We start from the raw sequence: 72089 nt of genomic DNA on the forward strand, positions 1-72089 counted from the left end.
TCTAAAACGCCGATAAAGAGTGGACCGCATCCATCGAAATCAATAACAGTATAGTATGCTTCCAGATCGACACCGGTGAAAAATGCAACACGTTACTCTTGTGGAAATTCAAGTAACTAAACTGAGTACTATACTTAAAATATGACCAGCCTTCTTTATCGGAACGCTAACCCGAAGTTGTATAGTAGTGGACATAAAACCTGTTGGTACCATTGTACATCAGTGTAAATATCACGACTACATTGTACTTGTATGTGAGTGATAACACTGTTTAGGTTGTTGACATACCGTCAAAACCCATTTTAGTACTTGTGTCAAGTGCTAAGCTATGGGACTTCTTAAGCGCAATTACAAGCTAGACTGTCCGGAAACGACAAATTACATTCCTAAGGACGTTCAGTAGGAGTATCGTTATATTTTAAGGGTTCAGTGAAACAAGGCATCAAGATTGATCTTGTTTCATAATAATTCATAAAAAGGGGGTTGTCATGTATGTCGAATAATCTGTGTACAAATTGTTTATGTTGTGACCAGAAATAAAATTGCATGCAATCAAATTGTACATTTTACCACATTTAAAAAATAAATGGAGCAGAATTTTTAACACACGAAACGTCTTACTTCTATGCAAATTGTTCTTTGCCTTTATCAACAAAGGTGGCTGGTGACGTCTCTACAAGAGTAAAAAGTTAGCGGATGGGGCGTAAAGCAAACAATCACTACATCGGTTGTTGGTTGAAAATTGTTTAACGTCACTCTCGAGAATTTTTCACCCATATGGAGATGTCACCATTGCCGGTGAACGGCTGCAAAAGATGGGCCTATGCTCGGCGCTTACGGTCTTAAAGCAGGGAGGGATCTTTATCGTGCCACACCTACTGTGGCACGGGGCCTTGGTTTGTGGGATCTCATCCGAAGGACCACCCCATTTAGTCGCCTCTTACGACAAGCAAGGGGTATTGAGGTATTGAGGACCTATTCTTACCCTGATCCCCACGGGCTAATCGCTGCAATGTACCAACACTAGTCACTACAGTTTATGTGTTTACAATTATACATGTACATGTTGTATGTGTTTGTTCAATGTAAACTTACAACGGAAAAAAACCAATAACAACAGACAGAGCAGCTCGGATTATTTTTTAAATGATCTGATGATGTATTGTACATATGTAAAAAATAGAATATTTTGCTGTTGATATGCACTTTTTTGAGTGATCTCTCATATAAGAGAGCTCTGTATCTGCTCATTTTCTGAACCTTTTATCCAATCTTCCTGATGAGCATGGGTGGTGCTGCAGTTTAGCAAAGAGAGATAACTCTAATATTATACAGAGTTTATATCCAGTGAACATCACAGGTTAAACCAATCTTTTGGATACAAAATACCTGTACATTTGTACATAAATATGAAAAGTTCCAAAACTTTAGTTCATATATCGTTGTAAGAGGATCTTTTCAACACGACTTTGTTTTCCGTTTATGAAAGCAAGTATCAAATGAAAAATCATTCCTACATGGACATACGTAATATAGCCTAGCTACATGTACCTACAATGTACATGTATTTTCATCAATAACTTTATATCGACAATGTTTATCAGACATTGAAACCATTTGTACTGGTTTCAAATTATAACGTTTTAGAATATGATTAAGGAAAGGTTATCATTTAAGAACAAATGCGACGCTTCTCATTAATATATATTTTATGTGACCTTTCGGGTCAATTCACTTGCATTCTATCCAGTTTCTACAAAATAAATGGAGCTATATTACCAGGTTTGTTTACATGTACATGTATATAGTTCGTATATTTTGATAGTTACTGGTTGTGACAATAAAAAATGTAAAGTCAGTTCTTATATATTACAAAACTCTGTATATGGGCATTACTAAATAATTGTAAAAAGCAAAGGGAGAAATATCTTTGGATTAGTCGGGAATCGAACCCGCTAGTCTTACTTTACTAGATAAGTGAACTAACCACTGAGCTAATCAGGCCAAAATACGAGGTATGGTAATATTGCTTGTTTACTACATTATAAAATTTAAACCTTTTTCGGAAATCATACGAGAACTCTTCATGTTGAGGAGATGAACGTGTATGAACTTAAAAGCGGAGGTCCACATAGTTAAAAGAAAACTTTATCTAATATTAATTTGTCTTGATACATGTACGTTGCATTAATTGACCAATAATGTTTCAATGAATATTTAGTGACCAACTAAACATGATGAAAAATACTATAATTTCACAAGGTACATGGAAGAGTAGGAATGAACAATATCAAGATTCATTAATCCTTTTCTATATTGTGCATATAATTTGTATTTAATGTTGATATAAAGTTTCGGTATGCACATGTACAATATATTGTAAAAATGTTCTGCAAGAACGTACCTTTTTTTTTTTTTTTTTTACTGTTACATGAATTCTTCTCTTTTGTATAGTTCCGTTCCTCTTCATACTTGTATATATGAATATAATTCCAATGTTATTTATTACAATTGTTTTGATTGGACAAAAATAAAGCTGAACAAGAGTTTATACATCAATAAATCCGAAAACGCGATGTATTCATACACGTCTGAAAACAAATAACATAGTGCGGGGAAACTATTCAAATTTTTGCAATTGTTAATAAAGGGAATGAATTGGAATTATAAGAATCAAACATTCTTTTTGAAGAATTTATCGATGTGTAAACTCCGGACATTTTACTCACAAACTTAACATAAAAGTGCTTCGCACTTTTATTCAGTTTGTGAGTAAAATGTCCGGAGTTTACACATCGATAAATTCGCACTTTTATGTTAAGTTTGTGAGTAAAATGTCCGGAGTTTACACATCGATAAATTCCTCAAAAAGAATGTTTAATCCTATTGTAGCGGTCGGCCGGGTTCGATCACAGGTGGCCAGTTAGCTCAGTTGGTAGAGCACCTGACTAGAGATTCAGGGGGCCCGGGTTCGAATCCCTGTCTGGTCCGTTGCATTTTCTCCCTTCCCGTTACAGATTTGGTGCCGTTGACCACCCCTGGACTTGGAGGTGAAAGTCCTCCCAGGGGCTAATAAGAACTTGGGTTGTGTCTTCAGGGGCGAATCCAATTTAAGGAGGGAGGAATGTAGCGGTCGGCCGGGTTCGATCACAGGTGGCCAGTTAGCTCAGTTGGTAGAGCACCTGACTAGAGATTCAGGGGGCCCGGGTTCGAATCCCGGTCTGGTCCGTTGCATTTTCTCCCTTCCCGTTACACTATAATAAACAATACACTATCTTTCTTTGTTGTTTTAACGGATGATAAAGGTACATGTAGCAATCACTGCAGAAAAAATTCCCCTGTCCCGTTAACTAGTCTTGAGAGAAGCGATGTCACAATAGGAGACCAGTTAAGTTGTGATTTATACCCGGCCCGGGACAGGGGACAGGGGACATGTTGAAAATGGATTAAAAGCAAGTAAGTGTTGATTTCCTTGTGACAGTTTTGTGCATTACTGCTAAATGTTTGAAAACAACTTATCTATTGCGTAAATTCAGGCACATCTGAGTCGAAAGGTCGGACGAAGCATAAACCGTCACCGACTCCGGCATTTACACGTTTTCCAGAATCAAAACATGAATGCTTGCGAAGAGAAGTCGATGAAGGCTATGCCTCTCGACTTCTCTAAAGAGAATAAAATTTATCCAGCATACACTACCAGGAATTGTATATGTCCATACCGGACAGGCACGTGAGGTTTAGTAGCGAATGTACCTTTGTTGAAATGTGGGGGAAATATACAAGTGAACCAAATATCGACAAGGTGCATGTATTTGTAAAAGTCCGCTCTATGCCAAAATTTGAGCACATGGCGTCCATCTATAGATTTACATGTTTGTCTATATTTTCAGAGAACAAAAACATTTCCTGGGACATGAAAGGGCTACACGTGCAACGAGAGTAATTTCTTGTCCTTAAATTCCATTTTTGATTCTTTAGATCTTGAAATTCAGTAATTCATGGTTGAAGTTTAGGAAACAAAATGTAGATAAATGTATTATATTTCCTCAGCTGATTCCAGATGAAATGCAGATATGTAATATGTTATTTTGTCACACTACTTTAGAGCCTCATAGCCATTTAGTTTAAAAAGCAGTGATCTATCTAACAATGTGTGTCACATTTCCTTGATCCAAAACATTTATCAGACTACATGTATCAACATACGTTGTCATTTCCTGAAACCAAACAGTTAAGATAGTTCCAATATTTGTTCGTCTGAAAGAAAATGGCGGGAAATACAGGTATTTGTGACGTTTTAAATAGTAAATTCATGATTCCTTACCAAAATCTTATAATTTTGAATTTAAAAAAGAGCGAAATACAAACACTATGTATTTTAAAACTACCATTGGAACCAGGGTCTTATTAGACTGTTACTAAATAAGCTTACCATTTTATTCACATGAATTTTTTTAAATCTTAGAATTTTAAATTCGTTAGAGAGGTAAATAATAAATACATGCTTCCAAAAAAGTTTGACTTGCACTCTCATGTGCCGACATTATTAAGTGATACCTAATTATGTCTCTTTCTCAAAAAAATTAAAAGGAGAGACATACCCTAAAATCATTTCCCCTTTTTCAGAAGATATTTCTCTGATTGAAAGCGACATCTTATATAAATAAGTATGAAATACCATGTACGATAATTAAAGTACTGTAAAATCACATATTTTTCATGCATTCAAACTTTTGAAAGTTTAATATTTTTAGAATGTTCGTTGGTTTATAATTTCGTGGTTTAAGAGGTGTCGTTATTCATATTGATTTTTTCCTATTTGCTGAGTATTTCATAGAACAGTAGAGCATGGGTTTTAAATGAAAATTGGGGATTTTACAAGAATTATTCTATGAAATTTATTTCAATTTTGAGTCCCAGCTAACAATGATTCAAACAACCTATTTCTCAAATTCTCCTCTTTCCAGAAAGAGAGGGGACAGTCAAAATTCTACTAATGTTTACCCCTCTTCTTTTTGGTGTTGCTACATGTATATGCAAACATTTAAAGATGAATTAAATCAAAGTGTAATTCTTAGTGGAGGTCTTTCATATTGAAATACGTTATTACCCGTCGTGCATCGAAAACCGTTGAAATTGTGTCGAGATTTGTGACCAGACTTTCAGTTATGCTGTAACAAGCCGTCAAGTCGCTGTGCCTCGTTAAACATAATCTGTCATGATCTCGTTTTAGTGTGCAATGTCCGTGTATGGACTTTACAGGGTGTTTCAAAATCTTTTTTCCCCCAAAATCTTAGAATCTAACCAATTTCCTATTATTATTTATCTCATGCATAAGTGAAACATGAATTAAGCTGATATGACTTCAAAAGTACATATAATGGATGCTTTCCCCCTTTATTTTAATCTTAATTATTTTTGACAAATTTACCCATATGGTGAGTATAACCGTTGTATTTTATATTGTTTAAACCCTATCCATTATTACTCGATATACGTCCCCTTCTACACTTCCTGAAGAACAAAATGAACAGAAACAGTCCACACTTCAGTCTGCACACATAGCAAACGTTTTCATGTTTTCTATCAAACAAAAACAACCGGGAATACCTAGTTGCGTTTGTGCATTCTTTCCAAAAAAGCGTAAATAACTTTTAACAGGAAATGTTGGGGCTCAATCATCGAGTTTTACATGTAAGTCGCGGGGCCCAATACGTCATCTTGAAATTTGAATTGATGTATTACAAGGTTTATCGTTACGATAGCGATAAAATCCTTTGTTTCATCAATAAAAGCACTAAACACCCAATGTTCACTGAATTCAAAAAGATCTTAGTTTTGTCATAAATTTAAAGGACGACCGTCCAGACATTTTCCTCAACTTAACTAGAAAATACGATCATGGGACCCCCGTACACTCTAGCTGTGGTGGTGATTTGTTGGATTTTGAATCATATCAATGCAGAAAATCTAACAGGTAAGATGATCGTTACATACATTAAAATGTTTTGATGAATCCCTATTCTTTGATCACTTGGTGTACTGTTACATAACCTGCTGTCTTGACAACTTCTGTCTTAGATGATTACTCCACTCAAATCCTATCTAGCAATGTTACACTGGTTTGTTAAAAACTTTCCAATGCCTGTGATTTTTTTTACAGAATTAAATGCAATTGTATTTTAATAATAATATGCGTTTGATATATATATATATACATATATATATATATATATATATATATATATATATATATATATATATATATATAACACCTCTTGATTAGTCCTCAACATTGGTAGTGGTATTGATGAATGCCCAGACTTTGAGTGCATGATAGCGTCAAGAATTCAGTCTTATTTGACTAACGAATTGATACATTATAAATCTGATACTGAAATTAAAACAACGTTTAATGTTCTGTTATCCTTAAATTCTGGCTGTGTAAACAATGTAGAACTTTTGTGTAGAATACATACTGTCCTTTGTAGTAAAATTACACAGTTAAGCCAAACGAAATACATGTATTTTAGTAATGATTAACTGAACTTTTAAAGACACTATTATGTAGATTCCAACAGCTATAGGTACATTCACAAACAAACGTTGGTAATAAAAAATATATTCCACAATGTAACAAGCAATAAGATTTATCATCAAGTTTACAGATGATTGTCATATGCATGTAAGGTGTTTTATTTCATGCATGTTTGATTGGTTGGTTGGGGGGGGGGGTAATTTTAAATTGCATTGTGTTACTCTGTTTAAAGAGTATTTTAGGTATTGCAAACGGCTTTATTTCTCAGCATTGACTTTTACTTGCTTGCTCGGAAATGAAATAAAATCAAACGTGACATTATTCGTCATAATTCTCTTAGGCTAGTGTTTATCCACGCCATGGCATAAGTTGTCTCATCCTAAATACCGTAGATTCCATTTAGAATATTATCTCTGGTTAGTCAAAAATGGAATTAACTCAGTCTGTTTCAATACATTATATAGCATGATCAAAGTAGATGTGTAATGTACGACATGATGCTGAAGAAACATTATACTAAATAATTCATTTGATTTTGTGTAATGAGAATGTAAAAGACGTGCATGTACGTATTTATTTTCTCTCATGTCAGTTGCCAATGAAAACTATAAAAATATGAACAAAATGCTGTTATAGTGTCGTTAAACGACATGAAAACAGATGACAACGGTATATGGCCGTCTTTGTTTAGACGACTATAGAGAAAACACACAAACATCTACAGACGATGGCATCCCTCGGTATATTGTTTCTATACTTGTAATTTTCTCTAGATTTCGGATTTGGACAGTAACGGTAATGTGTATGAGAAAGTTGAAGGCCATTTCATGGTTACCCTCTTCATACTCTATGGCACATAAGGCTGACACAACGAAAGTTAGTTAAATTTAACTAACAGTTAACTTGTCATAACTCTTACATTTATATTGTGGTAACTAGACGTTAACTCTCAATTAAACTTAACTAACTTTTGTGCAACTGGGTCCGGATTAAGTAGATTGATTGATTGCACATTGTTTAACGTCCGTCTCGATCGAGAATATTTCACTCATATGGAGACGTTACCATTGCCGGTGAAGGGCTGCAAAATTTAGGCCTATATACTCAGCTCTTACGGCCTTTGAACAGGGAGGGATCTTTATCGCGCCACACCTGCTGTGACATGGGACCTTGGTTTTTGCGGTCTCATCCAGTCGCCTCTTACGACAAGCAAGGGGTACTGGGGACCTATTCTAACCCGGATCCCCACGGAAACGTTAAGTAGAATTCATAGTTACAGTAACCATGACAAGCAAGTGGCTTGATTTGGTAAAAGACATAAACAGATTACACGAATCTGACGATATGAGGATTTTAAATTCAAAGATTCTGACTGGACTCTATGATAAAGAAAGAGGACAAGAAAGTAATTGGCCGAGCTATAATACGTGCTTCACAAAACGTGTATTCATATTGCTTAGGAGTAGCAGATATCTAGTTACCCAATCTAGTTACTGTGGAGTAGCAGATATCTAGTTACTGTGGAGTAGCAAATATCTAGTTACTGTGGAGTAGCAGATATCTAGTTACTGTGGAGTAGCAGATATCTAGTTATCCAATCTAGTTACTGTGGAGTAGCGTATATCTAGTTACTGTGAAGTAGCAAATATCTAGTTACTGTGGAGTAGCAGATATCTAGTTACTGTGAAGTAGCAGATATCTAGTTACTGTGAAGTAGCAGATATCTAGTTATCCAATCTAGTTACTTAGGAGTAGCAAATATCTAGTTATCCAATTTAGTTACTGTGGAGTAGCAGATATCTAGTTACTGTGGAGTAGCAGATATCTAGTTATCCAATCTAGTTACTGTGGAGTAGCAGATATCTAGTTACTGTGGAGTAGCAGATATCTAGTTATCCAATCTAGTTACTTAGGAGTAGCAAATATCTAGTCACTTAAAGAGAAGCAGATATCGTTTTACCCAATCTAGTTTATCAGAAAAACCAGAATGGTTGTGGTTTAGTGCAGATTGTGTGTGACTTTGGTAGTTAGGCGTTCTCTTCTTATTGAAAAATGTGAACGAAGACAACCTTCCTGCCCTGTGATTAGTGCAAGTGATGATTTGTCCCTTTTACAGGGGCCCGCTGCTTCACTAGGTAAACGAATGACGAATATGTGTGAACGTTGATCATCTGATAAAGCGTCTTCTGGTTCATATCAATTGGGCACCTCTGAAGTTTAATTGGTACATCTAACCTAATTTCAATTTCAAATGAGTTTCAATTGTTTTAAGGAGATTAACCTTTCAACTGCACTAAAGTTCTTAGATTGCATCATATTGGGTTTGAAATGTTTATCATCAAGAAATTTTCCGTATCTTTTCAACGACACAATCCACATTACTTGATCGGCTACGTTTCCCCCCGGAAAATGGTATCAGGTTAGCTAGAAAATATTAATCCAGTTCCATTTTCTTTCCTTGGAAATAGTCCAAGTTTAAAATTAATTTTGGCCTATTTCACAGTACGCCTTTTCCGCACACCTAACAATTATCCGGTTTTGGTTAATTCTGATAACGTTTTCCTTTAAAAACAAATAGAGGGCAACCTTGGACGAACAAAATGTTCGAAGTTCCTTGGCAGAAACTGACTATAAGTTTTAGTGGACAAAGGAAAACCTTCATCATATAACGTTCTTTCCGTGTAGATAACTTTCTCATATTTTCTGAGAAATGGGTACATTCTTTAAGATAATAATGAATTACGGAATAAAACGATCGTAATACTAAGTCTAATGTCACACAGAAACATACATGCATGTTGCAACTAAGTCTGAAGAGTCAGAATTAAGGTCTGAAGAGACTGTCGGAGGACCTTGTTCTTTTCTGCTTAAGCTTTTTTCCTACAATAGTTTCTTGTGTTTATAAAATTTAAAATAGTATGAATGATCCTTTGATCACATATTCCCCGAAATTTGTTTATACATTATTCGCAAAAATCTGTAAGAAATAGTATACGCCTGACTTTTCTGGAATTCAGCTTTTCGCGTATTTCAACATTCATCTATCTAAATTTAAGAAAAAGCATCCTTTTTTTAACGAACGTATTCCATCATTTTAAATCATCATTGTTCATCCATATAACTGCAATGTATATAGCTTCGTTATCTTTTTTTCATCGGCTAGCCAAGCCTTGATTGATTCATGTTTGTAAACCTCTTAAAATGGATATTTTGATCAGATCCGGAATTAAGAAATTATTACGTTTCAATAATGTCCCAATTCAAAGGAGAATTTACAGTTTCATCGCCAGAAGCTCGGCATCAGATGTGAATGTCACAGGTCCTCGGATATGACCTTAAAAACGGATGTCCCATGTCACATTAGGTGTGGCACGCTATAGAACTCTCACTGCCGAATGGCCGTAAGCGCCGAGCAAAGACCTAAATTTGAAGCCCTTCACCGGTCTTGGTGACGTCTCAATATGAGTGAAAAATTCTCTCGAGACACGATAAACAACGAGTTAACTTCTATGTTGTTTTGTATTTGCATTGCTTTCACATGAAATCCGACAAACATATCTACTGTGAATTGATATGAGCCGTAACAAATTGATTTGCATTAAATTTCCGCGTGAATCCTAAGTGAATCTAATTCAAAGTAAAACTTGGCGCATGCGGATTCATAAAACATACAAGGTAATACATATTGTATTGTATTGCTAAACAAAATTACAAAAATCAAGGTAAATATCACGAGAAGTGTATGACCTCTGTTCCCCGTTATCATCACCTTTTCATGATGATGTCATCTTAACTTTTAACACAACAACCTCACTCTTATAATAAAAATCGCAAAATTCAATTTTTATCTAATGTAAAATCCATTACTCTTTCCGTATAAACTCGAATTAAAACAGCTCGAAATAGAATCCAATCACCATACCTGTGAACATGGCATATAGTAAAGAACTTTAAGATGTTCCCATGGATATCAAGACGATTAAATTCAGGTTTCCCAAAGCAACAATAATGGCCAGTCCTTGTCTTCTACATTTGTAATTTTCTGTGAGAGGTGTCTTTTGTCTGTACATTTATATTATTAATGTATAAAATTCTATGAGGGTGCTTGATAAGGCCACAGTGGCTAAAAGATGCACAATACCTCATTTTCTAAGTGTTTGAATGAGATTGAGCAGCAGGCTTAGCTTATATATGAGCCTCCTCTCTTATGATTGAACAGGACATGTACGGGTACTAAATTGCTTTACATTTGTAATTAATTTGAAGTCTTTATGTATAAAACATTTTTAACAATTTTCTAATTGTTGGTACAGGTACCATAGCAGTGATATTTTTATCATGTAAACTTGTATAACAATTTCATTCTATAGTAATTGATTTCTCTCTTTAAACCTTTTACTGTAGATAAGAAATAATTAATAAATGATATTTTTCTACATAAATTGTTATCATAGTTACACTTATGATAATATATTTTAACACATTGTCTGTTACGTTAAGTTCTGAAATTTAGATATCTTTTGTCACAGCTAATGTATTTGATACTGCAGAAAGGCATAATGGAGGATGGATTTCTATTACTCCTGATACAATTCTTCACATTTATGAATTATCTACCGGTACCTAAGAGGTATAAAATTCACCGAGCCAGGAGTCTTCTATCATCATGTTATCCTAATGTATGACGTATGAAGAAGAGGTTATGCGCAACACACGTCATATACAATATTTCAAATCCTTATATAAATATAAACCTATCAATTGCTTGATATTAATTAAGACAAGTAAACTGCCGCGGTGGTCTAGTTAGTGCGTTCGCCCCGCATGCGGAAGGTCGGGGTTCGAATCCCGGCTGCGACAGACCGAAGTCGTTAAAACAGGAAGTGACCATTCCATCGCCAAACGCTCGGCATCAGGTGTGAATGTTACCGGTCCTCAGAGATGACCTTAAATAATGTCTCGTATCACAGTAGGTCTGGTACGCTAAAGAACCCCCACTGCTCAATGGCCGTAAGGGCAGAGCATAGGCCTAAATTTGAAGCTCTTCATCGGTCTTGGTGAGTGAAAAATTCTCGAGAGGGGCGTTAAACAAGATACAATTAATCAATCGACATCGTTTTATCTGTTAACAATAGTCATTTTCACTTGTATGTCAATTCGATATATCCCAGTGAACTAGGAATAATTGACATCACAGAGTCTTCCACATCTCCTTTGCGCTTAGATATTCTATTCAGCATAAATGTTAGCGGCAAACTAGCAAATCAACTTTATGGCAATCAGGATGTCCCAGCTTCTCCAACGTCAACTTCCCATATTTATGTAGCAGTATTCCATTATTGTGTTTATGTCTCCACTGATTCGATACGCAAGAGTATCACAAGTTTTTAAATCGAGACAGGCAACTGACATATAAAGTGATGTTAAAATGATTTCAACAGTCTCGTTTAAAGTCAGCATTTTGCAAATACTATGGTCGCTATAACGATCTAATTCCCGATACAACCTGTCAGTGGGCCAGATGCTGTCTGACGTGTTTCACACCGATTGTTAGACCGTTCTTGGCACATTGATTTTTACTCCGGATTACTTCGTTGACCTAATCAAGATATAGGGCGCACGGCGGTTATGATCGATCGACAGGGGATACCTGATCCCACCTCTGGTATATCCAGGGGTCCGTGTTTGCCCAAGTGTTAATTTTGTATTCTTCCTATAGCAGTTATGAGATTAATCACTGTTCGTTATCTTCACCATTTCTAAACAATTGTTCCTTTTTGCTCTTATTCGGATTCCGTAGACCTAAAGTGAAGTTGTAAAACCTTTTTGTACATTTAAAAGATGTGTTATTGTCAACACGATAATGACGCAGACAGACGGAGGAAGCTAGATCGAGTTAACAACAAACTACCCGTTTTCAGAAAACGCCATTGTATTGAATAAGGACATTTAAAGTTAGTTTAGAGCAAAATATCCCACCTCTGGTGTGTCCAGGGGTCCGTGTTTGCCCAACTATCTATTTTGTATTGCTTATAGGAATTATGAGATTGATCACTGTTCGTTATCTTCACCTTGCATTGTATATGTCTCTGAAAATATTGCTTTTTCATATCTAAATCTAAAAAAAATATCTTAATTGTGAAATATGAGATTTGGTATAATTTATATATATTATGTAAAATACAGATATACGTGTAAAATACATGATTAAGAATGTAAAATTATTTTCCCCCCTCTAAAACTCATCAACCCAAACGTCTATTTCATTAAAGAAATTTGGGGTTTTTTTGGTTTTTTTTTTACAGATACATCAGGTATTGCAATAGTTGCCTCTTTTTTCTCTTTCAGAAAAATCAGGTACACTGTATATACGCCCGTTTTAGACGGGATGTACATGTAATATAGTAACGTGATGTATGTACGCCCATCCGTCCGGTCGGGGTTTTCTGCTTCTATTTTCGTTTTTCTGTCACACATTGAGCTGAAACATTCTGTGTAGCTTCTTTGCGGGTCACTCTAGATCATGTTGCAAATGTGATATATTTCGATCTTTCTTGCGGGGGTTTACCTCTGTATTTGAAATTTAATGTAATATGGAAAGTACATATTTGTCCGTCTTACGCCTTCCACAGTTTTCAAGTGAGATATCATATTTTACAAAGTGCTTGTATGGGTATTGAAGATATGGATGTGGCAAGGATTTTGAATTTCGTCATCTTCTGAGTCAATATCAGGTTGTTGAACATTTTTGGTTTGAGTGGGTCCATGGTTTGTCCATTTTACTCTTCACATAATTTTAAGGGAAAGGCCATTGTAAACAACTTGAAGATGTACGTATTACAAGGATTTTGATTCCCAACTATTGTCTTGCAAATTTAAAAAGAATTACAAGTTGTTGACCTTGTTTTAGTCAATTTATGGCAAATATTTCCACACAAAGGTCTTGGCGCGTCTATCCACTCGCGCTCTTACGATGCAAAAACGTATATCGCGGCTTGACGATTGTTGATACTACATGCACCTTAGAGGTGTGAAACTCGTGGTATTTTTGTCAAGTTTGCTAATCAATGTAGTCCTAAATGAAAAACCAAAACAAACATCGCACATAAACTTGTGACGGACGTAATACATACTGTTTCCGGTAATTTTGTTTACAGATATATCAGACATTGATATTGTTAACTAAAGTCTCTCTTTAACAGATACTAGGTATTGAAATCGTCGTGTCTCTTATTTTTACAGATACATCAGGTATTGAAATCGTCGTGTCTCTTATTTTTACAGATACATCAGGTATTGAAATCGTCGTGTCTCTTATTTTTACAGATACATCAGGTATTGAAATCGTCGTGTCTCTTATTTTTACAGATACATCAGGGATTGGAATTGTTGTGTCTCTCTTTGGTCCCGGACATTTATCTCTGATCGCAAGAAATCCAAACAATGTAAATATGACCTCGATGAAATCCGGCAAAAGTGTGCTTCCCATACAAACCTACTACTTCAACACACCACGGGCAAAAATTGTCAGCATGGCGTCTGATCCGAGGAAGAATGCACTGTTTATTCTAGATTCTGACTCCCATAGTATCTATAGAATGGAAAATTTCAACATTTGGGTAAACGACACAATGAGTATTGTGCCCATTCAGAAAGGAGTCTCCAAGACGTCTGCACAGATTGCATACGACTGGTACAGTGAAATAGTGTACTGGGTGGATGGTTATTACAACTGGGTGGGGATGCAGCCTGCTTTTACAACAGACAACAGTTTATATAAAATCATTATCCACAAAGGATTAAACAGACCAGAAGGAATTGCTGTGGATCCCATAAATGGGTTGGTATTCAAAGTAATGCTGGCCAATATGCCGTCAGGTGGCGGTCTGTCAACCAGCAATGTTTATATTAAAAGTTACGTGTATTTGCGTGTGTCAAATGACCTTTTAAATTCCTTCCTATAGACTTCCGTGATATTAATATTTGTCATGATATTACATCGGTACATTTCCGTATTTATGATTGATATGACCCTACTTCTAGTGACATAGAGGTAATATTTCTATATTTAGGATGGAAACAAATGGAAAATACACAGAAAGTGATTAAAAAGGTAACAGGGTCATGAATATTAAAACTAGGAACGACAGAGAAATAATTTCTGCGTTTTTTATATTTCAACAATAAATTATCTGTTTTAAAAAGTGAGATTTTGCAGCAATAATGCTTCATGTCGAAATTGAAGGAGAGTGGTACCTTTCTCAAACAGTATGTAGCACCAATAAATAAAATGTTTTATCCTATGAGTCCTTGTAAGTACATTAGATAATGTGATGTAATATACAAGTACAAATATTATGAATACAATGGTGTAGCATATTGGTTGAAAATTAATTAAGATTACAGACTTAGAAATCCATAGCTGCTAAATGATATAAAATAATAGCACTGCTAAGGAGGTAATCAATATAAAATTAATAAATGAGGACGGTATTGTATTTTTTTAAAAGCCTTTTCTTTATTCAACGCACTGTCGTCTGTTAGAACACATGATCAGTTAAAACTATGTGTTGGATTATCCATTCTGCAAATGATAAAGAGAAGAGAAAATTGCAATATCACAATGACACATTTGATAAAACAAATAATAATAAAGAATCTGGGATGGAGAGTTTGCGGTTAAATCACATATATCTAAGTGTAAACATTCATATGGTTAAATGAAGAATCCTACTACATCAAATCGCCTTCGTTTTTAGTGTTAAGAAGACAATCCGTCACATCGCCAAGAAACGTGCCGCTATTCATTAATTACTCATTTCACGAGAGTATTACGCTATTTTGTTGTTCAAAACATTAGAATTCTTGCCAATGTGGACGTGTTTGGATATTCCATGAGACTTCAGAAAACGCCTTTAATTATGCATAATTGACACTGGTGTTTTATCAAATATACCTTATTTAACAATTCAATGTTGTTTCGGAATACCCATCCTTTTAATATCCTGATAAGCTAAGTCAACTAAAACTACTAGTGTAGTGGACATGATATTTTGATATAGATTTTTGAACAACAAATTTTTACATTCAATTTGAGAAATTTCACGCAAAATGCATACCAGTCATTTGTACTTTGCTACTCTGTTTTTTTTAAAAAAAAATATTATTCGATTTGAGTAACACTTTAAATTATTCTAAATTGCACCCAAAATAATGTCTTCTAAAATCTTGCAGATATTTGTTCTACTCAGATATGGGTAAACCTCAGCGAATTGAGAGGTCATCTCTCATTGGTCAAGAAAGAACTTCCATCATAACATCAGGCGTGGATCGAGTCTACGACATTACCGTAGACCAAAAGGAGCGGAGGTTATACTGGGTGGACGCGGGAAGACACACTCTAGAGTCATCTGATTATAACGGAAGAAACAGACGACTTCTGACAAGAATGAATTCCGTTAAATTCACCTCAGTTGTCATATTTGGTGTAGGTCAACTTAATACTAGCATACGAGTATATTCATTTCTCATTTTACATACTCAAGCCTATAGCGTGCACTGTAAAAGTAAGTCCAACAAATCTATGGAAAATGCTTCATATTGGCATTTGGAGATTGCTTCGTCTAATCCTTCATTCATAAAAGGACATCTGAGGTAGTGCTATTGGTAGGTCGTGAGTCCAGTTAGCAGCTTTCGATTACTTGATCTACCAATATGTTCCCTTCTTTCTAAATAGAACTCTACACATGTATATTTTTCATTCTAGCCCCTTTCTTACTCGAACACCAATCACTTGGCCTATTAGTTTGTTTTTATAAAACAAAAAACAAAACAAAACAAACAAAGTTTCATTGACTTTCATCAACTTGCATCCCTGAATGTCCATTTTCCACCGTTTTCACATATATATTTTTGGTTATGATTTACATAATTTTGGTCTCTGACCAGAAAAACCTGTCTACCATGAAAGGGACAGACAACTCTCCATCAATAAAGAGCAAGTACATTTATGTATTTGTGATCCAGTCCAAAATATTAATTTGATATATGTCGCAATGATGATTCCATATTGTATGAAAGGTGAAGATAACGAACAGTGATCAATCTCATAACTCCTATAAGCACTACAAAATAGATAGTTGGCAAACACAGACCCCTGGACACACCAGAGGTGAGATCAGGTGCCTAGGAGGAGTAAGCATCCCCTGTCGACCGGTCACACCCGCTGTGAGCCTTATATCCTGATCAGGTAAACGGAGTTATCCGTAGTCAAAATCAGTGTGGCAAAAACGACCTAACAATCGGAATGAAACACGTCAGACAGCATTTGACTCAATGATAGGTTGTATTGACGAACTAGATCGACATAACGACCATAGAATTTGCGAAATGCTGACTTCAATCGAGACTGTTGAAACCCCTGTACCATCAACTTGTTTGTTAGTAGCTTGCCTCGATTTAAAAACTGACTATACGCAGAACAAGCTCTTACGTATCAGTATTGTCGACATCGCTGTTCATCCATCTATCCAGATCATTTACACTTTCTGCCATGTAATGTATTCTATAATCCTTTGATATCGTAAATTAGATTATCGATGTCATTAAGTGTTTCGCTTCGTGATCGATCTCCGGTTGAAACATATCCATATGTATATATTTGTTTGTACCTCATGTACCAGTGATCTGGTTTTGAGTGAATAAAAATGAATTGAAGTAGAGCTTAGAGGCAATGATCGTCCTTCGCTAAGATATTAGCATTAGAAGTGAAAGATCTCCACAATGTACATATGTATTCACGGTGTATGTTGAAATCACTTCAGGTGTGAATTAAATTCGACTTGATTTAAAGGTTTGGGATTATGGTTGTCATGGTAAAAGTAAAGTTAGGGTAAACGATGACTAGGCTAAGGAATCAGTCTACGATGTTATTGATTCATTTTAGAGTAAATTAGTGATAGGTTAGGATCTGTGTGACGTTTATAGATTGATTACAATCACAATGGTCAGAGCTGGAGCTAGGATTAACATAATTCAATTTAGTTCGAAGCTACATATACATGTAGGAATTGCTTTCAGTATTACTGGTAGAATGTGTAAACAGAATTCTAGATAACAGTAATCTGATAATCCGAGTGACCTTAACCTTTGACACGGAATACAGATTCATTAAAAGATTCATTACTTAGCAATATATTTCCCCCCTTAATTTCAGAGAATTGTCAGTTCACTTGCGTCATGGTGATCTCGATCTGATATCTACAGATTCCTCTTCGGACTGTGTGCTGTCTTTGCTAAAATTTCAAATGTGATTAACTAGCAATGCTATACACTAAAATGTGATTAGACTTACGGAAACACATCTCCTAATTAAATTTACAATGTATTTGTGAATGCTCCAGGGGGTCAGTAGTCAGTATTATCATTGATAAAGCTCAAAAGGTGTAACATGTAGTCATAGTAATCTGAAACATTCTTTGCTAATTTATTAGCTTACGGTAAATCAAGACAACTGCAGTATTTCAATAAAAATGTTTCTTTTGAGTTTGTATTGTTGTGAAATTCCCTTCGGTGCCTGTGCATTTATTTCTAAATGTAAACGCAATTTTTTTTTTTTTTTTTACATGTAATAGAATTTGTGTTTCATAAGGTGAATGTAACTGCATAAATGTCCGCAGATTCATAAAAACTTCTGTCTTTTCAGGAATTTGTATATGTGGCGTCATTTACCAGCAATACCGTGACCAAGTTAAATAAGAGAACAGGCAACATTAATCTTATTGTTGTGGTGGATGATGGGACACCTGTGGGAGCCGAAATATGGGACCCGACAAGTGACCTCCCTGTCTCTAGTATGCACATACAAGTACATATAATCTGCTGGAAATGTATGATACATGTAATTGTTAAGTTTATTATCTGCTGGAAATGTATGATAATTGTTAAGTTTATTTTGTTAGCTCACCATTTTGTTTTGTTTCTTAGTTTGATTTCCGTCCCTTGGAAAATTCTCTCATTTTGAGAGGTCATCAAGTGTACGTGAAATGCCACAAATTTACACCAAAGCGTCTGCATGGCACACAGGGACGGATAGTTGAAGGTTCTTTATCGTGCCACACCTGTTGTGACACAGGATCTCGGTGTTTATACTATCATCCGAGAGACTTGAGACGCTCACTTCTAAATGCCTAGCGTTTGACTAAGAGCAGTCACTCCATAGATTTTTGTATTTCAATGCCTAAGGTTTGATGCGTCCAAGGTATGAACTGAACTCAAACTTACGACCTTCTGGTGACGAGTCGAACACTCTAAGCACTGAGCCGCAACCGGAAGTGAGCTATATCCATCATCTTTCTGTCTCTAGCACGAAATGTTAACTTTCGAATTTGTTCGACTGGCTACTACTCCAGAAGGAGAATAGTGTTTTATGTATGTTGAAATCGCTGTCCCTTTGGTCACGAAGAAGTCACAATAGGGGTTCAAAAAAGTCTGGGTATACATAGGATAATAATACATTTAATTTTCAAGACCCCAAAAAACCTAAAAGTTGTCGAAACGATATGTAAGCATTGATACGGCCCTAAGCGTGATGTATGTCTAAGTTTCTGGCACTTCACCTACAATACGAGAAAAACATTGATCTTTCTTCACAAGAATAAGTTCTTCGGTCCTTCCAACCACACAGAAGAGGGGTAAACTAATCATTGACCATACACACAAATAATTGATAGATATTGACTGATTTTGTTTTATCAAAACAACTTTGTGCTTTTTAGAAAAGGAACCACAACTCAATAATATAATTCGTGTCGAATACCTATCTTTCAAATCATTGAAACCGGCTGAAATTACTTTTTAATATGGCTTTCAACCAATTTTTCGTACTTTCTAGTTCCAACCATCAATCCACTTTTCATCAGGATTTAAAATCCCATTACTGTTTAATTAAGAATCAGTAAAATAACGTTTTGGATCGCAGAATAAACAAATTGCTTGTTTTGAACAAATTAACAGACATTTTTAAGAATCCAGGTGCCTTTCACTCCCGTGAATTAATGATTGGCATGTATGGATGTATAGATAATTCAACATAACCCGACATTTCATGTACACGTATCACTGCAAACTGCATGTAACAGCACCAAGATTGACCATTAATGAACTTCGGAACAGCGATGAGTTTCCCCGAGAGTGGCGGCGTTATACATGCAGGTGTAAGATTCATGAAATCATTTCACAGGAACATGTACTAACAGATGTTTCTTGGCATATTTTACAGAGGAGTGTCCAGATTTTGGATGTAGCCACATATGTGTTCACATGCCGAGTGGTCCTAAATGTGTTTGCAAAGAGGGATATACGCTGGCAACCGACAATAAAGCTTGTGTAGACGGTAATGGGCACCACAATTACATATATATATATATATATATATATATATATATATAAGCAATACCAATACATATTGACACACATTTCGTCTTTTCGACTGGAATCCTCCTAAGAATCGTACAGTTTGAAATAAAGTTAATTATTACAAAATGTTCAAGAGTATTCTAATATTCGACAAAGCCTTATAGGTATAGATGTAAATCTACCTGGTAATACTTTCTACAAAAAGATACCCGATGTTAATATGCCCCATGCTTGTATAGAAATAAGTTACCTACCGATCCGTGTAATAATGCTTCTCTAGTTAGAGAGAATAGAGATCAGGATATGAAGTCCATAAAACATATATACATTTGCCTGTGGTCTATGAAAAAAAAACCAAAAAACACACACACACAATAAAATGTGTAACCTATTTCGTATCAATCTTGGAGATGAAATTCTTATATTTTCAATAAACAAATTTCAAAAAAAAAAAATAATAAAAATAAAATTAAAACATGAAGGAAAGGAAAGAATGATAGATTTAGGATAGTTTATATCTCTCTGTAAGGATGTTCTAAATCAAAAGCATATTATATTATCAAACCTTCCAGAATCTTACAAATAAACAATTAAAGCCGTTCTGTTGATTATTTCCCCAATGTATACTTCTTAGGTGGACTACAACTACTACATTTAAATGTACTAAACAATATATATTATCAATTATTCATGAAATGTTTCACTTACATTTTACATGTGTAAACATGTACTTACTGTGATAAATTAAACACCGAATGGTATACATAAATGTAAGATAAAAAAAATGAAAAAGAAATCCTTGATTGCCATAATTTGATTTATGTCTTGAATTTGCAGAAAACCTACAAAAAGGTCTCCTTTTAGCCAACGCTACTCACATTTGCAATATGGATATACGTCACATAACTGCATTGAAGGAAGACATGTTTTGCCATGCCGCCAATCTCAGTGGTATTAAGTACATGGCCGTGGATATAGCAAACCAGTGGCTCTTTTATGTTGATTCGGAACTCAATGTAGTAATGCAATATTCTATGATCTTCAACATCAGCACAACAATTTATGAAGCAACTCCAAATGTTACAGGTTAGATTCATAATCAAAGTTACATTGTAGATGGTATTGTAAGATAGGTATGAGTCTAAGGTTATCAAAGATTCATAAAACATGTAGTATGAAATCTAAACTTTGCAGTTAATGTTTGAGCAGGGAAAACAAAATGAATGTTCCCTATCTATATACACAGGCAATTCGGACATGTTCCATCGCTTTTCAAATCAAAGGATTGGTGGGGGGATAAGTAAGCTTCACAAATGTCTGAATGTTCTTAAGAAGCAAACAAAACAAAAGACCTCAACGAAGTGATTTTGCCCAAACGTTTTAATGCTAAGTCGAGGGTAGGAGGGGGGAGGCATGCGTTGCTCCTTTTCACTATTTTCACTTAGTTAGCTGTTTAAGCTTACGTTTTCACTACCAATCACTACTGCTATACATAAAGTTCGGGCGAAGGGGGTCTTGCTTTGAACTAACTAACTTTACATGAAAATGAGAATATGTATCTGTTCATTGTCAAACTAGGTATAGTAGGCTACGAGCCTGCTACAATACAAACATGCTCTATTAATGTTTATACAAAATGCCATAGAACATTCTTTCTTTAACGGCAAATGTCATCAATTTTTTTTTTACATTATATATGGCCATAACATATTCGCAAATTCTTGTGGTGCATTCGACCTGTTAACAAATAAAATATGAACTAACTGCCCGTGTATCAAAACGATGTAAAAACCTCCAGATTAACTGCATACACGTGACTCAATTTAACACCTCTCCTTGTCAGGTTTGACCTACGATTGGCTTGACGAAAATCTAGTGTGGAGTACATCCAATAGTCTCCAAAAAGGAGCCATACACGTCTTTTCCTTAACGAAATGGGCGCACACAGAGCTGTACAGTGATTTAGAGAATCCTTCCTATGTCAAAGTCAATCCGTTGAACAGGTCAGACATAGAACATGGAATTGGTGCACAGTAGTTGCTAAAAGAATTTTCACATCAACGAAATGTGGTTTTTTTTTAAACATTAACGAAAGTTGAAATTAAGGAATAGGTTTCCAGAAACACCACGGATTTATCATTATTGAATTAAAAATTACATTTTTGTATTTGAAATTCATCTCATCTTCTTGGATATATAAATATTGCCACAATGTAATTATCTTACGATTATTGACTTTTGATGTCAGAGGTCTACACGTGACTATACATACATATACCTGGTCAGGTATTGGTTGACCAAGGCCAATGACAGGGTACGTATAACCCCGAATCAAAAGTCAAAATTGCTTTAATAAATGATCAGGAATTTTAAATCAGTTTGAAGATTTTATTTATTTCTTTAACATATAGAGCACATTATGCATTTTATTACATTATACATGTAACAATGTTTCTAGTCAAAACCTAGAAACTGCAATAGTAATAAAATATAGTTTCAATTTTTACATTGTAGTTAATATTCATTTGGCCATAACTAGTAATGTTTGTTAAGGTATTAATGGCATTGAATATGACAAAATTGGTTGATAAAATTGTCAGCAAACCTATGGTTGGTCAATAGGGAAATCCCGAATAATCCTCCCAAAGTTGAGGTGAACTCACTGCGACCGACGTACACATAAAAAAGATCATCTTGATTAATCGGAGAGCATAAAAATTCCTGATCATCTAATAAATGTATTACGTATATCTCCCCTGTTTCTACCTCTACGGGTGGGTGGGAGTATGTCAGTATATGAATGTTATGATATGTCATTCAGAGTTTTCGATATTACAGAGAACTTTACTGGATTGAAGGCAGGGGGAATAACTATACAATAAAAACCGGAAGCATTGATGGAAGTTCTGAAAAGGTGATTGTTAACAGCGACTCTCTTAAAAAACCGACCGGACTGTTTTACCAAATAGAGAAAAATCGGTGAGTGAAAGCATAAGCACAATGAAACAAGATTCATTTCATCCCATTTCGACTCGCACCAAATGCATTGCAACTCCAAACAACAAACGATGAATTACTTCATTTGAAATATTTATTTCTTTCATATTAGCTATAATTCAGTACTAAACGCCAAGATCCATGTCTTTCTGTGAAATATACATATCGCACCTGGAGTCGTTTTATTAATTGTGACAAGACGCATCTTTGATGTACGGATAAGAGTCATACAGTCATAACTGTTGTGTCGCCTGATTAAACAGTCTTAACATCTTCTACACCTAAATGTCAATCAAATATTCAACCAGCTCGTTCAGTGGAAACTTTAGTAATTTACAAGTTCCTGGTCTGTATAAGTCAAGATCTCTAAAGGAAGTAATATGAAGTCCATTAAACCAAGTACGCGTGTTTTGTTCTTTCAAAAATATTTATTGTAGACAAATCTAATATCCGACATGTCTTATTCTTGTTCATGAATGTTTTACTACAAGTTGACTTATTTTTATTGCGTAATCACCTTTAAGCTAATCTGTACATTAATCCTTTAAGGTGAAGAGGACCTTGTTTTGTTGCTTTACAAATTGTTTTGGATTTTTGCTTTGTTGCTTTACAGATTGTTTTAACCTGGTTTTGTTGCATTACAGATTGTTTTAACCTGGTTTTGTTGCATTACAGATTGTTTTAACCTGGTTTTGTTGCTTTACAGATTGTTTTAACCTGGTTTTGTTGCTTTACAGATTGTTTTAACCTGGTTTTGTTGCTTTACAGATTGTTTTGGATTAATTGGGACAGCATCCACAGTTGTAAGACTGACGGTTCCGATTTGACATCACACCTAAATTCAATCTCGGTGTTGTTCTTCGGAGTAGAGCTTCTTGTATATAAGGTGAGGTCCTACAATCTCGATATGCACTTGAAACTTCAGACAATAGCACAATAGGTCGAAGCGTTATCTGACTATGCGGCTATGAATATCCCCACGCACATGAGGGGAATTCCAACATGACGTACATAAATTCATACGCAACTGTCTGAATTTAGGTTTGAAAGAACGTAAAACAACGAAGATATTTAGGAATTATTAAGAGGTGTTTGATAGTTTTATTTCTCTAAAACTAAATCGCGAAACATGACACGGTATTGTAACAACAAAATACACAGCTTTACACAGATAAGTCCACAGATGATGTTACTTCTGGAAGTTGAACTGGACACGTGACTGTCACTTGATTTAATCCCGAACGGACGAACGTACATACATCGTTGTACCACAATATGTCCCGTCTAAAGACGGGCGTATAAAAACTATATATGTGTATAAAAAGAGGCGTTACTCTGTATTAAATATACTCACCCGCCCCTACACACACACACACACACACACACACAACTTTGGTTTCTGCTATCCTTGGAAACTCAAAATCTAACAATATTCACGTTTTCTTCATTTATATACCAATATGGCACTTCAACATTTTATATGTCAATCCAGCTTCTGAAATGCAAATTACTACATAAACACCCTAAGTAGATCTGAAACCTATGGCATGTCAAACGTTGCAATATTTTATCTTTTCCATTTGTATTGTATAATTTTCTATTTGTATTCTATATTTTCCATTTGCATTGTATAATTTTTCATTTGCATTGTATAATTTCCATTTGTATTTTATAATTTTCCATTTGTTTTGTACAATTTTCCATTTTTATTCAATGCAAAATATAGAATACAAAAGGAAAATTATACAATACAAATGGAAAAGATCAAATATTGCAACGTTTGACATGCCATAGAAACCTGGATTAAAACCCATGAAAAGCACATACACGAGGTAAAATCCTCTGATGAACCTTTTTAATGTGTTTGAAAAATTATACTTTCTTTCCTTTTCATTTATTGGGCATATACATGTATATTAAGCACACATTAATTTCGAAACACCTGTATTTCTAAGTGTCGTTTTAATATTTTTTCTTCAGATGGTATAATTATTTGTTATAGTGCATCTAAAGATTCCCCTTTGCATTAGTGTATGTACGTGTTTGAATGATATTTCATACATTTATATGTATAAGTGTTGAAAGCCACAAGTGATATAGTAAAAATTTAAAAATATTGTCTGTAAAGTGTGTATTTAATATTGTTTCTTCCGTTTCCATTTTTAAATAAAAGATACCATACCGGTATTACTGTTCCTGTGTTTTCGTTGAAATAGTCTACAATGAATAAAATCAAAGTGTCTGATTTCATGTTTTGCATCAAAATTATCTCGTGCAAATTGTTAGGTCATTCTTTTTGTACGGATTTTCAAACTACTTTTACCTAACCAAGACATCACTGCGGGATGCTTACTCCTCCTAGACACCTGGACCCACTTCCGGTGTTTCCAGCTGGGAGCGGTTTGGCCTGCTCTCAATTCTTTATAGGGATTATGATATTAATCATTGTTCATTTTCTTCACCTTTTCATACTCTCACATCCCGTGGGGATCCGGGTTAAAATAAGTCCTCAGTACCCCCTTGCTTGTCGTAAGAGGGGACTAAATGGGGCGGTCCCTCAGATGAGACCGCAAAAACCGATTCCCCTTGTGGCACGATAAAGATCCCTCCCTGCTCAAAGGCCGTAAGCGCCAAACATAGGCTTTTTCGCAGCCCTTCAATGGCAATGGTGACGTCTCAATATTAGTAAAATATTCTCGAGCGTTCGGGACTTAAAACAATATACAATCAATCGATCATACTCTCACCATCATACAGAACCTGTTTATCAGTAAACCACTAAAGTCTAAAGCCTTAGATATCAATGATCAATGCATATTGTGTAATATTCAACACCAGAATATCATCTGTTACAAATCTATTTTTCTACGGCGAAAACATGTAGTCTTGAAATTTGGTTACCAGAACTTGTTCGTGGCATCAGTGACTGTTCAACGATTTACAAATAGTGATTCTGATCTATTGATGCATATTTTTAAAATACAGATTCAGTATGATAAAATACTTATTTACTGAACTGTTATACATAAACAAGTTCTTTTTCTCCTCGGCGACAGTGACGAGTTCCAGTTGCTTCCCATGGCTTAGTGATAGATTAGAGTTATCTTTCGTAGGACCATGCTCTATGGACACATGGGAAGTCTTTCATGATGACGGGCAGCATTTTCCGAAAATCCGCAGAGGTTAAAATTGATACTAGTCACTATGGCACATTAACAGGAATGGCAATATACGACCCTGATTTACAGCGATACGAGAGAGGTATTTTTATCATTTATTTTGTGACATATTTCATGTAAAAAATTATTTCATGCCAGCAAGACAGCATTATTACTCATGAAATTGACTCTTGCGCAAGGAATATATAGGCTACACTGTACATATAAATATCAAAACCTATTTCGTACGGTTAAAAAGTTCTAGCGTGTAACAGACGGGCGGACAAATAACAAACAAATTAAAGTCCAAGAGTCGCTATTCTTCACACGCAACACCAAGATGAATTTTCCTAGGATTTCATCTTGTGCTTCTTTTTGTTATCAGGACCTTGTGAGATTATGAACGGAGGATGTGAACAGGTCTGTTTACCCTCTGCATCAGAAGTTACTTGCAAATGCGATTTTGGATTCCGACTAAACAAGGACCTAAGAAACTGTTCCTCAGGTAATAAATGGAGGAAAGCAGTAACCTTAAACCTTTTCCGTGTATGGTTTCTTTAATATTTTTCCTGTACTGTCGGTATTTAAAATTACGTCATTTTGGATGTTTTGACACTGTTTTCCAGTACGTAATTTAAATCTACACTAATGTTTCAGATACTCTGAAGGACGAATTTCTGATAATAGCTGATCACACACACGGACGACTTTATCAAGCGGCGTTGTCCGATGGAGGGATTACTGCCCTTGATTTTCCTGCGGTCACAAAGCCTGCCTGTGTTTTATATAACAGAAAAACCAAGCTTATATACTGGGTAGAGATAGAGAGTAGGGGAAGTCAAATAAAGCAAGCTACACTTAAAGGGGAGAACACTACAGTCCTAATGGAAGCAGGTTACTACAAACGAAAAATATCACACAATATACAAATGCATGCAAAGTGATGAAAGTAGTCATTATCTTTGAACAGGCGTATGAACTTCCATACATAGTGATAAAAATTGCAAGTACTTGAAATGAATTTATTAAGACGTTAACACAAACTGATTTCATTATCTCCCATATATCCAAATATCCAAGTCTCCATCAAGAGTCTGTTTTCTTGTAGGTGATATATATCCCGATAGAATTGCAATGGATTACACAACTGGCCATATATACTTCACTGCTGTTGCGAATGATATTTATGAAAGTTATGTGGGAGTCCTTCATCCACATCGAACAGTTCATAAAAAACTGATATCCCAGCTAGGAACCCCCCGTGCTATAGCAGTCCATCCCTCCGCTGGGTGAGTGTTATACATAATATGTCTAACGATAGAAGTCCATCCCTCCGCTGGATGAGTGTTATACACAATATGTCTAACGATTTTCAGAATCATCTCACCCTTACATCGATTCTCATAAAGCAAGACACAGTAGTATATGATTTGTATGTCTGTAAAACTAATAATCATGTCGTTAGTTCCCTTTTATTTCTCTTAAACATATCTACTGATATTGTATGTATCATTATATGTTATTGAGGCTCAATTTGTGTTGGAGGCCTCTAGCCAACGAATGTGTTCGAAATTACACCCCAAAGGAATGAAAGAATATCTTAGGACCTGTCATAGGATTGATGGAGCATTATGTATTTTTTAATTAAACATCAATTAAAATGTTGTCTATTTGATATCAAGGTACATGTTCTGGACGGATCACAACAAAAATAGTCCACACATTGGGCGTGCATTCATGGATGGGTCTTCACAAAGAGTTCTACTTTCCAAGGACGTTGTGTGGCCTAATGGTCTCGTCATAGATTTTAAAGGTATTGGGTTTGGAAATTAAATTCAGCATTGTAATTCACCTTTTCACTTTCAACCTTAATGAAAAGAATTATATATATATAAATATATATATATATATATATATATATATATATATATATATAGAGAGAGAGAGAGAGAGAGAGAGAGAGAGGAAACTATTTAAATTTAACCAACAATTTACAATTTTCATAGGGAATACTGACCTTCATTTATTAAACCTGAAATTAGCAATCCAATGTATTGGTGTATATATATACATGTACTTACACTGTTTAAAACAGAAAACAGATTATACTGGGCGGATGGTCACACGGATAAAATAGAGTCGGTAGACATACATGGTTTAAACAGGAAAGAGGTTCTCAAAGTTCTTAACCAGCAGCTGGTGGACATCGACTTGTTTGGGTCATACCTGTATTATACTGCATGGAATACTCAGTAAGACATGACGGGTTAGGATACTATAACCATTGTTAATAACATAATAATACTAATTATATCATATTACTTCATATATATAAATTTATGGTATCAGAAAAGATTATTTCGCTATTACTGTACGGTTCTTATTTTAGCTAGTTTCATATTTTAGCAGTTTTGGCGATGAATAAGAGCGCTAATTCATTGGTGCGTTAAAATATTCTCATACATAGAAGAAGCACTAAATTATGATTACCCCCAAATAATGCATCAGCTCCGAACGGGCCAAATTTTAGATACGTTAAAATAAGTACATATACGGTACTTTATTTGAACATTTTCCGTTTTAGATATACGCTAAATTAAGTACCCATACGGTACTTTATTTGAACGTTTTCCGTTTTAGATATATGCTAAAATAAGTACCCATATGATACTTTATTTGAACACTTTCCGTTTTAGATTCGCTAACATTAGTATACACACAGAACTATATTTGAACATGTTCCGTTGTAGTATATCTCCACTTTTCGTTTACTTCCATTTCAAGAAACTTTACTTCTTTTTATTCGTTCATGAAATCATCCTATTCATTAATCACGTATGATCAATGGGAGAGAGCATATTTTCACGATCTATACTAATTTGCAGAAAGGTATCAAAGGTGCTGTTACACAGTAATGGAACGGGCAGTCTGGTGGACTGGATGCCGGATGTTCCTGAATTAGGACGACTAGATTCCATTGAAATCGATCCTGGGAATAGTCAGCCAAGTAATTTAGTTATAAAGTTGCACAATACGTGTACCTATGTATATTGAAAAGCAAGGAAATTGTACATGAAAATACCATTATCATGATTAAGTAGCCTCAGACTAATATTTAAGGTATTTCTGTGTTGCTATTTACAATAATAAGGAGAAACACCCCTCTTATAACAGATAACTGAGTTTAATTCTAAGTGTGTTTCATATCAATTTAAACTGCTCAACATGTTGAAAAAGATTGTATTTTATTTTTTATCTAAAACTCGAAAGGCAAATATTAATAATTGATATTAATGTTTTAGCATATCAAAAAGTAAACTAGTTAATGTTTTAACGTCCGCTTCATCTCAAAATCAATTTATTTCATGTCTCAAAGGCATCTCATCCTGTAGGACCATTAAACTGTTTCTTACAATTTTCACATGAGGTAAAATTCTGTTTTACAGAAAGCTTTGCATGCCTAGTTAACAACGGAGATTGTAGTACTTTCTGTCTCCCTACACCAAATGGGCACACCTGCGCTTGCGAAGAAAACGTGAATTTGCTGGCAGATGGTAAAACGTGTGAAGTCAGCGGAGGCAAGAAGCAATCTTCATATATTATCATTATACGTGTGAAGTTAGAAGAAGCAATATTCATATATTATCATTATACCTGTGAAGTTAGTGCATTCGAAAGCTATAAATATAAAAGATGGATTTATATTCCCATTTCAATACATTAAGTAGATGCATGAAGAATAGCGGTTGGATGTCATACAGGAAGAAATATTTCATTCAACAGGTTCTCCATGTCCTGAACGTTTGCCACACGGTTTTTGGTCGTCTAGCTGTCATAGATTACCCACGGAAAACTGCACTTACTATTGTAAAGGGAATTACCTACCAAATAAAGCTTATCCCTCTGTTCCCTGCGGGAGAGAGGGAGAGTGGTCGATTCCCCCAGAATTTCTATGCCAGGGTAATGATTTGCTACTGTTCGATAAGTTTTCAAACTAAATGAGCAATCGTAATAACATGATACAGATACACTTAGTATTTCAGCAAACCAATTTAAATGGAATATCCCATACATCTACAACACATACATGTAATACATATCCGTACATTTTGCACATTCCAAAGACAATAGAAGCTTGTCACAAATAAGAAACATATTCATACTGTACTTTGTCAATACTTATTTTCTTTACAGCAAAAAGATGTGTTATCTTCCACCCAATTCATCATTTGTTGAATGACTGCCAACCGACTATCGGGAATGAATGTGAATATGCTTGTAATAATGGATATCAGAAAAATCCAGATATACAGAAAATCAAGTGTCTGTCGACGCAAAAGTGGAACTATAATTCTTTTGAAGTGTGCAGACAATTTGATGTTCACGGTGAGTAAACACCAAAACAGCTAGCGTATTAATGAAACTGAAGTTCAATAGATTGACAAGGGAATTGCAAAGCACCATCCACTATACCATTGGAACAGGACAGATTTAACACTACAACGAACCGTAGCATTGTATGTCGGTGTTATGTACATGTAAAGCATTCCAAGTCGCAAACACCTTAACTAGAAACATCTATAATTGTGATGGAAAGCATTCCAAAACGTCTCCGCTTTTTGGCATTGTTTGTTCAGACTCCATAACTCTGTCGAAACCCAAACTCGCACTTGAAATGCAACCCGCTGAGATACATGTAAGTTCACGTCTAAAATTTCATATCAATAGCTGCAGGGATAGCTCTAAAAGGTCCAGAAAACTGTAAAATCTCGAAAAATGACTAAGTTCAAGGTCCACAACTCATTCGAAATCACAAACTTAAACTTAATCTGTAACCCATGGATATATTTTCAAATCAATTGCTGCAGGGACATGTCACGGTTGGTCAGTAGTAGAGCGTTCACTTCGTAACCGAGAGGTTGGGAGTTCGAGCCTCGCTCGTGGCATGACTGCGTGAAACCTAAGACGTTAAAATAGGTAGTGATGCACTCGGTATTTAAAATTTAGAATCACGGGTCATACGGAAATGACCTTAAAAACGGAGGCCCCGTGTTGCGACAGGCGTTGGCATAATAATGAGTCCTCATTGCTACGGCCCTGAGCACTAAGCATATGTCTAAATTTGTAGCCCTTCGCCTATAACTACATGTATAGTGACTTCTCAATACAAGAGAAAAATTAGCGATGGGGCGTAAAACAAACAGTCAAACAAAATAAAACATTCCTTAAAACACAGCAGCGAGGGGATACATTGTTTGTTTTTACTCAAATGTGTTTGGAACTTTTGGCTGTGTGCTTTATGCTTCTACATGGGACTTCACCGCAACCCCATGTGTATACATACAATGTGTTCGGTTTTCATGTTTAAACAGAACATTTACTTACATATTCATCTCTACATTTCAACAGAACAGGATGTATAAAATTTAAAGACTGTATTTTCATTTCCTCGCATTTATAGTTGACACGATAGAAACAACACCATCAATTGTTCAGTGTCGGAATGAAGACCTTCCAAATGTTGAACTAAACCGTGATTGTAGCAGATTGCCAGACAAAATTTGTTCATTCACCTGCAAGGAAGGTTTCTCTAAAAAAGACGAAGATATTACAGACCTTGTATGTTTACCAAACGGAAAATGGAATATGAATAACATCCCCTTATGTACAGGTAATGTAAAGTTATTTTCATATCAATTGACGGTATATCGCTTTGCTGTGGTTAGGATATTATTTGGGGGAGGGGGCATTATCATTTCTTAGCGGTAAATTTTTCTGGTTTCATTGTAGGAAAAATATTACACAAATTCACAATGACTTACTTATTACTTTTTGTTCAACATTAACTCTTATAGATACTTCGGGGATAAAAAGTTTCAGACTCTCTCAAGAAAAGAAGAAATCGAACACACCTTTCACAACCATCGCTGCTGCACTAGCTGCTGTTTTCGGAGTGGTGCTGATTGCCGCTCTAGTTGTTTTCTTTTTTTATCGTCGACGAAAGTAAGGTTCTAATTTTATTATATCAAAGAACGGTACATGCAAGATGTTTGTTTAATTTCATATACCCAAAATTTCAAATTGTTATCACTCATCTGAAATTTAGGCCAGTCTGAATCTTTAAAGAGATTCGCACCTGAGATTTGGAGTAATGTCAATTTTTTGGGAAGTGTATTTTTTATTTCTACATTGAAGGAGAATTAGGAAATTAAAAAGAAAAACTGGGGTCGCAACGCTTGTTATTGAGCTATAGTGTTCTAAACATGACCTTTTTGCACTTAGAATTTATTCAATTAAACTTGATTTTTCTGTTGGTGTCAACACAACCATAGGCAACACAAATTAATCATTACATAAAATAGATACATAATCATGTCTTCTAACACTACAGATAAAAAAATAATTAATACTAGTAATGGAAATGAATAATGACCTTTTTGCACTTGATATACGAAAAACTTCATGATATCAAAATTAATAGTTTAAAAGGAAATATTAGGAGTAATGTCAATTTCTAAAATTTTACATAATTTTCAAGGTCTGGTCTTATATTTTAAAATGCAACTTCAAACAGTGGGGGTTGGAGATCAAATTTTTGAATTGTTGGCGAAAATACTGAATTTTTATACAAAATTTCGAGTAAATTAATTTAAACTTTTTTAAGAATCGGTGTTCTGTTTGGAAAAATATATCAATCAAGTTAATAAATTACAACAGTTAAACTAGTTCCAAGTCTCAACTACCTGTATCATAAATCATAAAACTGAAATACATGTATAGGAGTATAAAAATAGACGATACATTGGATGGAACAGAAACTGTGATATCATGCAGAATTAAAACTTTTTGATTAATGAATCCTTCCGCCACAAAATATAGTCCCTGCCAAACCCTTTCAAAATTTGAATTGACACAAAACTTTTCAATAGAATAGGGTTCAGCAATAAATGTGTAATATGTTTGCACCAATGGGATCAATATTGAACAAGCGCAGTTGTAATCATAAGCTGAGGAGCTAACTTCCTAAGTTGTTTCTTACTCTATGTTAGACCATGGGCTAGTAAAGGTAATAGGGGACCGACCAATTAGGGATATTTACAAACAAGTATTTTTTGTAAGTACATAGTCCCTTGATTATAGATAAGGTTGTTTTACATTTCTACGTGGGGATGTTTAAGAGTTTTGGGGTTAAAACATGAAATTTGTAAAAATAATAGCCGAAAACTGGGAAAGCTCTTTCGATCCGATATATATGTCCTTGACATTTGCAATAAAGTATTTTGGGAACGTACGCAACCCTTTGATTATCTATAAAGTTGTTTGACATAAATATGTGGGGGCATTTACGAGTTTTGGGGCTATAAATTGATTTTGTTTTTTAAATATCTATGAAAATGGAAACCTTCTTCAGATCCTATATAAATTATATGGACGTTTTAAAACAATTATTTTATGAAAGTTTGTAATCTTTTAACTAAATCAGATTGCTGACAGGGAGACCGTTTCGAGTTTAGGGGCAAAAACCTAAGATTTGCAAAAATAATGACCGAAAACTGAAAAAACTCTTAAGATCCGATGTAGATGTCATTGACATTTGCAAACTAGTATTGCTTTTAAAACAATAAAATGTTTTCTTTGTTGTTTCATCGGGTGAGGAAGGTAGTTAGCATTGCAGAAAAATGCATAACTCGCGTACAATTTTTTCTGCAATGATTGCTACCTTCATCATCCGATGAAACAACAAAGAAAGACATTTTACTGTTATTTTTCCGATTGTGTTTCTTGCTTGTATAGAATATACTTTTTATATTTGTAGAAGAAGTGTAGTTGGCCGATATGAATCTCAGCAAAATGATACCAATGTTTATTGTGAGCCTCAGAAGGGAATAGTCAACCTATCGGCTGACACCGGAAGTAGCACAGAAAATAATCATTATGCTCAAATGAGCGACATATGACACTAAGGACCTTTAGATCTGTTATAATTCTTATATATATACTTACTTTTAATTGAAAGTCTACACTAAGGACTTTTAAAACAGCCATAATAGAATATTTTATATAAAGAATAAGAATGAGTCAAAAGACAATACTCATTGTTATTTTAATGCAATTGCTTAAGGCTCATCCTTGTTACGGTCTGGTTACATATTTGAGTTTGTAAATATTGTATAATTTTTCACTAAGTATTTGTACTATTAGATCTAGAATCACCCTGCATTTTCCCCATGCTTAATAGCCTATTTCTTGTTAATAAATAAAGATGAATGCACTGATACGTATGTGTTGCTTATTTATGTTGTACATATACAACTTTATTCTATTTGTAATTGCATGCACTGTGCCATACATGATTAAAACTCGCGCATCGTCAAGCCTCGAACTTTTGTGTTCAAAGGTAGCTGTGACAAAGAGCAGGTAGGTAATGATGTTTCACCAACATTTATATAACCAAAGGCGAGGAAAACAAAATACATTCATAAACATATTACATCGTAAGCTGTCTTTTCAGGAAAAAAAGAGCTATGATAAAGATTTAGATTCGACTCTGTAAAGATGTGAAAATGTTTAATGATTGAATTCTTTTTCAATATAGATTACAAAAGAATATAATCGGCAAATTTCGCACCATTTCTTACAATTTCAGTTCATAAAGCATTTTATCGCCTGTCGCCCTTGGGGTGGGGGTGGGGGGGGGGGGGCATCACGGCGGACGTGATCGGTCAGCAAGGGAAGTTTCCTCCAAGGCATTTAATTCCACCTCTGGTGTGTCCAGGGGTCCGTGTTTGTCTTACTCTTAATTTTGTATTCTTTATAGCAATTATGAGATTGCTCACTGTTCGTTATCTTCACAAAAATGTTCCTTTAGAAAGACGTTTATTATTATTATTATTTTATTCATTTATAAAGCGCAAAATTACATATAGTTTCTATGCGCTGTCCTTCATGTACCTTAGCTGTAGAAGATGAGTTTCATTTTTTCTTTAAGTGTACCGTACCTATTACAGTCATTTAAGAATCAAAGTTTTGAAAAAGTATTATATCAGACCTTCTGTCTTTAAATTAATTAAACTTTTATCGACATAGAATGTAAAGGAATTATGTAACTTGGGTAAATTTATAAAGAATTCTTTTGAAATTAGAAATACCAATGTATAAGCACATTTCTATTCTTTCTTGACCTTTATATGATTTTAGATTTATTACATTGTATACTATGCCTATAAACTGTATTTGCTTTTGACTACTAAACAACAACTTTCATTACAGCGATTTAAAGTAATGTACATATCAGTCCTCGTCAAAAATGAACTTTGCTTCGAAATATTGCAAGTAAATTCAGTAGATCCACTTTGGCCCTAACCTTATACATTGTGAGAGAAATCTTTGTGCTTTGAAAAAATGTTTTATGAATTTCATCAAAATAGTATACTTTTTATTTACATGTACATGTACATGCAATTGGTATGTGTTTGTCAATTCATACCATACAATTAATATAACTTTATGATTGCATTTACAGCAGTCCAATAAATTCATGGTTTACAAAATGACTTTTTTAAACTTTTCTTTTCTAAATTCATTATGACTAAGAATATCTACGAAATCCTTCGTTCCTTTTCTCTATAAAATATAAAAATCGTGCCAAAAAGTCACAATTTCAGAAACCGGGGTGAAAAGATAAAAGAAAAGGTTTTGCAATTTGTCACCAGCGTTCATAACTGGTCCGACTTCACTAATACTCATACCTTCAGTTTCTTTGCCTTTTGAGGTGTAGTTAAACAAATAATTTCCTCAGGAGATGTAATCATTTACGTTCACCGAAGCGATGTTTTAGCCAGCTGCTTGTAGTATTTAATCGGGCATTTTGTGTGTATGCTTCTCTTCAAAACACATTGACCATGGGCATCGTCAGGTTTGTTGTTGGTTTCTGTCTGGTAGTTCCCGGAGTGTATGGATTTTGTTTTTCTTCGTTTGGAAGGGTAGATGTAACAGGTATTTATTTTGAATTGTTTCTTAATGTATCATCACCTGACGTTAAGTAATTTTTGTAGGGAACTTTGAATCATATACACGTACAATTATTATTTTCTTTTACTCGACAAATCTTTATGATTTTCGGTTCCTCTAACATTCTTGAGGTATTCAAGTTGAGGTTTTACTTTTAAAAGTTAATAATCTGCATATCACTCCTTCATACAATGGGAAATCAAACAAACAAACGAGATATTATTTTCTTTCTTCATTCCCGTTCCTGGATGTGTTGGATGAAATACATGTTAATCTCATACGTGTGGTGTATATTGAAAGTGAGATAAAGCATTAGCTGTATCACACGCCCGTTTGATAAAGCACTTCCGGTCCGAACTACTTTTGACACTGTCCCCGCTTGGATGACATATTTTCTGTGTTTATGCATATCGATGCATGAAATAAAGCGTAAAATTTGTTATTCTGTATTTATTTGAAATTTATTTTATAGCAAAACTCGGTCAATAACTAATAAAAAATTACGATCAGAAAACAAAGATATGTGTACACTATTATCATCGGCAAGGAATCGACCGCCTATTGGACAAGCATAATCAAAAGTACCTCGTCATGGTGCGGTACCAAGTATTCACAAGCACAGTCTCTCTCTCTCTCTCTCTCTCTCTCTCTCTCTCTCTCTTGAAGCATATTATATGTAACAAATCTCAACAGCTTTACTTACTAGGCTAGACCTATTTAAAGTGCCTCAGGATTTCCTCTCGCCCTCAGATCCAAAGAAACTACGTAATATAAAATCCAAATGCACAAACACTTCTACTTTTCATTGTAAACTGTGGAACATTCTAATAACGCTGCATTAAAATATTACTTTCATTGATGTTTATTTCAAAACGACGACATCAAACTTTTATCAGAAGGTCATGCCTACGTCAAAAAATAAATACTCGGTCAATAGTTGTTACTTTGTTGGAATGGCAAAACCATTATTATTTATAAACTATAATCCCTTCTAAACAATTTTCATCCATGGTTTCTTTTATAAAAATGCCCTTTTGTACTGTATATCAATGGATTATAAGCGCACTATTTTTTCCCGCGTGAGGAAGACAGATTAAGCACGACGTCTGAGCCACGGATTCAAAACAAATTCAATCAACTATTTCTACCATACTGGGGATCATCTCAAAATTAAGTGAAAAGAAGACGCATAAATAGAACATCTATAATTGCGTATTTTGATATTTGGTTTATCCATCTTGTTGATATGGTGTATTTATTCGCTTCGCAAGCCTCGCGAATAAATACACCATATCAACTTGTTGGATAAACCAAATATCAAAACACGCAATATAGATATCCTCTATATATGCAGATGTTGGCAAGAATGAAAATGCATCTCATAATATGCTAATATCAAATACATTCTATTTGTTCAAAATAACCTGAACTGTCACAGTAGGCTAGTGGCTAAGGAGAACCGGGTTCGATTCTCAATCCTAGCGAAACGTCAAACGAAAGACGTTTAACATAGGTAGTGGTCAAACCAAAGACGTTCAATATCGGTAGTGGTCAAACCAAAGACGTTTAACATAGGTAGTGGTCAAACCAAAGACGTTTAACGTAGGTAGTGGTTAAACCAAAGACGTTTAACATAGGTAGTTATAGTTCCTCTGCCGAGCATCCGGCATTGTAGAAGTGAAAGTTCCGCATCTTTTGGATGTTACCTTAAACATGGAGGCCCTGTGTCACTGTAGGTGTCGACACAATACAAAATCCTCACTGTAATGCCCGTCAGTGTCATCCATAAGTCAAAATTTATGGCACTTCATCTAAAACTTGTAAGGTCTAAGCATGCGTGAAAAATTCTATAATTGAACACTGAACAATAAAATATCCAACTTGTATAACCTTTTGGCAATCATTAATTTATGGGGAAAAAAACTAATAAAAGCTTCCTTCTCATAATGGTGTTTGGAAGCAATCAAATATATTCAACTGCCTAAAAGGACTGTAAATAACAACTTGAATGTACACAGATAACACCTATTTCTATCCAAATCGCTCATATAAATGAAAATATCCATATGAAATACAAGAAAGGATTATAATTGTCCTTGCAACAGCATCGACTCCCATGTGGGTTGTTCCACCAAAATGGCCGCGAATTGTTATGTATAAACTCAAATTTATTCAAACTAACAATAATAAGATCAAGATATTTTACAATTGATTTCCTCAGAGTGAAACAATAATATTTCAGCAACCGGTCGCAGAGTTCCAGTATGTGAATTCAATGGAATTGACTTTCTGGATGGATCTAAGTTCACGACAACGGGGTGTAATGAGTGCGAGTGCAAAAAGGGCCATCTGCATTGCTGTGGGCAAGTCATTTTCTTTTGAAAACTCAAATATATAGTTAGGAAATCAAGAACTCTCAGAAAGTAGATAAGAAAGAAAATTTGTCAGGATATTGATATGTCTTGAACGTTGACGCTATTTTTCCTAATGTTGGTTTACAAACTATCTATTGTAGTATTGGTGCAAACGCTGGTAAAATAAAACCCCGTCCAAACTGTAAGATCTTGAAAGACGGTTGTATCGCAAGAGAAGTTAGAATATCCGATGAAACACTGGACTGTGTCACAGGAAAGCCTTATCGGAATACCTCCGATGGCGTTACATTTCCAACTGCCGCGACACCTCCTCCTAATCCTGTACCCACAACGACTGACACAGTAGGGGGTGTAGCCATAGGCCATGTACACCATTCTAAATCACCTAAAGGCATTATAAATCCCAATTCCAATGGTCTTGCATCCCTGGAGAAAATTTTCGGCACCATCGCTAACAACGCTCAGAAGGGAAAACGTACAACGTTTGACGACCTGATGCGTGATATGTCTTCCCAAAAATTTCCGATCCAATCAAATGTCGTTTATCCCCAAGTTCCACAATATCCATCGACTCAGCACAGCAGCAGCTTCCAAATGTTCGATCCCTATGTACCAAACGATGCTTGGTCAAACTGGTTGATGTACAATGGAGTCATGGATGGGTCCTTTTAGAGTAATTAAGGAAACAATGACGTCATTCTGCGCAACAACTTGCACAGTTCATGGAATTTAATGCATTTATCAAAATTTCATTTCAACATCATGAATTCCATACTTCTTACTGTATGAATTTAATTTTAAAAACTTTCAAGTATATTGCACTACATACAGTATCTAAAAGGGACTATATTTTGCGGCGTGTTGTTTCTTTGTTCTAAGAAAGGCATTAAATCAGTATAATTGTCTGTTACATAGTGTTTTCTATTGGCTTTAGCTATAAATTTCTTACATTGATACCTGGAATTCTTGGTATTAGTATTACATGTATCTGATATATAAAAGCGCTTTTTACGATTAGGAATACCATGTATATATTTTTGAATTTTTTTTAGGTAAGTTTCATGTAATATTCATTCAGCTTTTATTGCAATAATTTCATTTCCAAAATTTCTTTGTAGGATATAAATTGTTTGTGACAGTCTATAAAGAAACAAAATTTTTAAGAATCCATGTGCAAAAATGCCACAGCTGATGCAAATTTTGACGTTTGGTTTCTTAAGCCAGGCGATTTTATCTTATCTGATTGTACATTTATTATGGAGATATATGTTCTCTCATGCTAATTATAACAAACTTACATGTACATATCTAAAGCCGTTAGATGTTGAATTGTAAGGGGGGAGGGGAGTCAAATTCAGTACAATCTGGTTCATTAAGAGGCACATAAACCCCAAATGTCTATCAGATTTTGTAATGCATCATATTTGTTCAATAAAAATATTCTTTACACATTTTCTATGTTTAGTAAAAATTCTTTGATAGAATTTAACTCAATCCTGAAACATAATGAATCAGAAACAAATGAAATTAATGCATGTTTTTCTCTGTTGTAATGTCACTTGACGTGAAACTAGACATTTTAAGCAAAAACAAAAGACGATTTCATTCAGTTAACATGTGCACTAATATTTCTCTACACTATTTCTTGCATTAATATAAGGCGAATTGCGCATTCATTCGACCATAATAAAACGCATCGTCGGAAACCCACGGTTGATTACGCTGATTCCGCTTCGTTCCTCTCTCCATCACCATGATGGAGAGAGGAACGAAGCGGAATCAACTGTGGGTTTCCGACGATGAATAAAACGTGAAATCATCACTTTTGATGCTGACCCCTGCATGATTATCGAATTATTGAATTGACTGACTGAATTATTCAAATATGCTACTGTCAACATCGCGTGCTCTTGCTGACATCATATTTCCTCTATCGCAAGAGATGGTGCAGTTGTAAAATCGTTCGCTACGTGACGGGAGTAGTGGTGGATTTAAGATAAAAGAAGCAATCATTTATTCCACTCTCGGAGAAATAAATCACAAAATCTTTTGATTTATTGAATTACTTTTATTGGGAGAACTTACATTTTTTTTTTTCAAAAACCCTTAAAATTTGCGTAATCTTATTAATTTCACCTTATTAAAAATAAGAGAAAATAGTAAAAATGACTACATGGGAGACATACATGTATTTCAAGCCCTATAAAATCTGTAAAATATAGGGGCTTCCGAAGGCTTCGCCCCTGGGCCCCAACTAGGGCTTCGTCATGGACCCACTGGGGACTTCAAGGCGGCCCCCAGCCTCATAAAGTTGCGCCCCCCCCCCCCCCCCCCGGATAGGGGGTCATGGTGTCGAGTCACTTGGCTGTGTCCGACCTAGCACGTAAATAGATAGCAACTGCTCCTTCGACAAACACGCGGCATTTTGTAGTGAGAGTTGTGGGGCTCTTGGATGATAGCTAAACCGAATGTCCCATGTCGTGGAAAGCGTTTAGCACAAATATAAAAACCCCTACAGCTTCAATCCTGAGCGTAGCGTCATGCATAGGCTTAAAATAGCACTTCATCTACAGGTAGTGGTGGTGGTTACATCTCAATCTGAAAAAATAAAATCTGGAAGGGACGTAAAGCAAATAAGCAAACAAAATTCAATAATATTGGTTACAGCACAATAATGACAGTACATCGTAAACGTCTTGACGTTAAAGCAATGTCGACGGTGTCGAGTTTACATTGTCGATATCGTCACTAGGAATTGAATTCGGAACAAGGGTTTAAATTAGGTTAATGGGTTAGCACGGTACATGTAGATTCAAGAGGTTATTGGGTTAGTTTAATAGTTAAGGTTATGGATAAAAAGTATATAAAGTTTTAAGTTAGAAGGTAAAAAGTGCACAAAGGTTAGGATAAGAATTGCTGTAAGGTTTATGAGGGGCGGGGTGTGTGGGGTGTGTGTGTGTGTTAGTGACTGTACCTTTCCCAAGCTTCTAGCCTCACGTTATATCTCACTTTACAAAGCGTAAGTCTTTCTTGAAACGTGTGCGGGGTAGGGGACACAACCACTTTGAAATAAGATTATATTTGATAATTATAAATATTGAAGACAAAAGTGAGAGGAACCGCTTAATTTATAAATAGGCACGCAACTTGACGAAGACATTATTCAGGCGGTTAGCATAATTTTTCAAAGAATGTTATGGATGAGGGGGTGGGGGTGGGGTGATTATACAAAATACTTTCATATATAAATATCTGTCCCCAAACTTCAAAATGTTATGGGGGAGGGGGGTCATTCATCCTTCAATGCATGGGTTCAATTCATCAGTTCAAACGTAAACTCTTACAATTCAGTACTACTACACCCAATACAGTGTACCTTACTTTGAATGTAAAGATAACGGAAAATAAACGATGTCAAAAAGAGCACCCCTTCCTCCCCGATTGTACGTGCTTGATATTAGATTCATTACTTATGCAAATAATGAAAAGGGGGAGGTTATAACATTTTTTATGTTGTAATTTTTTTTTAATCTTGACCCCGAATAACCTCGGGGTTCTATCGCACCAAGTTTCATGCATTTTATTAGTTGTCATTAATATGGAAGTTTGATTATCAGACAGACGATGAACAACAAGCTATAGGCCTATATATTTCATTGAAAAATGCCTTTTCGAAAGAAGAAAATTCTGCAACGTTATTTGCAGCCCCCCCCCCTCCCTATTTGTTTTTTACATACATGCAGAAATAATAACATAAAATGTAAATTGTTCGTAGTTTCTTCACTGAACACGTCAAATGCGAAATTGAAATATTACGGCACAAAGTTAAAGAATTGTAGAATTTTGAGGTTCGGAATTTGCCTTGATGATTCATAAATTATTCTCAATGATCAATGTATCACAATTTGCTTAGCATCTCAGGAAACGAAAATTTTAACAAGTTTGCATAATTAAGTGAAAAACTATGGAAATTGGATTGATATTGATCTCGCAATAAGTTTTTATAAAAATGGGGTTTTGAAATTGAATTCCTTTCCTATTTTACGATTCAAAAAAAAAATATATATATAGTGAAAAAATGAAATGATGAGTCGCTTGTATGTCCTATGAGGAAGACAACATTCATAAAATATTTCATTTATAAAAAAAAAAATGAATTTAATTCTAACTAGGTAATGATTGATCTTTTCATGTGAAAACGCAAGATAATGTCTAATATTAAACCCACTGAATACAATGTCAAACGAAAGCATTCAATGGTGGATCTAGAGAGAGGTGGGTTGCTTTTTTGGGATTTGGCTTTTTAAAAAAATTAAAATGCACTCCTTCCCTTGTATTGTAAGATGGGGCATAATCACGTTGTACTTTTTCTGAAATCAAACAGGATGATGCGTCAGGATTGATGGAAACCTATCGTCGGAAACCCACGGTTGATTACGCTTCGTTCCTCTCTCCAGAAACCTGATGCACGATCGTTAAAGTGTCGCTCACTAATCCTCGTCTCTTGTCACAAATCTGTCTCTTTTCAGTGTCTGAATTCTCCGAAATTTAGGGTCTCATGGGAAAAGAAACATACTTAATCTCTTACCTAATTTAACATTGCAGTTCAAAGCAGCGCATTGGACCATACTTGCAGGGCCTTTTTAATTTGGTCTGTCACTGCAGTTGATATACAAATATATTTTTGAGATACAACTGTATACTCAATTTTGACCAGGTAACGGTTGGCCTTTACATGTGAAATTGCAAGACGCTATGTATTATTAGATCCATTGAATACAATGCCCTATGAAAGCATATCAATGGTAGAGCTGGGGGTTCATACATGGGAATTGTAACCCCCCTTTTTGATTAAGTTTTATTCTGTATTATTAAAATGTACCCCTCCCTCTTGTAATGAAAGAATTACCCCATTAATCAGCACTTTACACTTTATCTGGAATCAAACAGCAGATGCTACATCAGGTTTGATGGAGAACTGGTCTTTGTTCAAATGCCACAGATCCTCGTATCTAGAAGTCTTGACACAAGTCTATTTCTTTTTAGTTTCAATGTCAAAATTTTCCGAAATTCAGGGTCTTTTAGGAGGAGAAACATACTTAATCCCTGTCCTGGTTTCATATTGCAATTCAAAACAGCGCATTGTAACATCAATGCAGGGCTTTTCGATGTAAATACTATAAATTTGGTCTGCCACGACATCAGTTGGCTCAAGTGACCTCATAAGTTATGGGCGATAACTCATGTCACTACACAATTATCGATCGCTCAGGCGAAGGTTTGATAGCACCGTGTAAATCACGCTCCGTGATTTTCGTCAAAATTGCCATGGAAATTATTCCATAAGTGAACGACAGATATTTTTGTGTATAAAACTCAAGTTTTAGGAAAATCACCGTACTTGACCTTTAATTTTGAACTTTACAAAAAGTATGAATTCGTGCATGCATAGTTTATGAACGGTGAAGATAACGAACAGTGATCAATCGCATAACTCCTATAAGAAATACAAAATAGATAGTTGGGCAAACACGGACCCCTGGACACACCAGAGGTGGGATCAAGTGCCTAGGAGGAGTAATAATAAATTAAATTTCTATCAAAATGATTATTTCTTTTATTCTGTTTCAGGGCTGATTCGCGTAAACATTTTGCTTTTTGAAAATAGCAATTTCTTATCATGATTTTCTCCATTTTTCTTTTCTTCTTTAAATTGTTTGGGGATTTAGTAGTGATATAGAAAATATTTTCATAAATTAGTTTTTCACATCTATATCAAGTTATGACACCTACATTATGTACATATGTATTTAGTTGGGTTTTGATATACATCTCTTCGTTATTCAATAGTTATGAGACATTTATTATTTGGTGAAGTTTTGAAAATAAAAATGTGCATAAATCTCCGACAAATTCCATTCTTGCTAAGACATTGTTACATTAGCATTAACATGTCAGAAGCGGTCCTAAACCGTATCAGCGTCTGCGGCAGATCGCTGACCAGACATTTTATGGACAGCTTTAACGGGCGTAGAATTTGTTGTAATCATAAGAAAATCTATAAATCTTTTTAAAACTTCAGTCTATGCTGAAAAAAAAACCCCACTTACTGTAGTTAAATATACAGAAAAGCATGAAAGGCTAGATCTGAATGCAGAATAGCCGTGAAGACCTCCGTGTGTTCGGTTTACATGCAAGAAATGAGGGGTGCGTCAAATTCTGCCAGAGGGGACATAAACAGGTGTGGCAATGGTGGATTAAAATTACTTGCTGCACACTGGTTTTCATTTCCGCAAGATGGGTCAAACGGTAACGTTCGGATGGACCGGGGGTCTGGGATTACTGTTTGCAATAGTCACATGTGTTCATTGTAAGTGCACCGTTATCCCAGCAAAAATTGAAACAACTTGTAAGTATCAATTATTCCTCAACTTCACTTCAATAAGGACGATTGAGTTAATGTATTAATTTTGTAATTCATAATTAGATATTTTTCAGATCTAAATCTACATGTAAGAAGCATAATTAAATTTATCTTTAAATTATTTTAAACGTATTTTAATGTATAATTAATATTTTTCATTTCCAATGTTTTTGCCTTCGATGCCTTTACTAATTGAAATGAAAACATTTCCTTATAAATGTGAACAGTGTGCGTATTACTCTTAATTAATATAGTACGTTTTTTTTTTTATCGACTGGGAATTCAGACAGAAATGAAAATAAAATATAGATATAAATTTGGAAAACTTTACACATGAGGGTATGAACAGCACCGTTTCACACCAACATACACTACAAGAAGCGCTTCATGAAGTATGCTGGCGTAAAACATCGCAGTTCATACCCTCATGTAAATTCATTTCTTAAATATACAAAAGCTTCAGACACAGATTTGAACAACCAACGAGGTCTTCATCACATAATACAAAAAACATAGCCAGCTGTCATCCGTATAGCAGATGCATGTAATATTTAATCGATAATATAATTACCAGGGCCGTAAGTAGGGTTCTAAATCAGGGGAGGCAGGGGATTGGGGGCCGCCGATTGACTTTACGACTGAAAATGACACTTTTTAAATCCCAATTTATCATGTTTGTGTTTCATTTGTACTATGTAAAGAATCGTAATATGGTGTCAAAGACAAAGGTGCTTGTCTTCATTTTAAACATATATCCTATAATATAACATTTATATAATTTTATTTTCTTTTTTGCCAAAAAATCAGACGAGGCAGTTGCCTCGTCTGCCTCATCGGCAGTTACGGCCCTGATTACAGTATAATTTATTTAACCTCAGATACAGGTCGGGTACGTCACTACTGCGTTCACAATGTCACCAACGGAAACGCCTCCGTAGAAATTGAACTTCTCCTGGATTCTAAGTTTGAAACACGTGACTGTCAAAGATGCTCGTGCAGTCGCCTAGGACTAACTTGTTGTGGGTAAGATGAGTTGCAAAATACATGTAAATATTTCATTTTAAAAGTCATGTATTATTGTATGACACAACATCGTAGAATGACTGTAATACCAAAGTAATTCAAGGTAAATATCATTTTGTGAGTGAAATTGTGCTCAGATAGTACTACATTTATATGTACACATGTATAGGGAAATAATGCAGACAAGAAGACAAGATGTTTAATTTAGTTGTATTTAATTATTTGTAAACAATCATGTATGTGTAAATTACCCAATTCGTGCTCCAGCAAATCATCATGCAGTCAATTATTTCTTTCCTTTGTATACTTTTTTTTTATATCTAAAACGTCCGCATTGTACGAAAATAATCTAATTTAAAATATATTATTTACATGATCAGTACATCTTGTACGTGTATAAAATAACACTTTAACTAAAGGAAAAGGATCTTTTGTGCACCCTTATTTATATGATCTTCTACTTGAAGTTCAAACTCATCTAGGAATGTTTGATCTGAGTCGTATTACCACAGTATATGTTCTATTGTTTCTTCTTCTTTATGACAAAAGGTACACATTTTAGAGTTTACCTTTTTAATTTTGTTTAAAAACCAATTTATTGCTAGGAATCAGTTAATTATTCTGTATTGAAACCATTGGATTTTGCAATTTTTAGTTATTTTGAAAGGTAGTTTGTGGATATTTTCAATTCTTTGTTCTCTATATCTTAAAAGCTCACTCCATCTTATTGTATCGTTTGTCAATGGAGAGTTTTTGATCTAAAAATTTCATAAAAGAATTTGGATTTCTTCCACTTCAGTAAATTGTAAATATTTGTTCTAATAAATGTGTTTGGTAACTTTTTAAAGTTAGTAAGAATATCTATCTTTTCCAGTTCTTTACATCTAATTATTTCTATTAACATGATCACATTTTTAAATTTATTTATTTATTCGTTATACTACGTATATGTAGCAATGATGTATATGATTCTCTAACGATACTTTTGACTTGAAAATTCGAGGTAAAATAAGGGAGATATTCTAATTACTGCACAATAAATAAAAAATCATTGATAATTGGAAAGGCAATCATCACAAATCTGAATACTAATTTTCATACCAGTCGCGGAAGCTTAGTGGTAGATCGTTCGCTTCGTAACCGAGAGGTCATGAATTCGAGCCCCGCTATTGCTATGGCCTCTTCCAACATAGGTAGTGATTGCCCCTTCTCCACACATTCGGCATTAGAGGCGAGACTAGCAGGTCATGTATGACCTTAAAACGGAGGTCCTGTGTCGCGGCAGACATTGTCACGTTAAAGAACCTTCACGACTACGGTCCTGAGCGCTACGCATCGGTCTCAACACCTATATATGTATGAAAGGTGAAGATAACGAACAGTAATACATGTGGCGAGGTCTCAGTATGAGAAAATAATTCTCAAAGGGACGTAAAACAGAACAACAACAAAAAAATCCCAAAAACTTAAGGGTAGTAGTTGAAATCATACTTTGTACTCACAGAAATTTCTTTTGATACGTTTGGTTTCAAATTTAGAACTTTATAATTCATTATGGAAGAATGTTTGATAAAGAGGAAAAACCTCACGTACATCTGTTCATCTTTCTCATTTTCATATCAGACTAATTTCGTTTCAATGGCAAACATGTTGATTAATGTTAAAGGCTAACACGTTGTAAATTAAGGAATAACCAGCCCCTTGTCTTCATGTTTGAAGCGTTGATTTAGCGGTGGCAGACTGATATTTATCGGCGACACAATAGATTTGCGCTGTAGCTTGTCTTATTGCCTGAAACCTGAATTAAAATATAGATTATAGAACAGTTACTCCGTTTACCTGTTGAAGATATAGGGCTCATGGCGGGCGTGACCAGTTGATAGGGGATACTTACTCCTCCTCGACACCTGACCCCACCTCTGGTATGTCCAAGGGTCTGTGTTTACCCTACTCTTTAATTTTGTATTCTTTGTAGGAGTTGTGAGATTGATCACTGCTCCATATATTCACCTTTGCATTCGAATGTAGTTTGATTGTATGAGGATGCAGAGTTTTAATCCTCTTTATTCTAGTAATAATGCTTTATCAATATGCAATTTGTTGGGTAGAGTGTGATGGGGATGCATTTTAGATCATCAACCACTGGTGTTTTGTCAATGAAAATTGAACAGAGCCAGAAATGAAAATAGGTGCGGAAGTTCAGCCAAACAAAATTGCCTTCAGAAAAAATGGTATTAAAATGTTACTGACATCTTTTCGTTGATCATTACAAATTAATACATATATCCAGCTTATTATTCACACACTTTTAAATCCAGTCTCCATATGAGTGAAAAATTCTCGAGTGAGACGTTAAGCAAGATACAATCAATCAATCGAAAAATGTAATCTTTTATAATTCATTTAATGCTGTTGGGAATGAAAATAGCATTATGGACATCACAATAGAGGTCCGAACTCACTGACACTGCATTCTAAAGTTTTTATTTTTTCTTCCAGTCTCGGTTATGAATACATATGCAATATCTCTTCTTTACATTAAACGGTGAGACATGTGAAAAATAATTATGAACTATATAATGAATTGCTGTTTCGCTCAGACGGTATGACATTCGTAATGAAGATTGATATTGCACAAATCCTACACCCCAGGGTTCGTTTTAAAGTCACGTACAAGACTTTCATCGCAGAATCTGACAATTGACAAGGACAAGCAAAGGGCATGAAGCGATCTGTCACCCTGCACACCGTAATTATCACCTGACCCTGCGGATATATGGGGTCCTGTCCGAGACATGTTCACACACTGACCAACATATTCAAATAAACTAAAGAAACTGGAAATTTTACCTGCATTTGTTTTACACCAATTTACGCAGCTCAATTGTCATTGTATTTTCTAACAGTAATGGATATACTGAGCAATGCAATAAAGTAGACCTGTACATGTATGGCTGCTAGATCGTATTACCTTTTCGTGCAGACTTTCAAAATTGACGTTATTGAGAAATTCATTTTGTAGGTATGGAGTGGCTTCTCATGAACCCATTCACGTACCAAAAGGCTGTCATCCGGTGGCGGACGGATGCAAAATCGCTTTGATCTCCGACATTGACAATGTTACGGACTGCTACAGCATCGGACCAGCGGCGGAGGAGCGTCGCCGAAACGAAATGATGAGTGGAATGGCCAGACGTATAGCTCTCCAACAATATCCACAAGCAATGCAGTTTTGGCGAGGACTCAATCCACCCCCCGTTAACCCTATCGATGTCCTTCTAGGCGGTGGAAGAAGAGCACCAAGTGGGCGCGCAGCAGAACGACCCGAGGGACTAATGGAGTCCTTCCTATTAATGAATATCTTTGGAGGCGGAATGGATTTTGGTGGCGGAAGTGGAGGTCGGTCCCGACGTCCATCACATGGCGTTGGGAGTACAATTGGACACATGGGAGGTGGCGGACAAAGTATGGATGGATTCGGTATGGGGATGGGCGGTATAGGCGGACCTCTCCTTGAATCTCCCTTAGGAATGGGATTTTTGTTTTCCTCGTTCATGAACTAGATTTAAGCTTATCCTCGGGTGTGTCTGTAATTTACTTTCTAGTTGCCATACTAAGCTACAGTCTGTACATATCACACATATGAGTTCCTGAATAATCTATTCACAATTTAGTTGACATTTTAACAGCGTACTTGTATACAAAAAAAAAAAACCCATTTGTAATCTAAGAGTGTAAACAAGCAATTAGAATTACACTAAATCATACACACGCAATGTTGAAGCTATGTACGTGTATAAACCATCTGTACCCAGAATTGTGATCAGTTTGTTGGTTTGGTATCAGTCACAAGGTTTCAAAATAAACCGATATAAAAGAAACATACCGGTATATTTCCGTTTGGTCATTAATAAAACGAGTCAGAACCACAGGGCCAACTTTTCCTTTACATTATTTTAAATTGCAAATGGTGCATTTCTGTTTTTATCAACTTCATGTTTCTGAGCATTCAAAAGTGGTAATTTTTATTAAATACTAAATATACACACCACCTAAATAATACAAATATACTTGGGTGTTGCAATACCATTTGCTTTAGACATAGACCTTTTCTCCCATTTCTTTGTTTTCTTTATGATGTACTTTCTATTCAGCAGAGTAATTATATATTGTACATATATTCTTGAAGTAACAATACCATCAAGGAAACGTAGAACATATCAGTGCATCAACTGTGTAAGTAAATCATCGTCAAATAAGTGTTTTATCGTACCTTTGTTCTACTATTGAATCGGATGAAAGGGGTTTCTTTAAAATCACAATGCAACGACGGGAATACTGCCCGGTTGCCAATTCAACTTAAAATTGAAAAAACCTGGTTACACGTGGGTAGAATGTTCACCAACCGAAAACCCCACTAACACCCCTAAAACATGTGTTGATTAATGATACGTGTGTACCATAGATTTAACATATATCCGAAATCCCAGCAAATGTGTCATTAAAACAGTATTTCATTTTTCTTTTATCGTAATATACAAAGAAAGCATGATACAAACAAAATGGCTCCTTGTTTGAGAAAATCGTTGACTTGTCTGTATCTGATGTTCATATTAAAGATTTTTGTAATATTGATTTACAACCACATTATGTTGCTACAGGTATTCGACAAAATGCTTTATATAAAGAACGATTTCCCGGTACAAGTTGGCGATATAGAGTTGGTCAATCATTTAGCATACTGTAACGTTAGAACCTTTAGCAAAAAATTGACATGGAAACATTTCGATGAGTATAAAGAGGAAGTCGACGTGAAAACATTTGATGAGTATATCGCAGTAAAATGGCTGAAATATTACCAAAACGGCGGGAAAAAAAATCAATCAATCAGTCGATGAGTATAAAAAGAAAGTCGACTTGAAAACATTTCGATGAGTATACAGAAATAGTCAAAATGAAAACATTTCGATGAGTATATTGTCATGCATGTTTTGCTTTGGTAAATGAATTGTGTAGTTCACAATATGAAAGGAGCATACAGTTAAGTTTGTAGGAAGTTAAAATTCATGTTTTAATGATTTTGTTTAATGATTATGTAAATTCTTTCCTATTCTAATCCAAATCCGTTATTTTTGCATGCATTATGGAGAGTTATTTGTGGCAAGTACAAATATCATTCGTGTACCCGCAATGTATTTCTATTTAATTATAACATATTTCATTAAAATAGTATTTGTGTCTGTAATGCAATAGAATCATTAAAACAATAGAATCATGGCGATGTCAAGAATATGTAAATATACTTGTACATAGGATGGGAAATCACATACTCGTCAAAGCATCCATTGAATACATAAAACTGTTATCCAATTTTGTTTCGATGTTTGAAAACAAACGATTTGAAACGAAATAAATATTGTTACAGTAATATATGTGAAGTTTTCATTGTGTCCTTTGCCTGTGGCCATAGAAATTTCAAAATGGTCAAAAATATATCAAAAATTGTAGAAGTCACCGTAAGCAAAACAATAGTCTACATTTTCAAACGTTATTTCCTGTGTATCAGAAGTTTGAGGCCTGTTTTGGTACTAAGCATCTCTTTAAATTTTATATACGTAATTGAACCATCGCGGTGTTCTAGGTTAGAGCGTTCGCCACGCATTCGGAAGGCTGGGGTTCGAATACCGGCGGCGACAGACGTAAGTCGTTAAAACAGGTAGTAACAGTTCCATCGCTAATCGCTCGGCAACTGGTGTGAACGTCACGGGTCCTCGGAGGTGACCTTGAAAACGGATATCCCATGTCCACAGTAGGTGTGGCACGCTAAAGAACCCTCACTACTCAATGACCGTAAGCCCTGAGCAAAGGCCTATTTGAAGCCCTTCATCGGTTTTGGTGACGTTTCCATATGAGTGAAAAATTCTCGAGACAGTACACAAGATACAATCAATCAATCAATCAAAATACGCAATTGCCACAGTCATTGTTACAAAGAGAAAAATAGCATGTGTTCATGAACGTTTTGGACAGCCCTCGTACATGTGGTATCAACGAACAGGCTCAGCGATTAGAACGTTCGCTCGGTGACTGGCGGTCGTGCATTTGAATCCCGTTCGTGTCTTGGCCGCGTCAAACCTCAGATTGGTAGTGATTGTTGATTCAGCATCAAGGGTCTTACAAACCGAGGCGCCGTGTCAAGACAGTCGTATGTTAATTGTTACTGCCCCGAGCACCATGCATAGGTTTAAAATGGGACGCACTTTAATTACGTACAGCTATGACGTCTCAATATTGGTGAAATTTCTCGAAGTACGTAAAACAAATATTATTAAACCCTTTCTTATGTAAAATTTTAACAGGTTATATGATATTATAATAACAAGGCAAGTTGTGGTTTCATTAATTTGATGAAAAATCTATAATGTTTGAATTGCACGATCAAATCAAGACACACCTGAATGAAAATGCGAATTAAAGTTGTAAAGTTGTAAAGAAGTAAAGTTGGTTTACGTTAGTGAATGATACTAAGTGCATCATGCTAATTCATTAAGGACCCCTTGTAGCCGAATTTTTCACTAAAATTTCAATTTAAAACCGTGAAACCTATCAAAACCGTGATTCTAGATGCTTTAATAGAAATAATTTAGGGTTTGAAAGAAAATAGTATTTAATAAACTTTTCAAATGCTTTGAAAAACACCAGCACACATTTGCCTATGTTTAAGAGGTAGGGAGTGTGCGTTCTATATTTTCTGAAGCAGTATATAGGGCTCACGGCGGGTGTGACCGGTCGACAGGGGAAGCTTACTCCTCCTAGGCATTTGATCCCACCTCTGGTGTGTCCAGGGGTCCGTGTGTGCCCAACTACCTATTTTGTATTGCTTGTGGGAGTTATGAGATTGATCACTATTCGTTATCTTAACCTTTCATATGCTTCAAATGACAATTTTGGGCCAACTAGAAAATCAGGACTTTTAAATCAATTTGTAACCTTCCCGTAAATTTGAAATATGGCATGTAATGAAAACATGATACAATTCACTAAATAACGATCTACAGTTTTATTTGCTCTGAGGTCTTAAACTTGGGACCATAAATAACCCTCATCCAACCCTCTCTTTCTTATGTTCATTTTTCGGAAATAATCTCAATTTGATGAGCACGAATTGACGTGTACCCGTAATTTCATATCAGATTTGGAAACGAATTAGGGTTGGTCGTTGAAAACATTGCTACAAAAATGAGAAAGATTTACTGATCAGATATGACACATGTACCTACGACCTGGTGTAAAACAAGAGATGTTTGTAAAACATATACCCCCCCCCCCCCCTCCTCCCAGGTGCAAAATTGAAAGGGCTATACACATGCATCATTGAATTGATAGTAGTATCATCAACTCAAAATATTGAGCAGACAATATCTTCTTATGTCAGGAGTGGATTTACCATGTGACCTAAAATCAATAGGGGTTATCTACTTATGGTGTACCAAGTTTGGTGTCAATCAAGCAATTAATTCTTAAAATAGTAAGGAAACAATATATTACTGTGTCCACTTTAACCCCTGACCATGTGACCTCAAAATCAATAGGGGTCATCTCCTGAACATGACAAGTGTACCAAGTTTGATGTCTGTCAAGCAAAGGGTTCTCAAGATATTGAATTGACAGTATATTTATATGCCCAGTTTGCCCTTTGACCATGTGACCTCAAAATCAATAGGGTCATCTACTCCTTAGGATGCACCAGTGTAACAAGTCTGATATCTGTCAAGCAGAGGGTTCTCAAGATATTGAGCGGACAATGTCTTCCTATGTCCAGAGTAGATTGACCCTTGACCTGAAAAACAATAGAGGCCATCTTCTACTCAAAATCAACTCGCATATGAAATATCATTACGATCAAGTGAATGGTTCTCAAGATATTGAGCGGACAACATGTGGTCTACCGACCGACCGGTGCAAAGTAAAAATCGAAAATGAGGGATGGAAGTCATACTGATAATTATACGCTCCGGCACTACATATTGACTATGATATCAATAACTACAATGGTATTCGCCGACGACCGTTACCGGTTCTAAAAATTATGTCGTTATGGGGGATACGTTAAAACGCTTTATTTCACTTAGACGCTTGTAAACACTGAAATGGAAAGAGAAACTTACGTAAAGTTTTCCGTCTCTCGACTCAAAGACGAGTTAAAGAAAAAAGGAGCCACCACGAGAGGCAGAAAAGCCGACCTTATAGACAGGTTTGTAGTTTCATACCTCATAGCCGTTATTTTCGTTTGTAATATTTCAACAAATTCGTAGCTCTGCACCCATGCAGACGACGGAGGATGTTTACGCCGGCATGATTATGCCTAAATATTGTTTTGATGCTCAGTGCGACAATTCTTTTATCAAAATGCATCAAAATTCAATAAATTAATGTGATATAAGTTATATTTATGTCATCAATTATACGTAATAATTATAGTACTATACGGACTGTTGTTATTGTAATACATGATACAATGGCATTCACTGACATGTACTAGTACGTCTTGGTACCTAATATTTTTTTTATGGGAAGTGGACATTGTACAGTACTTTATTGTAGGCTTAAGGCATATGATAGAAATAAAGATTTCAAGAATGACCCAATTCATATACCTGAGCCTTTGGAAGTTGATTGGCCAACGAGGGGATTTCAACAGCTCCAGGAATCACATAAAGAAGAAATCCCAGAGATAGGCATTGAGCAGATAGACATGTATTTTGTACATAGATTAGCAGGTTTGTTCTTATAATTTACTTGTATGATTAAGAACAACATTTTTGTAAAACATACATCTAACATTAGGAGTCATTTAATGAATGTGCAATATCTTATAGAATAATTTGTACATATATATAATTATGTGTTTATAAGTAAATAAATTTTAAAATCATGAGCTTGTACTTATGTGTAGGTGACAGACAAAGCACTGGTGATGTCAAGGCTATCGAGAAAGGAAGGCTGCTTGTTGAAAGTGATAGAGTCTTGGCTGTGTCATATTTAAAGGAAGATAATTCCCTGTTCTTTACAGGCATTGTTGGCGCAGCCATGAAAACAAAGGCAAGTATTACATTTAATTTGTGGATATAATATACATTGTAGTACTAATTGTACATGTACCATGTATGTTATCAGTTATTTTCTCTTATTTTATTACTCTGTACTGAGATATTTTTGTAAAAATAACTAAAAAAAATTATATTACCCAGAATACATGTATGTATTTCAAATTAAAGGTAACATACAACTTCAAATTAAAATTTGACAAAAACTCGGGAGACATCTTGAACAGCCATTGTGAGTGTCCTGCAGGACGAGGTCCCCATGGAACTTGCAAGCATCTTGCTGCTGTTGCCATAGTTTTACTCTCTTGTTCTGAAGGAAAAGGTTTGAGGATTCAGAGATCATGCACAGAAAACCTGCAGACATTTCATAAACCCAAACATTCATACTCAGGTAAAAATACATGAATATTATGTGATGTTCCATGATGAACAGAAGCAATAGTTTTATGACCATATATTGAATCAAGTACAATAATTTATTTTTTTTCCACATGTTTAACATATTCAAATTTTGATATAGGTTCACCAGTCAAAGCTGAAGATCTGCCCAGGAAGCGGAATCTGACTGATGATTTTTTAAATGATCCCCGCCCTGAACATCTAAAAGGTGTAGCTGGTTACCCGGATAGGGTTCGCAATATGGTCTTAAACCATTGTGCAGAGACCTCAGACAATCTGACATACAGATATCTCATCGAGAAAGCAAATATTCAGGTAAACATAAGCATGAAAATGCATTACTCACACAAGCAAGAATCTCACTTAATGTCCCTGTACATCGCTAATTATAAGCAGTGTCAAGTCAAAAGTATCTCGCTAGTGAACTTATAGCAAGCTATATTAGTAATGCATATAAAATGTTGATTTTAAAATTATAAGTCTGTTAATCTAAAGCAGTAAGTAGTGATGGGTAAAACTGCACATATAAAATAAAGTGTTTAATAACAAACAAACTGTAACACCTTTTGTTTCACTAGGCAGCAGTATTGGACCATGATTATTTGGAAAGACCCTTCACAGAGTATTGGGTTCAACGAGCTGTTGAGGTAGGTCTTTTGTTAATTGGCTTAAACTGCATTTCAACAAAATTAAATTTTATGACATTTGTGCAAATGTTGTATATGTGTTAAAATAAGATATAATGTGCAATGTAAATTGATTGCAAGGATTTTTTCTCATGTTCATATGTATTACTAATACCATGCAATTTTATACTACAAAACACAGTACAAGATATATGGTTTTTGTTATATACAATTTTTTAAAGGTAACAGCAGATAAAGTAGTTGCCATTGAGGAGCAGACACGTGGACAAGCCAGCTCAAATAATTGGTTCAAGGAGAGATCATGGCGGATCACAGCCTCAAGATTTGGAGATATCTGTTTAGCTACAGACAGGCGTAATAGGCAGAAACTCTGCGAGTCCCTATACCAGCCTTCTGCTGCTGTATTTCGCAGTGAAGCTCTAGTCCATGGAAGTACCTACGAGACACGTGCTATTAGGTATGTTTTAGTGTGAGCTAGTCAGACAATCACGTGTACAGCAGAGACCTGGTTTGTAAATCTTAACGCTCTATATAAGCATTGGTCAAATCAGTAAATTATTATTTACATATATTATATGCCTTTTCTTATTTTTATCTCTCATTACAGATCCTTTGAAAGAGAGACTGGCCAAGGTGTTCAAAGATGTGGTTTCTTTGTTGATATGGATCGACCTTACTTGGGGGCATCACCGGATGGACTCGTTGGCAATGATGCACTAATTGAAGTCAAATGTCCCTTTGCTGGTCGCTTTGAGAAGATTCAGCCTGGAAAGTACTTCCCATATCTAACAATGGACTCTGTAACTGGTGAAATGAAATTGAAACCCACCTCTAAATATTTTTTCCAAATACAAGGCCAAATGCTTATTGCCAAAAAACAAATTTGCTATTTTGTTGTATACACTTTCAAAGATTTGTTCATCCAGAAAGTACATATTGATGTAGAATGTTGCCAGAATTCTCTTCTTCCAAAGCTTGATGTATTCTATGATAAATTTTTCATGCCATACTTGTTATCCTTGCTGTAAAGTGGAAGCATATATGCAAACTTGTGTAAAAGTTTCTTCTAAATGATTTATCGAGACAGTTCATTTTTTTTATACAGAATCTTTTTTGTATTCATGATTTCATTAGAGTCTGCAAATGATTCTTCATGTTTTTTTGCCTAAGTTTCTGCCCAGAATGCCAATCAATTTCAGATGAAATACATTGCATATCCATGATATGAAATTTTCTGTATCGACAATATACATGTAACAATGCATAGATGTTGGTTATATAAAGTGTTAAACTTTTTAAATTGATTTTTAAAAAAAGATATTGTACTTTGACCCTTTCAAGGTAAATAGCTTTTACACTTAAAAGTTGATATGTCTACCAAGATCCTTGTATGATGTATCCCTTTGAATATTGACAGCACATGTTGCATAAAGGATACAAAAAAGGTACGATACATTTAAAACTTGTAAGCAGAAATATGAACACAACTCTCAAGGGATTCACTGTATGTGCAGGGCATACATTTATTAAACTTAGACATGTATGCATGTACATTTTGATATACTACTGGCACATGTTTAAGCACTTTTATCAACAATGCAATTCCTAAAATTTGACAACATAAAACAAATGTACACAATTCTGGAAGCTAGGGGGATTTTTGACATTGGTAGCTCATGTTTCAAAATTTTGAACCTCTTTGCAAGCCCAATCACCCTCTCTACATGAATACGTTTTGAGGCAACTCGCCTATCTCTAACTATTTCTTCGGGGTCAAGTTGGCTTTTGCCCTTGAGAAACGTAGGTGTATTAATAAAAACATTCTGATTCGCAAATAAATCTTGAACAAGAATTCCCCGATCTGCCATAATGCTGTCACCAGCATCAAATTTGCCTACATCTAGCAGAGTAGAGTGTTCAATGATTTGTCTGTCAGACACAGAGCCCCCATAAGTAGAGGATACATAAGATACTGCTCCATTTGGAGTTACACCTACCATGGTTTTCAACGTGTTTTTGTGTTTATAAGAAGACCATGTTTTGGATTGTGCCTCAACATTTGATGGTTTGTGAATTGGTTGCTCGGTTGCATCTAAAATTACGCGTGTATTGGGAAACTTTTTAGCAAAATCTGTTGGCATATGTTCTTTAATGATGTCTTTAGAAGGCCAGAATTGTTCCTCTAACTCTTTTAATTGAAAATACAAAAAGTTAATCCAAGTTGTTACAATTTTAGTAACAGTAGATTCACAGACTTTGAAGAGCATAGCAAGTTCCACATCTTCTTTTGCTTGTCTGAGTTTCATCAGAGTTAAAAACAACTGATCTTGTGGACTTAATAAGCCACATTTGTAATTCAAGTCAAAAGCTGCTGGCCCAAGAATATTAAAGAGAAGCATGAAATGATCATAGCCATTCAAACCAGTGTAATAAGAAAGCATCTTAGTGTCCAGTTTCATACCTTCAATTGAAAATCTACCTAAGGTAGGTATGTCACACTGGATTTCTTTCTCAGCTGTTGAACACATTTCTTCTGGCATGGATGTGGACATACTTGTAGATGACTGATCTACGACAACTTCGTGATGTACAATCAATTCATCCATATACATGGGCAGGTCTTCAATCATTGGAGTACATGTATCTTGAGTAGACTCTCGCAGCCTCTTTCGCTTAGCTCTGTCAGACTCCTGGGTAGTACTGGTATTCTTGAAGTCAAAAACAGAGGGCGCAGCTCCATACTTAAGTCGTCTTCGTTCACCTGTCACAAATTGAATATGTTACAGGAATGTTGGTTGTAAGTTATACTTTATATTTAAAAGCTTTAAGATTCGCTAATTATAAACTAGATTTGTTATAATTGATTTACATAAATAGTCATGTAGCAAATTCAACCTTGCATTTTTAGCAGTCACTTCTACTGTAAAAAATATTAGGTGGGGGGGGGGGGGGGGGGGGGGTGTCACCAAATATATGAAAATAACACCAGAAAATGGTGATTGTTAATGTGGAGACCCAATCTAATTAAAATTAGATCTTCCATCCGCTCCCCATTTTGGGGAGCGGATGGAAGATCTAATTTTAATTACATTGTGTGGAGACCAGGACTCAGCTGGTTATATGTGTGTATATATATATACATATATGGTATCATAGCACTCTTTCATCCTGTAACGTTTTATCAAAGCAGTATATGTCTCGTCATATAGCCTAGTATTATATTAAATGAATACTGTGATACATACCACATGTCAGTAGTTGCACCTGAAAAAGAGTAAAAACAAACCACAAAGCAACGCATTCAAGAATGTAAAAAAGAACGTTATCAATACACGAATACAAGACAAAATGAAGAAACTTTATAAATCAATATTTGAAAGAAGGAAAAATTCAAACAATTCAACAAATCAATTGACGATGCAGCTTTATATAACTGATTGATAGGACCTCGATCTAACCTGATTCGGTGATTTTGTAGTCATCTTCTGTGAAGTGTATATGGCAAACAACGTCTTCTTTTCCTGGGTTCCATAATTTTTTTGTTTTCCTATCCATCCGTTTGATCGCTACCCTCCATTTCAAGAGTAATTCCTGATCTGTGGGAAACTTGTGACCCCCAAAACCACCACAAAGTGGAACACAACAATATTTCACCATTGTTTACTTCAAGCGTCTAATTGATAAAGCGTTTTCAGTATCCCCCATAAACCGTGACTAATATTTAAAACCGGAAACGGTGCTGGCGTAAACTATTAGTGCTATCATATGATTTATATTTCAGTCATTACACTCAATAAATACATAAAATAATTTCAATAGGCACCTTATTACAATCAGGAACAGTAAAACAACAAAAATATCAGTAAAACTGATGGATGTCCCCAAAGGACCGTCCCATTTAGTCGCCTCTTACGACAAGCAAGGTGGTACTGAGGACCTATTCGAACCCGGATCCCCACGGGACACTTATTTGTGTGATATATAATCGATGCCGGTTCAAAAGCTGTTGAAAGAAGGCACTTTTTCTTTATATAAGGTGTATGTCCCGAGTGACGTTGACCTTTCCAAAATGACATTGAGAGACATTGGTCCAAACTATCAATAACTGTTAAAATAGTGTTGAAATGTTGCATTTTTCAATCTGTAAGGTATATGTTCTGAAAGACCTTGACCTTTACAAAGTGACCTTTGTCTGAAAGCCATTTGCCTATTACTTATGTGTGTGATATATGATCAATGCCTGTTCAAAAACTGTTGAAATAAAGAACTTTGTATTTATATAGGTATATTTTCTGAGTGACCTTGACCTTTCCAAATTGACCCTGGTCCAAAAGTCTCTGTCACAAACGAATATTTATGATCAGTTATGATCAATTTCTGATGAAAGGTGTAGGAGATGGGAACTTTCATATTTAAAAAAAATTCCGTGGAGATCCGGGTTAAAATAGGTCCTTAGTACCTCTTGCTTGTCGTAAGAGGCGATTAAATGAGGCGGTCCTTCGGATGAGACCGCAAAAACCGCGGTCTCGTGTCACAGCCGGCGTGGTACGATAAAGATCCCTCCCTGCTCAAAGGCCTTAAGCGCCAAGCATAGGCCTAACTTTGGTAGCCCTTCACCGGCAGTGGTAACATCAAAAACTGTTGAAATAAGGGACCTTTATGTTCTGAGTAACCTTGACCTTTACAAAATGACATTGAAAAACCTTGGTCACAAAGTCCTTGTTTCAAGAAACGTGTGATCAATTATATTGATTTCTGATGAAAGGTTTAAGAGATATGAGCTCAGACGGACAGATATGACGGTGATTATATGCTCCCCCGAATTTTTTTGGGAGCATAAAAATGTATCTGTAGTATGACGTCATGAATCGAGTATTGCCACGAACTGTGCTCCTCACCCTCCTTCCTATATTCAGGGAAAATAACTCGTGCGAAATTGTGAGAAATACAGGTACATGTATTAGCACTTGCACTGACCGTATTTATACAATAAAAGACACCGCATCTGCTTCATATTTAGATATTTTATTGAACATAGATGTTAACAGCAAACTAACAACTCAACTTCATGACAAACAGGATGAGTTCAGCTTATCTATCGTCAACTTTCCATATTCATGTAGCAATATTTCTTATTACCTGCATATGGTGTTTATGTCTCTAAACTACATGTAATTCAATACCCAAGAGCTTGTTCTGCGTATGGTTGCATTTTAAATCGAGTGCAGGCTGCTAAAACATAAGGTGGTGCTTCAGGGATTTCAACAGTCTCGTTTAAAGTAAGCATTTCGCATATTTCATGGTTTTTATAACGATCTAATTTACAAGTACAAGCTGTCATTGAGTCGAATGCTGCCCGACATGTTTCATTCCAATACGCAATTTCCGAGTTGCTCAATAGTTCTTTCCCTTTGTGGAACTCTAACGTTAGCACAGTGAGACACAAACATATTATCGTCCACACGCGGTGGGTACAAATGCTTATCGCTGCCTTGATATATTGCCTAAAGGCCGATTATCAGACATCATGCAACCACCCAGACTACAGGGACACACAATATTTAGTAAGTTTATTAGTATTTGATAATAAAATAATTGCAATGTTATTTATTGCAATTGTTTTAATTGGACAAAAATAAATCTGAACAAGAGTTTATACATCAATAAATCCGAAAACGCGATGTATTCATACACGTCTGAAAACAAATAACATAGGGTGGGGAAACTATTCAAATTTTTGCAATTGTTAATAAAGGGAATGAATTGGAATTATAAGAATCAAACATTCTTTTTGAAGAATTTATCGATGTGTAAACTCCGGACATTTACTCACAAACTTAACATAAAAGTGCTTCGCACTTTTATTCAGTTTGTGAGTAAAATGTCCGGAGTTTACACATCGATAAATTCCTCAAAAAGAATGTTTAATCCCATAACTCAAACAAAAATCGATAATCACCTTTTTTTGGATTAAAATATCACTCGTGCAGAAGAGAAAATAAAAAATAATTTCATATTTAATCTAATAGCCTAATTCAATCAAATATTACTCTTAATGTTACACTTTCATAACTTTTATCTGTATTTACATAGCTAGGCTATGGTATATGTATAATACATCTTGTACCCAACCAAGCGTTCAACAGAACACTGAACGCACCTCTATCACAGAAGAGCTGATATCTCGGAAGTTGCGTATTGTCTTAATCATTGCACACTGATTTTAACTACAGATTACTCCGTTTACCTGATTGAGATATAGGGCTCGAGGCGGGTGTGACCGGTCGACAGGGGATGCGTAATCCTCCTATGTACCTGATCCCACCTCCGGTACAGTGATTGTCCAGGGGTTCGTGTTTGCCCTACTCTTTATAGGAGTTATGATATTGCTCACTGTTATCTTCACCAGTTTTATGATTATAACAATACAAGCTGAAACTGACGATATTTTTTAACTACCCAAGTATGCACAAATTACCAATTATAGGTTTAAATAATATCATTCTCAAGATCTGGTGAAAAATTCAGTATAATAAACAAGAGAGTATTGCCCGAGAGCTTATATACTATGGGCGTTTCATATAAGCCACCATGGCCTCGGACGCAATCGTCGTATATACTCGGACACGGGAAAGATGATTGCCATACATAATCGGGTTGCGGAGACTGAGGTCATAGAAAGATGGAAACAGACGTGAGTAAGTATACATTTCGTTTATTTGAAAATATTGCATCGTGTCATGGATGACTAAAACATATCATAAGTGTAAGAAAGTAATAACTACACAACCGGTCGGCGAGTATGGAACGCCGTTTCTGCCTTATAGTGTAATTCAGCCTTACGTTATGTCGATACATCTTTATATTATGTGGTTACATAATTATGTTATGTGGTTACATCATTACGTTATGTGGTTACATCATTATGTTATGTGGTTACATCATTACGTTATGTCGATACCTCATTATGTTATTTGGTTACATCATTACGTTAAGTGGTTACATTACTACGTTATGTGGTTACATCATTATGTTATGTGGTTACATCATTACGGTATGTGGTTACATCATTATGTTATGTGGTTACATCATTACGTTTTGTCGATATATCTTTATGTTATGTGGTGACATCATTACGTTATGTCGATACCTCTTTATGTTATGTGGTTAGATCATTACGTTATGTGGTTACATTACTACGTTATGTTGTTACATCATTATGTTATGTGGTTACATCATTACGGTATGTGGTTACATCATTATGTAATGTGGTTACATCATTATGTTATGTCGATATCTCTTTATGTTATGTGGTTACAACATTATGTTATGTCGATACCTCTTTATGTTATGTGGTTACATCATTATGTAATGTGGTTACATCATTATGTTATGCGGTTACATCATTACGTTATGTGGTTACATCATTACGTTATGTCGATACCTCATTATGTTATTTGGTTACATCATTACGTTATGTGGTTACATCATTGCGTTATGGGGTTACACCGTTTTGTTTTGTCGATACCTCTTTATGTTATGTGGTTACACCATTATGTTATGTCGATACCTCTTTGTTATGTGGTTACATCATTATGTTATGCGGTTACATCATTACATTATGCCGATACTTCTTTATGTTATGTGCAAACATCATTATGTTATGTGCAAACATCATTATGTTATGATAAACTTTCAAGTGATCGAGATTGATACAGATGAAAATTCTCAGATTCAAACAGTATGTTTCCAGGATTACTTTTAAAATGAAATTGGGTTAGGGATGGTAACTGATTTGTGTCATTTTAAAATGTGTCGTCTTTTCGTTATTTCGAGGTGAAAAGACGACAAAACGATGATTAGCCACTTTTCGCCTTTAAAAATACGAAAGACAACAAAATACATGTACAGGTTTCCCCGTTAGAAATTTGCTGATGGTTGTGGATAATCATTAATTACACATACAAAGAAGGAAACATTTATAATTAAATTATGGTGCTCAGATAATTGTATTCTACTGAAGAAATCTTTTTGTGTGAATGTTATACCAGACACGTTGAAACAGGGGGTTGGGGTGGGCAGGGTGCCTGGTCTGTCCCCTATTTACAATTACTTTTTCGTTATTTTAACACACAATTCCCATATTTTCTACATGCAAAGTTCGATTGATTTGCTGCCTCCTCCCCATTTTTTTTAAAAAAAAGTAATAATGAAAGGCAGTTGATGTTTGAAGTGCTGAATTGATTGATGAATTACATATATTGTTGAACTTCCCTCTCGAGAATATTTCACTGAATATAGAGACGTCACCATTTTCGGTGAAGGGCTGCAAAATTTAGCCCTATGTTCAGCGCTTACGGCCTTTAAGCAGAGAGGGATCTTTTTCGTGCCACACCTGCTGTGACACGGGACCTCGGATTTTGCGGTGTCATCCTTCGAAGGACTGTCCCATTATGTCAAGCAAGGGCTACTAAGTACCTATTCTAATCCGGATCCCCACGGGAAGTGCTGAATTGAAGAATACGTGTAGTGAACTAATCTTTGCCCCCCCCCCCCTCCTACGATTTATAAGATAATGAGATTTTAACAGAAGTACTTTATTGCTTGTCAACAATTTTAATGCAAGTGCGAAGTGAACCCCAGCTGACCCTTCCCCTACTTTAAAAAACAATGCTACGTGCTTCTATATCTCAATTTCAAGAAGGAATTGTTAAACTTAAGAGTTTCGTGCAATTTGAGAGAGTTTTAGTACTTTACAATTGAATATTTTCATGTCCAAACCCAAACTATCAATTTAAAAAAAATTCTAATTGAATTCAAATATGAACACCGATATCACTCTTGTAAGTTTCCACTATATTGTAAATACAAAATTTTTCAATAGTTGAAATTCATGAATGCTTGTAAGCTAACACTAAGTGATCAATATTATTTCCTCCTGTCGAATGACATTGTACATCGAAATAGGACTCTCTCTATCTATCTCTCTCTCACATGTATGTACATGCAAAGTGACGGTAAATAATTGTCAATCCCGAAGAGACAACCAGGGGTAGATCCAGGAATTGAGCCACTTTGTGAGGCAGTGGGTCCAGGGGCGAAGTCCCCGGAAGCTCCTGGATTTTACAGATTTTATGGGGCTTGAAATATTTCTCCTTTCAAGTCATTTGTACTATTTTCTATCATTCTAATAAGGTGAAATAAATAAAATGACCCAAATTTTAAGGGGTTTTGGAAAAAATTAAGTTCTCCCAATAAAGTAATTCAAGAAATCAAAGGATTTTGTCATTTATTTCTCCAGGAGTGGAAGAAATTATTGCTTCTTTTATCGTTTAGTACATTTTCCGAAACAAGATACCGCGATTTACTTTAAATTTGAAAATTTAGGGGAGGGGGGGGGGGGCGCCGGCTCTCCCCTCTAAATCCGCCACTGACAACAACGTTTGAAAACTGCACTATATTCCCTCTTATATACATGTTCATGTATATATTTTTTGTGTAATCAAATGTCTATTTTGGATTGTGCATGTCATACCCGTATTTTCAACCCTAAAATGTATGTTATCGATTATTAATCTTGCTTGTATATAATTATCTATAGATATTGAATTGTGCATGCAATTTATCCAAATACATGCACTGTGTACATGCACATGCATTATCAAAAACTGCAAAAAAAACCTTGAGCGGTCAAGCATTGAATAAGGGGGAAATATTCGACTTTAATATTTCCCGATTCAACTTGAGACATCCTTATTGTGTATAATCTGTATAATGGGATCACAACTGTCGAAATAAAAATGGAGTTTATGATTTTGTTTCGTAGATTTATCAGCAGAACGAGCATCTAACATTTTAAAAGTACACATATATGTAAATAGCTGTCTGCACTTATGCGTTTTCTAGGTAAGCATGCTATGTGCATTACTTATGTGTATGTACTGTATTTTGCAAGCATTGAATGTGTTGTATGTATACGATGCTCTTTGTGTATTTCATTCTATCAGTATGCAAGTGGCAAATAATTTCTTTGCGTTTATTTCATGCTATTTAATTGATATCGTCGCTAATTTCATTTTGTCGTCTTTTCGCCTCGAAATAACGAAAAGACGACAAATTTTTAAAAAAGGCACAGGCAAGACAATGTTATAATTCTGAAAACACAACGTTTGAATTTAAGCGCGCCATTTTGCATCTCTTTCGATCTCGATCACTTGAAAGTTTATCATAACATAATGATGTAACCACATAACATAATGATGTAACCACATAACGTAATGATGTAACCACATAACATAAAGAAGCATCAACATAACGTAATGATGTAACCACATAACATAAAGAGGTATCGACATAACGTAATGATGTATCGACATAACGTAATGATGTACATCTGTAACCACATAACATAATGATATAACCACATAACATAAATAAGTATCGACATAACGTAATGATGTATCGAAATATCGTAATGATGTAACCACATAACATTATATAAATATTGCATGTATTTGAGGGTAACATTGAAAATTTTCACCCCGAGAAAACCATTGTCAACCGAGGCGTAGCCGAGGTTGACAATGGTTTCTCGAGGGGTGAAAATTTCAATGTTACCCTCAAATACATGCAATATTTGTTTTATTATACTGAATGTTATGTAAACTGGGAAGCAGAAAAACTTACGTCTGTTGACATTTGATCAATCACTGTCGTGCGATATTTCGTATTTCGATGCGGGTACTCGCGTTTATTACAAACGCTCAAACGACGTCGTCTAGCAATCTACGGCGAACCATACGCGCATAAATTTGACGCATGTGATAATTTTTTATAATATCACCCGTTGTCAAGTACTGTTACCCGTTGCTAGATACTATCACCCTGAGTCGCGTGTTTTCTGTTCTCAGAGGGTAACAATATGTTTTTTCAAATGCTTCTCGACCAATCAGGTTCGAGTATTTTACATGAAAGTATAATAAAATGATGTATCGACATAACGTAATGATGTAACCACATAACATAATGATATAACCACATAACATAAAGAGGTATCGACATAACATAAAGAGGTATCGACATAACGTAATGATGTAACCACATAACGTAATGATATAACCACATAACATAAAAAGGTATCGACATAACGTAATGATGTAACCACATGACGTAATGATATAACCACATAACATAAATAAGTATCGACATCACGTAATGATGTAACCACATAACATAAAGATGTATCGAAATAACGTAATGATGTAACCACATAATATAAAGATGTATCGACATAACGTAAGGCTGATTTACACTATAAGGCAGAAACGGCGTTCCATAGGCGAGGGATCCTTGCTCCTCTTGGGCTTCTGATCCCGCCTCTGGTGTGTCCGGGGGTCCGTGTTTGCATAACTATTTGATTGGTATTGCTTGTAGGAGTTGTGGGATTGATCACTGTTCGTTATTATTACCTTTCACAAATGTGCCACTCAAATGAACTTGCATGTATCTATAAAATTGACGGTGGCCGAGAGGTTAGAGCGTTCGCCCCGCATGCGAAAGGCGGGGATTCGAATCCCGGCCGCGACAGACCCCAATCGTTAAAACAGGTAGTGACAGTTCCATCGGGAAACGCTCGGCATCAGGTGTGAATGTCACGGGTCCTCGGGGATGACCTTAAAAACGGATGGCCCGTGTCACAGTACGTATGGCACGCTAAAGAACCCTCACTGCTCAATGGCCATAAGCGCCGAGCATAGGCCTAAATTTGAAGCCCTTCACCGGTCTTGGTGACGTCTCCATATGAATGAAAATTTCTCGAGTGAGACGTTAAGCAAGATACAATCAATCAATGTATTTGATTAACTGTTTATAAATAAGACACTTGCGCATTGCCTCCCCGAACTGGTGACCCCGAGGTCACTGCACATCGAAAATTGAGAACAGAAATGAATTATAATGCTTAGTCAGAAAGACAATAATTTGTGAATCGACATTTTCTGCTGATTTAATGGATTTATTACTTAAGATCACTATGATTCATTGAGATCATTAAGCACAGAAATGTTCACTTAATAATTTGGATTTGGATATCCTATTAAGTGAAATTTTCTGTGCTTTATATTTATTTAAATATTTCTTCACCTAGGGCAGTTATGTTCATTTAAGAATTCATTGCTATTTCCGTGCTTTATATATAAAATCTTTCAAATACAATGTGCATCTTGTATGATCCTCTTAAATGTACGTTAAATAACTGTATCCCATTTCCATTCTCAATGACCGTGTAGCGTGTGACAGCGTGGCGAGAATTCCATCGTCATCGAAAACAAATTTTCCTAGACTTGTCTAGATGGTCAAGTGGTCTAGCGCTCTGGTTACCAGCTGGTAGGAGGTCGTGTGTTCAACCCCTGGTAGGGGCGGAAATGGGTATCCAAATAAAGTGATATATATATGCATATATATATATATATATATATATATATATGGGGATGCTAACTCCTCCTAGGCACATGATCCCACCTTTGGTGTGTCCAGAGGTCCGTGGTTGCCCAACTATCTATTTTGTATTGCTTGTAGGAGTTATGAGATTGATCTTCCATATATATATGAAGCATAGAAAATTTCACTTTATTTGGATACCCACTTCCGCCCATACCCGGGGTTGAACTCACGACCTGCAGAACCAAATCTGCTAGACCGCTCGACCATCTAGGCAAGTCAAAACACTTGCTTTCGATGACGATGGAATTATCGCCACGCTGTCACGCGATATATATATATATATATATATATATATATATATATATATATATATATATCAATTTACCGTCTACAGCTTTTATTACTTTATGTGTTTGTATAAATGTTGTTAAATGAGTGCGATATAAATAACTTTTAGTTGTCAACAATTTACAATATTCACATTTCCAATATTTCTGCCTTGAATATCTCTACAAATTATCATGATACCTTGTACCTCAGGAATGCGTTGCAGTGGTAAACAACAGGCGTATGAATATAGTAAGTGTATTTTGATGATTGGGAATTCTTGCAGAAATGAAAGAATAAAGTAAATATAAGACGTAAAGTTCATTTTTGAAAATATATCAGGTTATGAACGGCATACTTTTCATGAAGTGCGACGCGCTAACATATTCCATAAAGTATGCCGGCGTGACGCGATATAAGTCATACATACCCTCATAGATTTTTTTTTTCAAAAATGACATTTATTTCTTTAAAATATACCACGTCACAGATATGGTGTTTTCCTGACATATTGGGTCTATTCATAATGGTAATGGCAAGATAATGGTAATGGCAAGGAAAACAATACTTTCTTTAGTGTAATTTCTTCCGAATTTAGTTTCTGGATGTTTCTTTATTTTCCGTGAGCCATGCGGCTCATTGGACTTAATTACATACAATACAGTTTTAAAATATAACAACATACAGTATACAGTATATGGAGAGTGCATAAACTTAAATAACATTCCAAAGTGATCTTGTTTAACATGCAATCATATGCATGCATATATTCATACATTATAATACTGATTAACAAAAAGTGCATAAAGTAGATATATAATAGTCTATTGTGCTAATTTGCAAGACTTTACTTACGTAATTTTGTGGCATATTTAAGATTTTTACCTAAATTACTCAGTTCTGTAACGTTATTTACACTCAGTAATTTTATAAGTTTATATACACTTGGTTTTACATGGTAGAATTGTTTAATATATCTTTTTCTTATTTCGTTATATAAAGGACATCTTAGAATGAAATGAAATTCATCTTCAATATCATTTAAACTACACTGTTTGCAAATTCTCATTTTTCTGGGAACATTATTATGTCTACCAGTTTCTATACATAATGAATGTGATGACGTTCTGTATCGGGTAATAAGTTGCTTACTGTACGTGTCTAATGGTTTTGTTAAATAATACTGTATACAAAAATTGTCAACAAGATGCCTATACAGCATACACTTTGGTGAATTTTCAAAACTACACATAATTTTTTGCCTGTACATATCTATTATTCTGTGCTCAATAATTCTATAAATATCTTGATTCCTTCTGTGGTTCCTAGATTTGACAGTTCTTCTTTAATATTAGTTACCCAATTATTATTATAAGTGGACATATCTTCGTAACAAGCCTTTAGAATACAATTGTCTGTGTTCTTTAGCTTTATCTAATATTTAAAAAGTTTTAATTTTCTCTTAACACATAAAGGTAATCTTCCTAATTCACAATAGACCATATTGTTACATGTTTTTCTAATTAGAATTTAGTAGAATTCTCTTCCTTTTTAATTATTTGCTCTTTGAGAATTTTCAAATACCTAGTCATAAACGTTCCCAGGACACTAAACCCAACAATATAGATTAACTTCATGAACGTACATTCGCATCCATTATTTATGATGATAAAAAATTCAATTAATCTGATAAAACTGTTTTGCAGGAAAAATTGAGTGATATATTCTACTTCGCATTCCTAAATATACATCCCTCAAGACAATTGACTTAAAATGTCAGTTTGTGGTTTCAGTAGAATGAATGTTGTTCGTGCTCTGGTTTGCCCGAGTGATTAATAAAGCAAGCATCAACAATACAACGGTCTTGTTTTTTTTAAATTTACATTTGTTTACAGTGATTATTGTATATACATGTAATTTTTTATAAAATTGAAGTAAGTACATGAGTTTGTACTCATCTACAATTGTGCTTTCCTTTCCTCTGCAGTTTGAATAAGTATTAAATATACACCATATGGACAGCACTTGACCTCCGAACAATATATGTGAGGGATTGTCCCTAGGTCGTAAAGGTTGAGATGCATGGCTTAAATACCTCTAAATGAAAAATGATCCATGTGACCACCTTATAATGACTTGTGCATGGAGCATCACATCGCGTTTTGCAATCTACAGCAGGGTTGAGGTATCTGTAACTTCGACATTGTGGGGACATCCTTTTAAGAATGCATGTGTTGCCAATAACCGTGCTGTTACTTTCGATCGTGCATTCTTGTCTTGGAGTTTGTACAACCACGCCAATTCAGCATGAGGTCACAGGTAAGCGCGCGAATTTAGTGCAGTGTGTCCTTCAGCACAATACAGAATCCGTGTGTTCGTGCATTAAACGAGCCGTTCCTAGCAAGAAAGGTCATTATCTTATCCAACAATATTTTTAAAAAAACACGTCATATTAATGAAAAAAACGTTACATCATTTTTGCATATTTGTAAAGAAAAAGGTCATGATTACCAATCACAAGTTGGTTGTCATTTTTAACAACAATCAACATGGCTCTAATATTTTGAGGGATGCTCTCTATAGTTCACACTTTAGCACTAATGTACTTAAGGGCCCTCTCTGCTAGGAACAGTTGTTTATAGCAAATTGTTATCATTTCGAAACACTTAAACCACTGACAGACAGATCACACACCATAAGTCAAAGACCGAGATGTGAGTCCACTTTGTACTGTAATGTGTATGTCAAATGGAAAAGCTCGTAAATGATATTGTATTACTTAACAGCAAGTGCTTCTGATCTAGAAATGACAATCTTTTAAACACATATGCATGAAATTATCTCGAGTTGATTGTTTTTTAGTATGTTTTGTCTCGTGTGTACCTTGCACTTGTACATGTACCTGAATATCCCCTAGAATATATCCATTGAATCTCATATGACTATATAATAAATCATAACCCCTATGTCACAAAAGAATCTCATCTGTTTGAAGAGAAATTCATTTTTAAGAAAATGAATATTATCGGGAAAAATAATTCTCCCACACGAAAACATTTTCCTAGAGAATTTCAACAAAATACATTTCATTTCCCTTAAAAGACAAAATTCCATTAGAGAATTCCCTAAAATCTTTCAGAAATGAAGCCAACATTGTTGTCGTGATAAAAATATCACAAGAAAAATGCGACGGAAAACAACAATTTATAAGTGGTAGAGCATTGCT

General features: G+C 35.2%; 6 protein-coding genes across 8 annotated transcripts in view; 5 read left to right on the forward strand and 1 right to left on the reverse strand.

Moving 5' to 3' along the window:
* The first annotated feature begins 5799 nt into the window (after positions 1–5799).
* LOC125680035 (low-density lipoprotein receptor-related protein 2-like) lies at positions 5800–34387 on the forward strand. Its single transcript, XM_056157124.1, has 22 exons — positions 5800–5977; positions 13907–14378; positions 15773–16025; positions 18243–18390; positions 19818–19931; positions 20792–21040; positions 21798–21957; positions 22793–22933; positions 23720–23837; positions 26065–26212; positions 26495–26614; positions 26767–27003; positions 27218–27398; positions 27792–27922; positions 28205–28361; positions 28995–29116; positions 29556–29687; positions 29893–30069; positions 30304–30495; positions 31571–31780; positions 31965–32112; positions 33926–34387. Exons 1-22 carry the CDS (start codon positions 5902–5904, stop codon positions 34065–34067), a joined length of 3828 nt encoding a protein of 1275 aa, XP_056013099.1. The 5' UTR covers positions 5800–5901; the 3' UTR covers positions 34068–34387.
* A 1584-nt stretch (positions 34388–35971) lies between these two features.
* Positions 35972–39400, forward strand: LOC125681605 (uncharacterized). Its single transcript, XM_048921765.2, has 3 exons — positions 35972–36105; positions 38363–38483; positions 38636–39400. Exons 1-3 carry the CDS (start codon positions 36012–36014, stop codon positions 39165–39167), a joined length of 747 nt encoding a protein of 248 aa, XP_048777722.1. The 5' UTR covers positions 35972–36011; the 3' UTR covers positions 39168–39400.
* Positions 39401–44763: 5363 nt separating this feature from the next.
* LOC125678887 (uncharacterized) lies at positions 44764–49511 on the forward strand. Its single transcript, XM_048917672.1, has 3 exons — positions 44764–44904; positions 45798–45942; positions 48965–49511. The coding sequence occupies exons 1-3, from the start codon at positions 44793–44795 to the stop codon at positions 49503–49505; spliced, it is 798 nt and encodes a 265-aa protein (XP_048773629.1). The 5' UTR covers positions 44764–44792; the 3' UTR covers positions 49506–49511.
* A 4480-nt stretch (positions 49512–53991) lies between these two features.
* LOC125653928 (uncharacterized) lies at positions 53992–57453 on the forward strand. The gene is made up of 8 exons (XM_056157125.1): positions 53992–54196; positions 54547–54722; positions 54899–55044; positions 55221–55440; positions 55570–55763; positions 56027–56095; positions 56317–56552; positions 56703–57453. The coding sequence occupies exons 1-8, from the start codon at positions 54093–54095 to the stop codon at positions 57121–57123; spliced, it is 1566 nt and encodes a 521-aa protein (XP_056013100.1). The 5' UTR covers positions 53992–54092; the 3' UTR covers positions 57124–57453.
* On the reverse strand, positions 54782–59839 carry LOC125653930 (uncharacterized). 3 transcript variants are annotated; one of them, XM_056157128.1, is made up of 4 exons: positions 59554–59839; positions 59341–59359; positions 58557–58856; positions 54782–56121 (listed from the first exon to the last, which is right to left on the reverse strand). In XM_056157128.1, the coding sequence occupies exons 1-4, from the start codon at positions 59575–59577 to the stop codon at positions 56117–56119; spliced, it is 348 nt and encodes a 115-aa protein (XP_056013103.1). In that variant the 5' UTR covers positions 59578–59839; the 3' UTR covers positions 54782–56116. The 3 variants fall into 3 exon arrangements, with proteins under 3 accessions (XP_056013103.1, XP_056013101.1, XP_056013102.1); XM_056157126.1 differs by lacking the exon at positions 54782–56121 and having other exon boundaries at positions 56745–58856; XM_056157127.1 differs by lacking the exon at positions 54782–56121 and having other exon boundaries at positions 56745–58774; positions 59341–59839.
* An 11249-nt stretch (positions 59840–71088) lies between these two features.
* LOC125680036 (uncharacterized) overlaps positions 71089–72089 on the forward strand; it is a 9621-nt gene continuing 8620 nt past the window's right edge. Inside the window, exon 1 of the mRNA XM_048919481.1 lies at positions 71089–71182. Coding sequence (XP_048775438.1) covers positions 71089–71182 — 94 coding nt within the window. The remainder of the gene's footprint in view (positions 71183–72089) is intronic.

Source organism: Ostrea edulis, chromosome 2 (genome assembly GCF_947568905.1).
Source record: "Ostrea edulis chromosome 2, xbOstEdul1.1, whole genome shotgun sequence".
In the NCBI taxonomy this organism is placed as follows: Eukaryota; Metazoa; Mollusca; class Bivalvia; order Ostreida; family Ostreidae; genus Ostrea; species Ostrea edulis.

Excerpts from the sequence above, each read along its gene's own strand:
- LOC125680035 (XM_056157124.1), top strand. The coding sequence starts at position 5,902 with ATGGGACCCCCGTACACTCTAGCTGTGGTGGTGATTTGTTGGATTTTG. Across the intron at positions 21,041-21,797 it reads AGCAACTCCAAATGTTACAG|GTTTGACCTACGATTGGCTT; the intron begins GTTAGATTCATA and ends TCTCCTTGTCAG. Across the intron at positions 27,923-28,204 it reads TCTCGTCATAGATTTTAAAG|AAAACAGATTATACTGGGCG; the intron begins GTATTGGGTTTG and ends TGTTTAAAACAG.
- LOC125681605 (XM_048921765.2), top strand. The coding sequence starts at position 36,012 with ATGGGCATCGTCAGGTTTGTTGTTGGTTTCTGTCTGGTAGTTCCCGGA. Across the intron at positions 36,106-38,362 it reads TGGAAGGGTAGATGTAACAG|CAACCGGTCGCAGAGTTCCA; the intron begins GTATTTATTTTG and ends ATAATATTTCAG. Across the intron at positions 38,484-38,635 it reads GGCCATCTGCATTGCTGTGG|TATTGGTGCAAACGCTGGTA; the intron begins GCAAGTCATTTT and ends TATCTATTGTAG.
- LOC125678887 (XM_048917672.1), top strand. The coding sequence starts at position 44,793 with ATGGGTCAAACGGTAACGTTCGGATGGACCGGGGGTCTGGGATTACTG. Across the intron at positions 44,905-45,797 it reads AGCAAAAATTGAAACAACTT|ATACAGGTCGGGTACGTCAC; the intron begins GTAAGTATCAAT and ends ATTTAACCTCAG. Across the intron at positions 45,943-48,964 it reads CTAGGACTAACTTGTTGTGG|GTATGGAGTGGCTTCTCATG; the intron begins GTAAGATGAGTT and ends TTCATTTTGTAG.
- LOC125653928 (XM_056157125.1), top strand. The coding sequence starts at position 54,093 with ATGGAAAGAGAAACTTACGTAAAGTTTTCCGTCTCTCGACTCAAAGAC. Across the intron at positions 55,764-56,026 it reads TCGAGAAAGCAAATATTCAG|GCAGCAGTATTGGACCATGA; the intron begins GTAAACATAAGC and ends TTGTTTCACTAG. Across the intron at positions 56,553-56,702 it reads TACGAGACACGTGCTATTAG|ATCCTTTGAAAGAGAGACTG; the intron begins GTATGTTTTAGT and ends CTCTCATTACAG.
- LOC125653930 (XM_056157126.1), bottom strand. The coding sequence starts at position 59,577 with ATGACTACAAAATCACCGAATCAG.